At 40.8% G+C, this 72089-nt stretch overlaps 2 protein-coding genes across 3 annotated transcripts in view; both read right to left on the reverse strand.

Annotated features, from left to right (window-relative positions):
* LOC102781296 (ubiquitin-conjugating enzyme E2 E1) overlaps positions 1–11664 on the reverse strand; it is a 14795-nt gene extending 3131 nt beyond the window's left edge. The window contains exons 1-4 of one of the 2 annotated variants that reach the window (XM_006801779.3): positions 11517–11664; positions 9335–9518; positions 8839–8889; positions 3329–3461 (exon numbers count right to left, since the gene is read on the reverse strand). In XM_006801779.3, coding sequence (XP_006801842.1) covers positions 3329–3461; positions 8839–8889; positions 9335–9489 — 339 coding nt within the window. In that variant the 5' untranslated portion in view covers positions 9490–9518; positions 11517–11664. The remainder of the gene's footprint in view (positions 1–3328; positions 3462–8838; positions 8890–9334; positions 9519–11516) is intronic. The other variant, XM_006801780.3, reaches the window with a different exon arrangement.
* A 3706-nt stretch (positions 11665–15370) lies between these two features.
* ube2e2 (ubiquitin-conjugating enzyme E2E 2) lies at positions 15371–51383 on the reverse strand. The gene is made up of 6 exons (XM_006801781.3): positions 51216–51383; positions 48271–48454; positions 45898–45948; positions 21316–21448; positions 18642–18789; positions 15371–16206 (listed from the first exon to the last, which is right to left on the reverse strand). The coding sequence occupies exons 2-6, from the start codon at positions 48444–48446 to the stop codon at positions 16109–16111; spliced, it is 606 nt and encodes a 201-aa protein (XP_006801844.1). The 5' UTR covers positions 48447–48454; positions 51216–51383; the 3' UTR covers positions 15371–16108.
* Positions 51384–72089: the final 20706 nt, after the last annotated feature.

A 72089-nucleotide genomic window follows, 5' to 3' on the forward strand; every position in this document is an offset into this window, starting at 1 on the left:
TGTTGATCACTTTCACATGTGTTATTAAAAACAAAATGAAGCACTCACACAGCTCAAAATATGACAAAATATTTGTTATGTGTAGAGAATTTCAGTCAGTGTTGGACTGCAATGAAACCTCTTCAGTAGACAAAAGCCCCCTAGTGGCTGAAAAGAAGTACGTCATCTTAACTGTCTTGGAAGGAAACCTCACTTTTCCTTATCAGTACAACAATCAGCCATAAACAGTGAGTCATTTACAGTAAATGTTCCGTGTCAAAACTGAATGCAAAATTATTGTGGAACAAGTGAAGCGTGGAAAACATTTGGAGGAAATTTGAGTCCTTTTCATCTCAGCGTACAATGTCTAATACTCATTTTCCCCCCAAAGAGACGAAACACTCAGTTTATGCGCTACTGTAGCGTGACTCAAGATTTCCAAGAATGATAGTCTGTTTTTGTCTCAGTTGGTCATCTCTGGTATTCATCATGCTGTTTCACTTCTCACAGACATTAAATATAATCAGAGACTAAAAAATAAATTACAGGAAAAACACAGAACCCCACCAGGGTGATGATACTTTTAGACCAAAAACCCTCCCCAAATCAATTTTACACCCACCTGAAGTGTCACAATCTAAACCCTTAATGTTGCTTTTTTTCATGATTACTTTTGTTCAGTAGCAAAACGGCAATAACTCAATGTGTGTAGCGTGGAGGAATAGAAACCAGCACTGATACTGTTCTATTCTATTATAATTCACTGGAAAGCTTTCACAGGTCATGTCACCACGATGAATAGGTGACTGCTCAGAACAGAACTTCTGAGATGTCTCATTTTGATCTACATTTGACACCAGGCTCATCATCTAACCATAAATAAAGTAATTATTTGTGTACTTTGAGGGCCTGTAACTTCAGTTTTTTCATAGTATGAAAATAAAATTATTGCATGTCTTTGAAATTATTGTTTAAAAAAAAAAATCTGGGAGTCTGAGGGTTCAGATAAAAGACGATGACCAATTTTTACTGAATGACTCGTATGGTCATAAAAGTTTCTCCTCAAATAACTTACTTATGAAAACAGCCAGTATATGTGTTTTCTTTTTACTTGAATTTATATTTCCATCATGAACTGAAGCAGCAAAGGTACGAAATTAAAATCTGATTGCGTCAAGTGTCCCTAACCACAAACCCCAAACAAAAACTGCACCTACACAGACTTGAATAGTAAAACGCTGTGATTACCAGAAATGTGCTTACATTTAATCTTCACTTTTGCTTTTGTTTAACAGAGCAGATTTCCTGTTGATATTTACATAACAAAATAAATTTTACTCAAACATAGAGACCAGATGTTTATTTTATTAAAAATAAATGTAATAAATGGGCCAATTAAGTATAAAGGGCTATGCTTCGGGTTTAAATTAGTCCATTTTTAGCATCATTTAATATTTTGTGGTGGTTTATTACTTTATTTGTAATCCCATCAGAACAGGTTGTTTCCCACTGCTGTTTGGGCTTTTTACCATGTATTTGTTTTGTTTCATTCCACTGGGAAACGGTCTTGATGAAACTACACACATCCACTGGGATGAGAGTTTTCACTGTCACCGCTGTGACTCTGTATGTTTAAAAAAAATGCTGCTTAAATCATTCAAATAATCCTCTGGGGAAAAACAAATCCAGTCATTTGTAAACTCTGTAAATGTGTGATGCTGATCCAGAGTAAGCAACTGAAGCAGTTATATGATGGAAAAAGAAAACGCTTCCATTTAGGAAACATGAAATTGCAAACATTAGCATTAGCACAAAATAAAAAGAATAATGCATAAATGCTTGAATTGGAAAGTAGAAGCACCGATTTCCCAGAAATCTGGACTGAAGCCACTTTTTTTTTTTTTAAACTGTGTTTGGGATAATTAGGCTGTAATTTTAGAGGTTAAATGTGACCATCATGAGCTGCTGTGTTGTTACAAAAGCAAGAGGAGCAGGGTCTCAGTAAAAGCAAACTGGCAAACAAAAAGTTGTACAATGTGTTTGTTTTGTGTGTCGTGTGTGGGAGTGGAGCTGGAGGCTTTTTTGTGCTATTTGAATATTTATTCTATAGCATATTTAATACTGTGTGCCCAGAGAGGGCGTGTTTTCTCTTAAGAGATCCATGTTTATATTCACCGTCGCTAATAAAGAATAAAGCTAAGTTTTACTGAAGCTTGGAGCATTATTTCGTTTTAAAAATAAAATCTGGTGATTTTCACATTCACAGGACTGGTTGTCAGAAGATCGTGTGTACTACAGAGCTTTTTAATGTTAAAACCTCTCATCAACTTGCAATGAAGCAGAAAATCTACAACTTAAAAAAAAAGACCAACAGATGATTAATATGGTACTCCTGTTTGAGTAATGACTGAAAACCACAGTGCTTATCTGTGTCAAGATTATTTTTTTTAAATGAGACAACATATTTCGTGTAAAGTGCTGTATCCTGGTGTTATGAAACTGTACAGTGTCTCAGTGAGAGGTTAACAAAGGTAACCAAAACTAGATGTGAAAAACATTTTAATTAGACAAAATAAAAATTTAAATTATACTGTGTCTAATATATTACTGAACATGCTCAGTTTTGCCTTGTAACAAAGGGTTACCTTTATTACAATGAATGTGTAAAAACTAAAGTAAAACCACAGGAAAAAATAAAGTGAAAGAATCAAGCCCACACTGGAAGCAATCTGAAACTGAACTGAAAACATAAATAAACGTGTTTTTGGAACAGTGTGGGGATGGAGATTTAACTGGAAGTCAGTGTGAACAGTTTTTTCTTAATTGTTTGTTTCCCATTTTTCTGGAAATTATTTATGACGAAAAATCCCTTTGAGATATGTGTGTTTATTAAAAGAAGCAGACTGTACATTTCTACTTTTCCTGCTGTTTGAAATAAATATATTCTTGATAAGAAGCGAGCAAATGTGTAGCTAATAAAGCTCCGTCTTGGTATCTGATAAAACTGATTCTTCATAAAGTAACATCTGTTTTCTCAGGTTAACAGATGTACTGACTTGAGAAAACAGACGGGGGTTTTTTTCAACCCTGCACTGTCAAACTTTACACCGTTATGCAGAGCTACTTTTATATCAGGTGACATCTGTTTGTTTTGCTACATTTAATAACCCAACCTTCCAACTTTTGGGTTAAACATAGTACACCTTGTCTTTTAAATTAGATATAGTCCTTGAACTCGATTTGATGTTATCTAAAACCCTGCAGCTGAAACAGTTTCAGTCCAAACACCTGCTGCCTGCTTCTGAGGTACAGTTAACAGACATGAGGTTCTAGTATTGTGTATCAGTACCTTGGGGGGTTTAAAGGGGTAGTCGGGTGTGAAGGCGATATCTAGGAAGAAGACGCCTCCCTCGTACACAGAGCCCGGCGGTCCCAGGATGGTCGACCTCCACTCATAGATATTGTCTCCTTTTGGACCAGCACTGCAATTAGAAGGATTAAATTCATTTAAACTGGATTTATGTTCTGGTGAAGCCACAAAAATATTCTGAAAACGTCAAGGTGCACTTAGTTTATTGCACCTCCCACATAAGCCTAAAATACAATATTTATTCGCTGCTGTGCCATGAGTCACATTTTAAAGAATGAAAGTTCTAATCTTTGTCGGTCATCTCTGGTGTTTATCATACTACATCAATAATAACGAAGGAGGGGGAAAAAGCTTTGCCGATACAAATCTCATCTGCAAACAGACAACATCCACAGAGCAGACACACCGACGCAAATCAAGTCAGAAAGGGAGGAAAGAAACAAAGAAGAAAAAAAAGACACCCACACACAGACTGTAGATTACAAGCTGCACAGTGGATGTGCATCAGCGGCAGTGATCAAAGCAGTGTGTACTACAGTATGAAAGTCACATTCATTCACGTACTGTGTGTATAAAACACAATGAATCACAATAAAATTCACGTTTACTGGCAGCACGCTGAAGAAGGCGTCAGAAAGGAGCTAAAGCTGATGATAAATGCCACGTTTGTAATTCGACAGATGAATTCAGTGGGCTGTTAAAGGGAAATCCCACCCAAAGTAACCCTCCCCCCGTAAAAACGACATTTGACAACACCTCCTGTAACCTTAGTGATTAGTTCTAACATCTCAGTAAAGATCTGCTTTTAATAGCCATTAGAATAGTATCCGGATTTTTCTAAAGGTTGCTGCACAGGCAGCGACCTCCCTCGCTTACGTCTGATGCACAGCCAATCATTCTGTTCTATAAGCAGACCTGAAATATGACAGAAACCTCTCAGTTCAGAAAAGAGCTTCAAGAGTCACTCCTAACCATTTTAAAAGCATATTTTTGTCTTACTAATGATCATCTTACTTACAACTCACCATCTGCTGCCCAGAGAGCAGGAGAGAAAAAAAAAACTACATGCATATGAACCTGGAAAATAAATATTTAATTCATCATTGTTGACAGTAATTTAGATTCTCCAATTTGAGAAATGTGTAGCTGAAACACTCTGTTACAGAGAAGGAGAAAATGGGAAAGAGGAAAACAAAACAATATATTTATTTATTTATTTATTTGGGGTGCAACGATACTCGTATCGATATTGAACCGTTCGATACAGTGCTTTCGGTTCGGTACGCATATGTATCGAACAATACAAAATTTTTAATTTATTTTATCAACTTTTCTTCTGACGATGCTGTCTGTGTTGAGAGCTCAGTGGATCTGCGTTCGACTTATCCGCCTAGGCTGCACTGTCAAGCGCAGATTCACTGAGCGCAGCGCAAGCTAGCGAGACAGAAGCTAAGCTCGTTGCAACATGGCAAATTGAACCTCCCCCACCCTCATTCAGGCGTTTGGAACTATTTTGGTTTTCATGTGACGTATGACCCTGAAGGTAAGCGCGTCATGGACTAAAGTAAAACAGTATGTTGGATGTGCCACGCAATGCTCAATTACATTGGTGGGAACTAGTGCGTTAGCGCAGTTAGCTTGTTAACGTGTTGACGCCGTCCAGCCGCACGCACGGGGCGATCCGCGGTAGCTCGTTAACGGAGATTTGCCGTGTTGTGGCGTTAACGTCATTTCAGATTAACGCCGACAGCACTAGTGGGAACACAACGAATATGACTGCACATTTACTCCGACATCATCCTAGTGCAAAGACAAGTGGAAGCAGACAAAAACAACAAGCATGCATGCTACAAACTTTACCCGAGTCATTTAGACAGCCGTTAGCACATGATTCTCCTTATGGGGACCTGATATGTTTAATATGTTTAATATGCTAATATTTTGGAAAGAGCCATTTCTCTGTAATAAACTCTCTTTTCCAAAGATGAGTGATTTCTCGATCAGATAGATTTATTTTTTTTTATTACTTTGCTGTTTCAGCAACATTAAATTTAAAAACTGTACTTTTGAGTTAAAATATATATTTATAATTTTAATAAATGACAAATTAAAAAGGCATGAACATTTTTTTTGTATCAAAAAAATATCAAACCGTGACACCAAAGTATCGAAACGAATCGTCCGTTTGGCTGTTCTGTCTTGAAAACTGCAACTTCACGACTTCCCTACATGTGACACGTGTGGGAAACATCTGTAAATTCCATTAACAAACACTGGACAAAAAAAGACAAGCACTGTACTTGTAGCATATTTTCCTTCAAACATAGAGACTCGAAGCTTTTTCCCTTGAGCATCATTCAGAAGATGCCAGAGTTGAAAGCAAATCCCCAGTGATGCATCTCTGCCTCATGATCTGTAATCTGTATTGATTTTTCCTCAAAGCAGCGCAGCCTTTATCCCTCTGACATGTAGAACATGCGGCTGTGAGCCCCTCAGGGTTCATCGCTATGAGCCATAATATCAGTATTGATTGAAAGCTCCTGTGGTGCAGCAGGGACGCTGGGTAGGGTTAGATATTGCGCTCTTCTGTTCGCTTTTAATCAAGGTTAGCACAGAGCTTCACTGCCAACGACAACATGGAATATCGATCCAGGGAGAACCGTCTGGACTAATTATCTAGATGTTAAAAGATATAACAGCAAATGTGATAGATGAAAGGCTCTGACTTTCAAGTGGATGAATTCTAATTATAAGACTCTTTCCACACTGCTAATCAGCTTAAAGTAGCACCCTTATGAGACATTAATGTTGCCGTCATATAGGATATAACTTACTTGAGCTATATTGGTCTAAGATAACTGGACTCCACCTACTTCTTTTATGGGTTAAAACAAGGTGGTGCATAGCTTGAAAACAGCAGGATGGCTATCATGTTTGCACTATAAAGTGTCTTCAAAAAGGACCTTTGAATCAGTCGCAGTACTGTTTAAACTAGAATGACCTTATAGGACAGGAAGTAACAGGGCCAGCTACTCTATCATGAGCTCTAAACTACATTAACTTTTTAAATGATTTTAAATATTCTGATTTTTTAATGAGGTGGATTTGGCCTGAAAATATGATTTGTAGAATAAGATGTGAACCTGTCACCTGTAACAGGCAGATAATACTGAATTATTGTTATTGACTCAGATTGTACAGGCCAAAAATCAATCAACCAACAATTCAGCAGGCTGCACCTTGCCTTAAGTCACCTGTTTCAAAAAAAAAAAGAGAAAAAAGACTTTTCTTCACTATGTAAAAGTCACGAGTTAAGACAACAGCTAGATTATCTTCATTTGATGATTCTGTGCCAGGATTGAAACAAACAAACAGCTCTTATAATGCTTCCTGCCTTCACAACATAGACAACATCTGCAGTGGCTTCTAAACTTGTTAAACTACTGAACAACAATTAAAAGAGAAAAACAAAAAAACAAAAACTACACACCGTAGGGTTTTAAGTGACTACTAGATAAACGTGCTGTGTGCATCCCTGTAGCCAACAGGCTGAAACTTTTCTAAACACATGGCACGTCGAGTAATGTGAACATGCCTGAAGGGGACCATTTTCTGCTGTTTGCCACATGTGAGAAAGGAGCATCTGTGGGAAATATCCTGACCTCATTCTCCTGTCTATAAAATGTCTGAAAACAGCTGGACATCTACAGAAGCGAGAATCAGGTAGAGGCAACAACATGAAAGTGGCCAGTTTCTGTCTGATGCCTGAAGGAGCCCGAGAAGCTGCTGTTTTCTGAAAAGTGGCAGCAGTAACAACTGAAGTCAAAGCAGAAACCGCCGTTTCTTTTAGGACTGTGGCTGTGAACTGACACCAATTCCTGTTTCTTTCATTTATCTGCAAACATCCAGACAGCGTTCATTTGTGTGATGGTCTGTAGCCTGAGGTTGTTTGTCTGATCTGCTGAGCCACAGTGGGACAGATTCCTCTCCCTCTCTCCCTCCTTTCAGAGAGAGGTCAAAGGTCAGACACAGCTGCCGAACAGCCACCTGGAGTGTGGCGGGGCTCAGTGATTTGCCTGAGGACACTGCAGGCAAAGGCTAAACTCAAACATGTCAGTTTTAAGCACGGTCTTTCCGATCACAGTGGTGCATTGCCACTTTTAACATTTAAGGACTAAGTTATTAAATAATCACTACTTTTCCCCGAGAATCTGAAGTGGTACATTTAATATACTGACTGTTAATGTAAAATATCTCAGAATAAAAAGATTAAAACTGGATTGGTGTGTGTGCAGTTTGTAAAGTGTCTAAAGTGAAGATTTCTAGTTAAAAGTATAAGAAAAAAAAGAGTCCTTATGTATCGTATATGTTTAGAAGTTTTTAGTTAGAAACTAGTATTTAGTAATTACAAACATTTAACATAATTAATTACATTAATCATTACAAGCTCTCTGAAATGTTTGTGTTTAAATATGCAAATACAGAAATGCATGCAAGTATGCATTAAATAGAGATATATGAACACTGGGTAATGTTCAAATATCGCATCGTAAAGTGTTTAAAAAAATAAAAATAAATAAAAATAACTCTGGATATCTCATCTCTCCATAAATCAGAAACGTCAGTCATCAGTCAGAAAAAATCCATTTCACTTTTTTCAGGAATAAAATGCTCAATAAATCAAGTTGAAGGTGTTAAAAGAACACGTTTTTCAGCCAAAGCTCTGAGTGTATAGGCAGGAATACTACTGCTAAGCCTGGTGGACCTAAGAGCTGCTGAATAGAAGATTTCAGGATCAGAGCGTGAGACAATTTGTGAAAACAGCCTTGAAATGTGCACATGGTGGAATTCATTTTAACTGGACACTAGTATTCACTGCTTAAAAAAGTAATAAATATCAAACTTCACCAGTTGATTACTTACATAAAGACTTTTTTGCATTAGAGGCCCTAGTTCATTAAATATGCACTAATTTGACTAACTTTGCATTTCCCCTATTGGTGCTCTAAGTCTGTGAATAAATACATTTGGTTATAGAGACATACGTGACATGCAGCAAAAACCCACATATCTACATTTCATAATATTCTAAGTAAATGATGAAAATGATGTTTCCCAACTAGCCCCAGCATCTTGACCTGACCTTACAAGCTGAGCTCTAAATAAACTCAGTGCAGCAACTTTGTGAATTCAGGAGAAATAACCCTGCAATGCTTTCTAAGAATGTACACAGGTGTTAAATATAAGGAATATCTTGGAAACAGCAGCCTATTATTAGTTTTAGATTAAAAAAAAACCCCATATTTTATCTCCACAGCGGACAAATTCTGAAAAAATGTTAACCATTGTAATTATGATCTGGATTTGACCACAGTGTTGCTCTGTATTGTATATTACAGCGGCTGGTATCTGAGGAAAAATACAGTGATGGGTTTTATTACCAGTGCAGCTAGGTAGATAATTGACATGTGGTGCAGAGTGAAACCCACCTGCAGTTTGGCGGAGGGTCCAGTGTAATGTCAGCCAGCTCTTTTTGAATCCTGCACATCAAAGAAATAGTCAGTTACAGTAATAATTACTCCAGAAATCACAGAATTTACGACTCAGACCCTCTTATTTAAATGTGAAATTTACATATTCACTTAAGGATTATTTAATGTAATTTCTGCTACAATTCCTTGTGTAAAAGAACAAGTGTTGGTGAAAATGAGACTGAAAGTGCAGATATATAGAAATAGACAGACACACAGAGACAGACACACACACAGAAGAGAAAGGGGAAGTGCTAAAAGACAATCTTGTGGCCTGCTGAAACACGTCTCTAATGGACTTCTTCTTATAAATTATGTTAAAATTTACCCCTAAAAATAAACCCACAGAATTTTTGTTAACACAGAAACCCCCCCAACAATCAAATTCTTGAGATTAAAGAGAATTACGGGGATGTCCTCGAGATACTTCTGATTTATGGTTTAGGTTTTTTACCGTTTAGCGCTGGTGGAAAGCAGCTTGGAGTTCTTGCTCATGCTGGCTTTGCTCTCCCGTTTCTTCTTGCAAGAAGTGTCCTTCTGTCTGGTCTGGCTGGAGGAAGGCGGCGATGATGAAGAGCTGGTGCTGGCACGGGAGTCTTCATCCGACATACCGGTTTGGTTTGGAGAAGAGCCGGAACCTAAAAGGTGGAAAGCCGAAAAGATTCAGAGTCATTTCTAAATGGGGCTTTTGTTAATTTGACCTCCAAGCAGCCATTTAATAAGCCACTTCCATGTTGAGGAAGAAAAATAGAGCTTTAAAACACCTTCATTTGCAGCTGAAGGATTTTTATGTGAATGTATGGCAGACTTAACAAGAACTGGCTGAATTCTCCAAATACTGAAGCAGAGGAGACGCCAGAACATCCTTTATGAAAGAAAGAAGCAAGACTATACATAAAAGTATTAGTAGTTCTGGTAAATAGACTGGTTCTTAGAGAGCACTTTTCTACTCTACTGAAGCATTCAAAGCATTTTATACAACATGCCTCGTTCACCTATTCACACCAGCACTTTTTTCTATTCTTAAGTGCTTTCTATCTAACAGAATGTGAACTTGTGTTAATATCTTCTGACCTCTTCTACCCCCTGAGCTACAGCCTCCAACATTTTCTGTTTGAGCTTTTCTTCAACCTCAAAATGATCCAAAGCATATTTGATGTTTGATATTGTACCACAAAATCTCATTGCGGTCCAAAGAATTTGTTCATATTTAATTGACCAATTCAACTTATGGAAAATAAAATTAGAAAAAAAGATCACCTAGATGGTGATAAAATATATTTATTTGTGTTTTATTTACTGAAGCATAAAAGTGTCTTAAACAGGGTTTTCCTGGCATTTTCTAAAGTCTGTTTCAATATACTCAAACTTAAAATTAATTTTTAAATGATCAGAATTAACAGTTAGAGTCACAGAGCTCTGTCAAGCAAGTTAACGCAGACTCTTTGTCTTTATAAAGGTCAGAGTTGTCCTGGATCACTGATGGGAATTGGTTTCACTTCAGGGGCTATTTATGCATTTTAAAGTTCATCTTCTGGACATTGCAGTTTCACCACAGAAGGTCGACCTCAGCAACATCCTGGGGGGGAGGTTGAAGGAAAGGTGATCAGCAAAACGAGGTGAAAGTGTTTGGACTATTGAACAGTAGCCCCGTGGAGTTTTTTTTTTTTTCACCAAATCCGAAGCGAAAACGAACCGTTCAGCTCCAGCTGCCCTCAGAGGGCGTAATTAAGCTGGTCTTCCGTCTCTGATCGACGGTGGCCTCAGAAGAGCACCAGCTGATCGGTTTTCGAGACGCGGCGATGCGAACGTTTCGCTGCGGCTGAAACCTTTCGATTTAAGCGAACTCGGTTTCGCGAAAACGTCGCTTCGACTCGATTAACTGGATGCAGTTGAAGTAATTTAGGTTACGTAATAAGTCAACAAAGACAACACGTAAATGTGAGCAATATTTAGCGACTGTCAGTTCAGGTTGTGGGGGTACGCGTGTGGGAGAGGAGGTGGCGCAAACAAAGCCGTTTGCGAATGCTGATTTAACGTTAGCGTCACGGAAAACGTTAGCTAACGTTAGCAGACGAACAAGCTAGCTAGCTAGCGCTATGTACACTAAAACGAATAATTTCACAGCCAAGAAGCTCAGTGTGCCTAACGAGGGGTCAATGCTAAAAAATTCAGATGATTTTAAGTTTATCCCTGTGGTGACACCCTCCACCAAAGCTAATGCTACCGGCTAACGCCCCCCTTGTCCCCTCAGATCTCCTCACTCTTACCCCAACTTCAACTAGCAAAGACTCTGGCCTTCTGCAGTAATATATATTTAAATGTCGGGTTATGTAGCACCACACTTGGTTGCATCGTATTCTCGTATATCAAACTTGTCATATGAAGGGTGTCAGTTTGAGAGTGAAACATTAAACGCGTTAGGTACTAGCCGGGAGCAACAGCTGCGCTCCAGCACATAGTCGGTGCCCGTTTTCCGTGCGACTAAGTGATAACCGCGACCTTCTCGTTCGTGTGCTCCTCTCTTTTTAAACCATCGACTTCGACTGAAAAAACACACACAGAGACGCAGACAGTTCACATGAGTCTGATAAATAAATGCCATTAAGCCGTTTTTATTCGCTAATAAAACTTACCCACTCTATTGTGTCTGGACCTCCGCCACAGTAGAGGCTAGCTGGCTGGTGCTTGTCGCCCTCTGCGGAACGGAAGTAGCCTACCGCGGCTGCAGTGGGCTGAACGGCACCGGTCCTACTCTGGAAACAGTACAGGCCTGCAGCGAGTGCTTCACGCAGGTTACATAATATTAATAATAATTTTAAAAAAAGTTTATTTCGGGCGCTGCAGTCCAATTCAGTACACAAGAAGAACGAGTAATGATTAGAAAACAAACAGGCAGTTGATTCAGTGTTTCTAGAAACAGGAGGAATATCTTAAAGTTGGCTCAGTTGCAGCCATCATTACTGCACCTTTAATTAATCAGCACTCATTAAAGCATTTTAAGCTTGAGCAAAATCCTGAACGCAGCATTACACAGTCAGGGCCGTGCATATTTGGACAATGACACTGCTTTTGTCTTTTCTCCTGCACACCAGTAACTGTGCAGTGAAGTGCAGGCTTCCAGGTTGATTTGAAGGGGTTTAACGAACGTATTGAATTCAATGTTTCATACATACTCCCGCTTTAGAGGCTTAAAAGCAGTTGACCAAGAAGTCGTTTCATACATGGGCATTTCCCTTATTATTCCATGAAAGATCTCAAAAACGTCTCTTAGGATATAAATATTAGACCCAACGGCTGAAGGAGGCCATGTTAGGCTGAAGAAGAAAAAAATCAATAAAGCAATAAGAGCAAAAAAAAAAAAAAAAAAAATAGCAGTAGCCAAATCAACAATCTAGCACATTATGTGACCTGGAGGACCACAGAAGGCAGCTAAAGTGCATGGGCTAGAATTACCAAACAGTATGTGAGGTGATTATTACACACTGGTCACATTTGCAATACCTAGAGCAGATAATCTGAAAAGTGTGATGTTGTCTGCTGTATTCAGGAGGTCTTATTTAACAGATCTTTAGCTATGACTAAGCTGCTGCCTCATTGGCCACAGAAACTGACAAAAAACCCACTTAAACTGACCACATGTCTGTGGACTCATCCAATAATTACTCACGACGTGTTATTGCAGGACCACGAGTTGAAAGTATTGCAACCAAAATTGGCACGAAAGCACATTTTCACAGTTTTGAAAGGTTAATGGCGAATAGTTTGTATTTCTGTGTTAAAGGCGCATCGATTCTTTGCGCTTGTACCTGCCATTATGTGCAAAAAACAAAACAAACAAACAAAAAATTCAGGCCCTTGTTATTTGGGCTGACCGTGGCTCAATTACTGATAAATTACATATTAATAGATTTGTAAGGGAAAGGTGCCTTGCAGCTGTTAAATGACCCACGAAGTACATCATGATGCAGTTACCTGTGAAGGATGCGCAGGTTTAAGAGGTTAATGGGGTAATTTAGTCAAACGGTGACTACTGCTGTGTTTTGATAGTGGAATACTATTTTCTTTAACCAATTTCAAGTGTTGTTTTAAAGGTTTTTGACTATCTGTTTAGGCACTTCAGTGAAGTTATAAAGTACATAGAGTGGAAAAGTTTAGCCTAAAATGCTGTAATGGACTGAAATTGGAATACAATTCTTTATTATTATCTTGGAAAAAAACATGTACTGTACACGGGCAATAAAAACAGCATGGGAGCCAGCAAAGGTTAGATTGCTGTTTTAAAAGCAACACATCACATCATCCTGTAATCTAATGTGTGGTAAAAATGCAGTTATTTTAAGCACCAATTTAGTCTGAGATGGAGACTTTATCCCGTTTGGCGAGCAGCCTTCTGGCCAGTCTTACAGTCTAATGGCCACGTTATTACTTATGCAAAGCACCGGCCAATTGGAGCATTAATCAGGAGAGCAACCGAAATACCAAAATCTGTAAGAAACAAGGGATTAGTCAGCTCTTGTTCTGTTGAAAAGGCTTAAAAGCTGTTTGCTCTATGACTCATGTATGATTCAAACATGGCACACCGCCAAACATATTGTGTGAAGTACTACAAAGTTTAGTTTGTGTTTTTTTTAAATCCCCCTTCAGGTCCATTCTTTCTGTTTATTTTAATAGTTGTGGACTCACTGTGGACCCCAGTTCACATACTCATATAAAAAATCCTTTTTAAGGACTGGATATATATTTTCTTGGAAAACATCATCAATTTGACCAATAAGCAGAAGGGATGTTTAATGGAGAGAAAAAAAAAGTACATGAACCTTTTTATTAGAACGGTATAAACCAGGGGTATCAAACATAAGGTCCCCGGGCCATAATGGCACACTGAAAGGTCCAACTGGGCCCACTGGAGGCCTTTTCAGAGTGCAGAAATTACAAAGGGCAACTTTTGGCTGTATTTCGCATCAGGAGAGCTTTTTTTCTGAATGAGTCATTGCAGCTTTATAACTTTTCTACTAAGGTGGTTACGCCAAAGAGCCACCGTGATGTGTTTCTGTGTTTTAAAACAGTAATCTTCCTTTGAAATGACAGTACACAGTACACGCCACCATTTGCTGGTCCCCCCAGTGGCTCCCTGGCAAGACTGTCCTATGTTGGTAATATGTTAAATAAATGTGAGCACAAGAGAGAGGAAGACACCCTACAATGAGCTGAAACATTAAGTCATTTATTTCTGCATATACAACTTCCCCTCACGATTTCCTGTCGCCACCCCCTCCCCTTCCCTGCACTGTTCTGTTTTTAGTGACCCCCACCCCCACATGGCCACCTCTATTCTTAAAAAAAAAAAAAGACAATTTCAACTCGCACCTATTTCCAGGAACATTTTGTTATATTTTCTTTTCTTTTTTTCCTGGCATGAAAGGAAGGGAACATAATGAAATTTTTAACATTTCTTGTTTGTCTCTCCACCTTCATGCACTTTATTTTCTTTTGCTGAAAAAGTGACAAACCTCATTATAAATCAAGTTAAAGATGAGCTCATGTTTATTATGGTTATTCAACCTTTGAATGGTCTCCATTTGGTCGTCGTAAACAGGCTAAAAGCACAGGTAACTCAATAAAAGCAAACTTTATTTTTTAAAATAAATTCTAAAGTTGTTTTTAGTTCAGTTGACTAAATTAATTAATTAAGTCACGTCCTCTGGAGCTAAATAAAGAAAAAGAAGAAGCCAGTGTGCCAGAAAAACTGCAGTTCCACTAGTGGCCACTTGAGGCTGGTTCCAAAACAGCAGAAATAAATATTTTTACAGTCTGGACTAAAAGGGTTTGGGTCTCTATAGTTAACTTTCCCCTTGATCACACATCCGAGGGAGTGAGGGGGTAATTTATTTGTTTATGTTTTTTATACTCATCCATCTGGATAACAGCAATATATTCAGAGTTATTGAACTAGTCTAATGGAAATATTTGATAAGTAACACAACCTGCTATGAGACAAAGACATTCTAAGATCTTTGTCTTTTTCAGTTTTGATGGGTCAAGAGCTCAGATTTTATTAGCCTATAAGCAACCCCCCCCCCCCAATAAAAAGAAAAAAAAGCAAACAAACAAAGTCAGCACAGCAGGAGCCAAAATTCTAATGGCTTCAATAAAATAAAATGAAAACCAATCGGGGACTACATCCATCTTTTGTATACAGTCTCTGCAATATCTTCAAAAGCTTTGTCTTTCTGTCCACAAACTGAAGGCCCATTTTGAGTTTCTGAGGTGTAAGACTAGCTAACTTCTTGATGTGGGTAATAAAATCTACCCCTCACCCAGTGTGTGCCAAGAAGCGCTGTAATGTTTATGACTGTAATGTTTCATAATCAGGCGTGTTTGCGTATGTGAAACATGCAACATCAGCAGTCAGGAGGTGCGCGACTGAACGAACAAGTGTAAACATTTAAGGGTGAAGAGGTTGCAGTTACACACAGAGAGCAGAGCGTTTTCTCACAAGCCAACCACAGTGTGTTTTATTGGGTGCTTCAGTAATACAAGTGCACAACAAACCACTCTGCAATTGCAGAGGTGGCGGGTAGCCAGTAAATATACAAGTCCTGCCTCTTTCACAGGCAGACCTATACTTTTGCGGTCTGCCTCAAAAGCCTTTGAAAAAATACATACAGTACAAACAAAATCAGAGAAAGTTAAAAAGCATGAAGGAGCCACTTTCCTGTTCCATGCAGATATCATACTGGTGACAACCAAAAAAATAAAAACGAGGAAAACAAAGTAAAAGCATACTCTGCATGTTTGTTCCAGGTGCCACTAAGAAAATGAGAATACATAATGTATAGCTGAAGGACAATGCTTATGATAATTATAATATTCTGTGTTTTTTTTCTCCAATACAATACTTCCAACATTCAGATATTGGAAAATAAAAATCCCAATCTACTCTTTGTATAAAAAAGAAGCTTTCAAGTCAACAAGGAACAAAGGACATTTTTTTTTGTTTTCTTTCGTTTGTTTTTTGTTTTTACACAGAAAAGGTAGATAAAAGAGGGAAGAAGAAGAAGAAGAGGAGAAAGAGGAGGAAGATGGAAGAGGAAGGGTGACAGGAGGGCAGATTTACCGCTGCACTTAGTGAGTGTGCTTTGACAGACTAAGGGGTGAGAGAGGTAGAGAGAGGTTCAGTGAGGGGTGAGGGACGTGAAGGAGGGGGCGGGTCACGGCAGGGAGTCTATGTGGCGTATCTCTTCGTCCATTGTTTGGCTATTCTGTCATGCTCTGTTCTGTTGGTCAAGTACTGTGTGGCGATGCTTCCCACCAGAGGGTCGGCTGAAACACAGAGAGAGCGAGAGATCAATAAATCTTTATTACAGACTCAAAAGTCCAGATAACAAACAAACAACACGTCACATAAAATAAGCAATGGAAATGCAGCATAACAGAAGAATGCAGATCATTATGGTTGAGCGCTCTGGTTGCCAAACAATATCAAACAGAGGCTCATTCAAGCAGTCACTGAAGGAAAACCTGTGGATCTTTATTTTGATGTGACCGATTAATCTTTCTTCATCACTGAAATTTGCCTGCTTTCATTAATTTTAGTGCACGGTTAAAGTTGTTGGATGTATTTAATGCTGATTAGCTGTGCTTTGTGTTCCGGCCATTGCGAGTCCTAATGAATAAAGAAATAAACAAACCGTCCTAAAGAAATGGTTTCCAAAGTAACCGTTTTTCCCCTAACTGGCCAAGAAAACCAAAAACATCTCAAGAGCTGGAATAAATATTGCTGAGTACACTCTGCTCTCCGGTTTAGACACATCCCTGCATGCTGGAGGGCTGCTGTCAGATGGCAGCAACGTTTACAAGGAAACTGCCAAATTTAAAGATTGAGGCAAACTAAACAAGCTGTTTATCTGCACACACCGACAGACTTTCTTTCTTTTTAATCCTGTGAGTTCTTAATCCTAATCCTATGTTTCGGAGAAAAGCAAAACGTAATTGTTGGTAAAAAATGTAAATGGGTTTTGACGTGTGTCTTTGGCTTCAGAGAACAAAAGCGACATTATCTGATAGCTCACAGTCCGGGTCCTCACTGATGATGGTTTAGACCTCAGAACCTTAAGTCGGATGCTTTGTAAAAGAAACCAGCTGTGGATGAAAGCAGCTGAAAAGATGGTTTTTCATTCAGCTTTTAAGCTTCTTGATAAGGTGGACTGATAAGATCTTCAGTGGCTTTTTGCCTGCAAAGTTTTGATTGCTTCACTGCTGCTGTTATAAATCTGTTTGTTGAGAAGACTTTAGGCTGCCTGGGCTGGACCTTAATAACTCTGATTCAGGTTTCCTGTTTTACACTTTGCACATGTCTATTTTTAGCCGCAAACGTCTTCCTGCTGTGCTTACAATCATTGTTACGCTCTGCTACTGTGTGTAACATCACCACAGCCCTATAAACCATTTATCCTGGTGCTCTGTAGGTGTCACCATGAAGAACAAAAAGAACAGAGCACAGCCCAACACTGGTACGGTCAAGAAAGCAGTCACACAGATTTTAAAGTTGTTTTTCCCAGAATGATTCGATCTTTTGAAGATGCTGAAGCAGAGACTCTCTGAGCTTCTGTACGAGAGCAGTGAAACTGCAGTAAAGACCAACCTGCCCCTACAAAGCAAGGCGTGCACCTGCACTTTGGCTTGTGCTGCCATTCACCAGGGCAACAAAGGCAAGTATAAACTAGGAGTAAGAACAGTCTCTTATTTTGGTAACCGTAAACACTTCCTGTATTTGAAAACAGGATACACTTGAAAAAATATTGATGTCTAAACTTCTGACTTTCGGTACTTTGATTACATTTAGACTTTCCTTGTAATTTTGTTACACAAGTAAAATGTTAAAGTTAATGGAATTGGGTCAAATAAAATTGACTAGACTCATATAGATTGAGTTTATACCAAGCACATTTTCCTTAATGAATAATAAAAAGCTTTGATTTTTTTTTTAATTTTTAAATTTGATTTAATTAAAAACTACTGCTGAAGAGGGCCAATAATTATTTTTCTGAGTGTATTAACAGCAAACTAAAATCTCTGTTGTTCACGTTCACTTTAGCCTGTGAACTCAAGCTGCTGCTGGAAAAAGAGTCACTGGACCAGCAGCTGGCCAAACCTCACCCGAATAACTTTTTTGCAGTATAGCTATGAGGAAGACTCTTTAATAGGGTCTCGTCATACACTATACACCCAACAATGACTCAATTTCAAAGCATTAAGCTTAAAATGAGTGTAAATAACGTTAACATTTGATAACCTTACATTTTTCTACATAAAGTCCTGAGTTTCTGCTACTTCCTGTCTCACCTCTTCAAGTGTAGCTGCTTAATGGTTGCCGACACTGTGCAAACATAACATCTTGCTCTGAAGCCACAAAGCTAATAACAGCCCAGTGTTTTTTTGGTTTGTTTTTTAACATGACATTGTGTTTCTTCTTATAAGACTGTGGGTCAGTTGTTCTTTCCTGCCGCGAAATGTGGTTTTGATATTTACAACTTTAAGCATCTGACAGTCTTGGGGAAACAATGAGGGCTTGAATTGGCTGTGGTTTCTTTAATACACAGGAATAGTTAGCATTCTGGAAACATAAGACTACATTTCACACCAGAGTTAAGTAAAAACAAACACTGCATTCAAAGGACAGAAAGAAGGAAATGAAGACAGAACCGTTACCTACATTAAAAAGTCTTTGGCCATAACAAACAGCATTAAACAGATACCTGGGTTACAGTCTGTGAGCAGGGAGCAGATGGACAGCAACACCTTGGAGATGGTGAGGGCGGGGCTCCAGTTGTCCTTCAGGATGTCCAGGCAGATCACCCCCTGACTGTTGATGTTGCAGTGATAGATCCTGGTACGGAAAGTTACCTGCAGACACAAAGACAAATGCACTTTAGAGAAGAAGGGCTGGCTTCTGGCTGCTCTATGTAACCACCCTCAAATATCACCGTGAGCTCTGGGGAGAAAAGAATAAGACTCCGGGTACAAGAGGTGGAAATGAGCTACCATTGAAAGAGCTCCCCCTTAGAGACAGGACGAGGAGCTCGGTCATGCAAGAGGGACTCTGAGTAGAGCTGCTACTCCTCCAAAAGGATCCAATTAAAATGGTTCCAGCTTCTGATCAGGATGCTTCCTGGATGCCAGCTTGGTGACATGCTTTGTGCAACACCAACTGGGAGGAGACCCTGGGGCAGAACCAGGACCTTGGCTTCCCTGGGAACACCTCTGTCTCTTCTCCAGAGAAACTAAAAGCAGTGGCATTGGGAAGGCATCTCTGCCTACACAATTAAGATTAACGAATTGATCTCCTCATTATGCAAATGTACTGTTTATAAGATTGGGGAAACCTGCAGTCAGCTGGGACTGAAGAAGTCACTTGGATGAGTGACGAGACGTTTCTCCCACAGCGCTACGTCCAGATGAGTAGAATCAACTTTTGGAGATTTACTCACCTGGATGATTGAGCATGCATCAAGACATCTCTGCCTACACTGTCAACCCCCCCGGCACCTGGATCCAGATAAGTGGAAGTCTGTTTTAATTCCATAAACACTAACACTCAACCAACACTGAAAGCCACCACCCAGCAGAAGACGAGTAAAAAGGGCAACAAATGATTAAGCCTGTAAAACCAGCATGTTAGCTGTAAGTGGGATAAAATAAAAGATCTTAAAAAAAGAATATGTTACCATGTAGTCTGATACTTTCAGTGATAATAACAGGTGAGACAGAGGAGGGCAGCTTAAAAGCTTTTCTCCGTTACTCACATTAACACTGATGTATCAGCATCAGGCCTAGTATAATGGGTCTGCCTGATCGCTTCACTGAGGGCCATTCTGCACCATTTGTCACAGTTTCTGGATCAATACTGAGCCATAAATACACAGTTAATCTAAAACAGCTGTTTTTTATTATTGTGAACGTCATTATTTTTGGTTTTATCCTCTGGAATTTTTCACATTTTTACATTTTTGCTGAAACTGGCTGACCAACAGAGGGCAGCATGGTGTAAAAACAACCGAGCACATCCAGAGTTGATCAGCTTACCTGTCTCAGCAAACAGGCTCCTGCAACCACACAGACTGCATAACACGCCCTCTCAGCTAACAGCCTCCAAACACAGAGCTGTTTATGTCTGCCGTCTCGCTCAGATTCCAGCTTGACATCTGTATGGTCCTGACACTTGACACCTCTGCTTCTCCAATCATGAACATCTGGCCCTCCTGACCCTGACCCTCCAGAGGAAACCTCTAATGAGCGCTGGCACCCCCCCCAACCTATCCCCTCCTTTGGGGCCAGCGCTGAAAATCACACACAAGGCAGGACGTTATAAATAACCAACCCCTCCCACCCCCACCGCCTCTGCGGACACAGCGCTCCTCTTTCCTGGCTCAGAAACACAAACACATCCACCTGGTGAACTTGTTAGGTTGACTTTTTTTATTTTCTTGTAAAGAAGCCTCAGATGTGAAAGTGTTTCTGCAGTGAGGAGTGTACGGTGGCTAAAGGACGAAGACGTGTGTGTGTGTGTGTGTGTGTGTGTGGGGGGGCTGGCTGTAGATCACAGTGTGTTGGAGGGGTTGGCGGTATTGAAGGGGGCGGAAACACTCGAGCTCCCTCTGGCTACAGAAAGCTGGGCCGGAGCCTGTGGATTTGTTTGAGTCTGCTGTCAAACACAGAGTTGGTGGTTACATGGCACAAAGAGCGAGGAAGAGGGAGAGAAGAGGGTGAGGGAGCACGGGGAGGGGTGCACGTAACTAACATGGAGAGTGTGGGTGGGTGGGGGGAATGAAGGCCAAGTGAAAGTACAATCGGGAGCACTACAGACTAAAGGAGAGCGTCCCCAACAGTCTGCATGTTCAGTAAATGGCGTCAACTCGACATCACTGAAAGTACTCTGCAGACAACGCCACATATTACAAGAATGGGAGTCCTTCACACAGTGAAAACAGGACGGGTCAAATTTTCAACTCAACTGCAGCACTTATTCCTCAAACAACATGTTGGATGTTGAACACCAAAACAAGTCAAATAGAGCAGAAGTTCAGCTCTTACTGGAGAATCAACCAGCGAAAACAAAACAAAGGAAACATCCTTTTCAGATTTGAAAATGGGACGTGGGTGTCTACATTTGGGAATTGCAGGTTCAGATGTTGGTCTTTACCTTACTGCTGCGAAAATATCACACGAATGCGCTTTTATTATGAAAGGAAATATGTGGTCATGCTTTGTGCACTGCTGCAGGCTAATCATTGGTTTCCAGATTAAGAAATGAGCCAGATATATCCTCCACACCCCCACAGTCCTTCCAGAGTCTGTGCAGTGTGTAGTTAATATTTGGCCCGCTGCTAAAAAATCCAAACGACTAAACAATTGCGTCTTCTGACTGCTGACCTTGGGGGGTTTGAAAGGGTAGTCTGGTGTGAAGGCGATGTCCAGGAAGAAGACCCCTCCCTCGTACACTGAGCCCGGTGGCCCCAGGATGGTCGACCTCCACTCGTAGATGTTGTCTCCTTTGGGGCCGGCGCTGGAAAATTGAAACAAAAGATTGGTTAATATGTTAATCAGCACGGAGCATTGAAATCGACATCCTGGTGTTCATACCGCCAGCGGGCTGATAGAGATTTGGGGCGGCAGCTGAGGCGGTAAAATGCCTGCTTCTGACAAGTTAATGATGGAGATTTGGGGAATGCTGAAGCCACGGAGGGTTGAGGGTTTTTTAGTTCAAGGCTATTTTTGAAGGATTTACACCATATTTCAACATTTTGATCAGAAGATTGGATTTCTTGCCACTGGGGGGTCGAGGAAGTGAAGCATTTCTGAAAAACTGACACACACTAATGATACTGCATGAGCATGAGACCTCAATAAATGAAAGACACACAAAAAGCGAACAGAAGAAGACCAGCAACGCATGTGTACATGGAAGTAATTCATCTGCAAAAAGGCTTTAAAGCTCCAAAAATAAAAAATAAAAAACAGTAATGGCCAGTGTTAGAGTGTGCTTTGGTTTTGTTCTGTGGTTTCCTCTCACTGGTTGATGTGGTAACAGAGGTAAGCTCAATAATCAGCTCACAGATTCATTTTGGTGACACTTTTTTGATGCCAACAATGTGCCAACTGGGCTCTAAAAATAAGACAGATAAAGCAATAACTAAGAATCAGTTGCATAAAGACTCTGCAGCTCTTCCTGAATGGATAAAAATACTTCAGGAAACGTGTGAAATGGAAGAATTGATATTCTCTCAGACTACACAACTACACAATTTGGGGAAAGCTGGGAAAAACACTGGATATCATATCCGACTGTGAAATGAAATGCAATGATTTTTTTCTGCAGGTTTAGTTTTATTGTTTAGTTTGTTTTTTTTTAAGGAAGAGTGTGAAGCAGCGGGAATGAGGATCAGCACCTCCAAATCTGAGGCCATGGTTCTCAGCCGGAAAAGGGTGGAGTGCCCACTCCGGATCGGGGATGAGTTCCTGCCCCAAGTGGAGCAGTTCAAGTATCTCGGGGTCTTGTTCGTGAGTGATGGGAGAAGGAAGCCGGAGATCGACAGACGGATTGGGGCTGCAGCTGCAGTAATGCAGACGCTGCACCGGTCCATCGTGGTGAAGAGGGAGCTGAGTGTAAAAGCGAAGCTCTCAATTTACCGGTCGATCTACGTCCCTACCCTCACCTATGGCCACGAGCTGTGGGTAGTGACCGAAAGGACGAGATCGCAGATACAAGCGGCGGAAATGAGCTTCCTCCGAAGGGTGGCTGGCCTCTCCCTTAGAGATAGGGTGAGAAGTTCGGCCATCCGGGAGGGGCTCAGAGTAGGGCCGCTGCTCCACATCGAAAGGAGCCAGCTGAGGTGGTTTGGGCATCTGACAAGGATGCCTCCTGGGTGAGGTGTTCCAGGCATGTCCCACCGGGAGGAGGCCCCGGGGCAGACCCAGGACACGCTGGAGAGATTATATCTCTCGGCTGGCCTGGGAACGCCTTGGTGTTCCCCCGGACGAGCTGGAGGAGGTGGCTGGGGAGAGGGAGGTCTGGGCCTCTTTGCCTAGGCTGCTGCCCCCGCGACCCGGCCCCGGATAAAGCGGATGAAGATGGATGGATGGATGGAAGAACTAACGGAGCAGATCTCTGGATATGAGTGAGTGTTACGCACACGGGCCCAGAATCTGATTGTTTAGTTCTCCTAAAAGGAAAACTAAACCATCGCTATAATCATCAATAAAACATGAAGCTTGGGCAGGGAGCGCGTGTGTGAGCATGAAAGGAGGTGCACCCCGCTTAAATACATTAATAAATCATAATATATACACTCTGACAATAAAAGAGCGGCTTATCGCCTCTCTTCATTTTGTTTCTCTTCCTGTGGACAGACTTGTACTCCACATCTCGTACAGCAGTTCGTGATGGTAGTCCTCGCTCTGCTCTGCAGCCTTGTGGTCACTTCAGCCAGCTCTCCACCTGCTGTAAGCTCTGGTTAGAGCGGACCACCAGCTCACAGCAAATCTCCATAACAGAACAAGTAGTGCCGTCACCACGAGTAGCCCAAGACGGTGGAGCTGGAAATGAGCCCACCCGTAGGGAAACATGAAGAGAGAGAAGGGCCGGGGCTGACTGGTTAGCAGACTGAATTTTGAAAATGAGAGAGTGGAGATTTTCTTGATAGTGGGGCCACCCACTCGAGTAAAGCTCATGGGTCATAAACATATTCTCATAAATAAATGAATATTAGCAGAGTTCGTTTTCTACCATTTATTCAATTTGAACTTTGAGCAAGTGAAAACTGCCTCACTACACAGAACAAAAACATTTGTGTTTGATTCTGCATCTGTAAATCTTATATTTAGGTGTATATTCTAATATATAAAGCATTTAATTCCACTACAATCTGGTGTACTTGTGTCCAGATGTTTTACACATTCCAGCACTTTTTCTGTCACGTTTTCTTTTCCGTTGTTGAATGTGTGCCCTTCACTTTTATTCCCGACACCATACGCATATCATTTTACCGCTGACAGCCATGATTGTGGGATTTATTTGTTCTATTTTTTGTTGAAAAATGACAACAACAAAAAAAAAAAGACAAATATAACCTTAAAGACTTTTACATGAGATATTTAAAAAGCCCAACTGGTGCAAAAGGATTAAATATTCATGCTGTTTTTGTCTTCATTAGAGGAGTATTTATGCCACGCAGAGATTGAAGGTCACATCTGTTGTATAGGCGCCGTAATTAATACCATTTCCATATTAAGGGCTTCCTTCCCCCCAACCACCATTGTCTACAATAAGACCCTGATCTGGCACAGAGCCATTTAGAGACCGGGACAATGTCCAGATCACAAAGCCCGGGACAATGAACAATCCCTCCTATTTCATGTAATTACCAGGGATGGTGTTTAATGCCAACCCTTAGCGTCTGGCAGATGTGCTAACAAATGTGTGCATATGAAGCGCAGGCACACGGGGCTGTGAGAGCACTTTTATTTAAACCAAGAGCTTGAGCGATATTTCCTGGAAGAGACTCTGCAACAGCCTCCAACGTTAAACTGTTAAAAGCAGCATCTGGCTCTAAGCATGCCCCTGACAATAGATCACTCTCCGTAAATAGAAATCAGACATCAGACTTGAGACATTTCCCTCTTCCTTCCAGTGTCAACACACACAAATTTCCACTAATCTACTTTTACACTGCCCGTCTCTTAAGCCTTCTTTAATTAGCTCATTATGACTACTTATTCTCTGGGGACTTACAGCAGAATACACTTGATATAATAATAAAACAATCTGACTTTGAAAAGAATCGTGGTTTTAGTCATTTGTATCTGTAAACTTTAAAGCGTGATATTTAAAACGGTGCACGGTGACTGCTGGATGAGTGATTGCCGCATAAAGGACACAGGTGGTGTTAAACAGCACACGCGTGGTAAGAGGGTCCATTTAAACCGTGGAGTGTTACAACACTGGTTTAGTTTGTTTTGGCAGGCACAAACAGTGCTGTCTAAATATGCTGAAAAGACACCAAATAACCCCAAAATTTCAGGCTTCGTTTCACCTCCAAGCAAACGTTCGGACTGAGCACAACAGCTAAAGCCACTGTAGGCAGTGAGCACAAAGAAGAAGGATTTACAGGCACACAGAGACAGATGTTGACATCTGATAGCCAGCAGTTTGGGCCTGTCATAACAATATAAAGTGAGGAAAAACACACATTATGAACTGCTCCTCTCATCCAACTATCCCTTCTAAAAAGAAGTTAAATCAGAGCAGAGAACTAGTGGAGTCGAGCTTTCAGGACAGCAGATCTGTTTAGTGTAACGTGTCAATCATAAGAGTCAGAAATGTCAAACATGGGCAACACTAGAACAAGTGGGTCAATTGAATCCACTGGCATTTTGAAGGAAAAAGTTAACATCCTACACTGAAACCTGATGAGCACCTCTCAAAATCAACGTAGGAAAGAACAGCCGTGATTGGCTGCTTTGGTACCATCATTTCCTCCTGTGCATTTCCAGTTCCTGCTACTTAAATGCTGTAATTTACATTTTGATATGAATGTTATATGATGACCAAATGCTAGCTTGATTTTTTTAACAGATAAATATAAAGAGGGAGGAGTTGTAGTTGTGGTCGGGTCGGGGATAGCATGTTGAGCCAGAGCAGATAAGTGAAAAGAACAGCAGTGCAGCCTGTAGAGAACAGGGAGAATCACAGCTGACTGAGCAGAGTGTCCAGACTGTGAGAATCTAATTCAATTGAGTCATGAGTGAAATCCACCGGTGAGTAGCTGAATTGGACGGGTTTCAGGCCTGAGGAGCAGAAGGCTATGGTTCTCTGGGTTGGGGGAAGAAAGGCTGCTCCAAGCGAGGGAGTTCAAGTATCTTGGGAAGTCCTGCAGTAATGTAGGCGTTGCACCAGACTGTTGTTGTGAAGAGAGCCGAGCCAAAAGGCTTTACCATCCCTATTCCAACCCTCCCGTGGTCATGAGATCTAAAAGAGCAAGTTTGCAAATACAAGCAGCTGAAATGAGTTTCCAGTGTAGGGTAGAGAGGGAGAACAGCTGAACTGCTACTGCTGGTCTGGCCATCAGGTTAGGATGCGTCCTGTGTGCCTTTGGAGGTTTCTCAGGCACGCTCATCTAGAGGGAGGAACTCAAAAGTTCTGCTGGGAGAAGGATGTCGGAAATACTCCACGTAGCCTGAGACTAAGTGGAAGACTAACATACTACGATGGACTGGAGGTTGGATCTTTTTTGAAAACACGGAAAACTATTTGAAAGTGTTATTCACAAGTGGATTTGAAAATGTATTTGATCTGTAATCAAATGATTTGATTAACTTAAAAACAAAAAAGAATGATAACATTTAGTTAAAAAATGAAAAATTTACATCTTCAAATAATGAGATCTTTGCGTGGCTGCTGATGTTGGAGCAACAAAAACAACTGCAATCTTTATACATCACACACCACTTAGTTTGTCCGCTGAATGTGAACACAAGCTGAGCTACCCTGGAAAAGACTCGGTCCAAATTGGTCCGGACATGTTGTCATAACTGGCACCGCAGTCGTTATGTCAGCGCCTGCCTTTATGTGAACTCATTTTGTGCCTCATTCGCTGTAAACAGCAGGTTTTCACCTCATCCTTCAGTCTGAACAACTGTTCAAAACAACCTTCAGATGTTGTCAAATGATGCTTTATAACATCTAGCTTATTCCAAGCACACACCCACCTTTATCTGTGAGTGGGTATGGCTTTCAAACGCAGGCCTTTTAGTGTAAATCTGACTGATAAATAAATGATTTAGTTCTTTTCAAATGTGGACGAGTGAGCTGAGCCACTCACCGGCTCAACATTACTCTGCATTTCCTGCTGGGAAAGAACCACAAAGACAGCTTATTTTTCTTGCTTGAGGATATCTTCCTTCTGTGACTCTTCAGCTTACATTTCTGTGCTACATACACACAGACACACTCGCATATCAAGGTAACACTTTTATCACATCTATTCAAAAGCTTTTGTGACACCGCGCTGAATAAAAGAGGTGACTATTTCATTCTCTGGCATCCCCAATACAAGGAGATGCTCACTTCTTTTGAGGGCGATGAGATTGTAGTAGCAATAATAACTCAGACATGAAGGAAAGATAGTGATGATAGGGCACGGCAGAGGTGCGCGCTCAGCAGCGAGATTGCTGTAGGGGAGCTGACAACCGCACAAGGGCTGTGGATAAAGGCTAAGTCAATAGCTGAATGTGCATGCCACCACTGGCTGTTGCTTGGAGACCTCCTCCCCCCACCGGCTCCGGCGCTCCCATGGTGCTTTGTTGCAGCTGGTTGAAGGCCAGCTCATTCAGGATCTGACAGTCTCTCTCTCACAAGCTATTAGTTTTGGGAGATTTGAGCGCTGCGGCCGTCATAAAGTTCGAGTTGGGTCAGTTCATCTGCAGATGCACGATTTTAAGTGTTTGTAAGAGATTTCCTTCACCAGGCTGTTGTGGTGATCAGTTAAAATGCCTGACTTTCTGTGTTCCACACATTATAGAGTAGTTAGCAGATAACCAAGGCAGTATTTGAGTTCCAACACAGCAAAGACACCTTTAAAACCTCAAGTGACCAAGATATTTCTATTTTGACTGAATGACTGAATGTAGCGTACAGCACTTTGGGGTCCTTAGGGACTAAATAAAGCGCTATACAAATGCAGGCCAGCATTTGGCCAGCAGCAACACCACTAAGGATCAAAATACCACTAAGTCACCTGGATTTGTTCATCAGAGAATTATTAGGAAGTATAAACAATACCTAACTCCTAATGACCACAGAGAGGGTGCGACACACCGAGGAAGGCTCGCCCTCTGCCCACTACATCAGACTGTGGCACCACCACCACAATATGACTATGTAGTCATTTTAATAGTCCATTTTAAATTAATAGTCAAAATTAACAAAAAAAATGTGTTTGCATAATAATAAGCTCTGCAATTAATCTAGCTGGGTATACCCCCCTTTAGTCAAACCCTGCAACACAGAGGGTGTCGCTGCTGCCAGCTTGGAGCAAAATTTACAGGAAAAAAATTTAAAGATTACTGCAAAGTAAGCTAGCAGTTTATGTACAACCAGGCAGCCTTTATTCAGACTTATTCTATAGCTTTGTCACTGTGAAAACTAACCCACAGTGCATGAGGGTTTGTTCACTTTTTCTTCAAATTCTATGGTGATAGCGATTACAGCAGCAAGAGCTGTCACTGTCGCCTCCAAAGCAACTCCATTTTCTTTCACTCCATCCAATCACGAAGCTTCCGCTTTGCTTCTCGCTGCGTGCGTGTCAGAGAGGCTCCAGCTTCACCATAATTTACCGCAGTGTCATCTTCACTGCTGCTGGGAAAAACAGAAGCTGCCTGCTGTCTTTTCAATATGCACACATGCTTGTAGATGTGTTTTATGGTCTCCATGCATCCATGCATTCTTGCTTTCTATGTATAAAAGAATTAAAGAAAAGAAAAAACATTTTGATAGCTCAAAGAATTCTTTTGTTTCAAAAAAAAATATATTAAAAATTAAGATATGTTTGATTGAATTATATGTTACCAGTCTAAAAACCTGGGACTCCATAATAATTTGATCACAAACAAATTTCAGTGCAATCGTTGTAGTCGGGTGTTTTTTCCCCTCCTTGCATTCATCCATGCATTTTGTTCCTCTTATCCTAATGGAGAGGGGTGGGGGCTGGAGCCTATCCCAGCTGCCACTGGGTGAGAGGTGGGGTATACTGTGGATAGGTTTGCAGCATGTCGCAGGACTAACAAAGAGACAGACAACCATTGGCATTCACAGTTACACATGTGGGCAATTTAGAATGACCAGTCAACATAACTCCACTAACTGCATGTCTTTGGACTGTGGGAGGAAGCCAGAACGCCCAGAGAGAGCCCACACATGCACAGGGAGAGCATGCGAACTCCACAACGAAAGGCCGATGGTGGATTTAAACCCAGGAGCTTCTTGCTGTGAGGCTTTTGTTTTAAAGTAAATGTAATTAAAATCTTTTTTGAAAAAACAATATTTTACATATTTACTCAAGATTTTGGATTCTGTGTGATCATGCTTGGCTGGTGCCTTAATAAATAAATAAATAAATAAATAAATAATCAAGTGAAATTGTGAAACTGAAAAAGAGCTAACCTGCAATAATCTTACAACCAACCCTGACAGTGACAGTCATAAATATTCTCCGTCCCTTCTGTCTTTCTCTGCCTCTGTGGGAAAACAATCCTCTCTTCAGGCAGACAGAAGCAGCTCTGCACACTTACATGACGTTCACCACCTTAACAGTGCTGTTTAAAGGCTTTGTTACGGGCTGAAATAACAATAATCTGCGGTCAATAACACGCTACATCTGCAGTGCACTGTCAGCCAAACGCCTCGATGTAGTATTTGGGTCATTTGTTCGAGGGGTCTGGGATGCATTAGTGTGCGGGTGTCCGTGAGAAACTTGCCACTGCCTTGTCCTCGGAGATTATGATCACGGAGGAACCCACTTTGACAGCTGTGCTGCTTCCTACACAGCAGAGCCCCAATATGACGTTTCACCACAGATTCATTCCGCTTCTGCTTTTTGGTTCATTCTTTCTCCGGACATTTATTTTAGGGATGAATGAGGGACTTTCCTGATGACTAATTTAGTAGTTGATTAAAACAGAACAGAAAAAAACGGCACCAAAATCTAATGGATGTGGTTAAATATACATACATGAGTGTTGTGTTATTAAAAACATTTTATTTTACATCAAATTTCTGTCTTCCAGTGACGTGAATTGAAAATGAGGTGTTATATAGGCCGCTTCCACTTTTGGGACACAGCTCTGTTTTGCTTTGGTTACAAAACAAACGCACCTCTTTCCTTTACAGAGGTGCTGTAAACTCACTTACTGCTTAGTTCAGCTCCAGACAAATGAGTAAAACAGAGCCCTTATTCAGTGAGATTCATATACCAAAAAGGTTTCTGTCTTTGTCCTAATTACTCAGGGCCTTTCACCTCTTTTGGTGACATATGACGGATACCACTACCCCACAGTTATTCTGAGGCATCTTTTCTGTGAATTCACCATCTGGCCAAGGCCCATGTCCTCTGACATGGACCTCATGATCAAAAACACAGCCTACCCTGGCCCTAACCCTCTTCACGCCATCATTTTTGCTTCTCTTTGCTCCATTTTTATATATTTGTTTGTTTAAATAAGAAATATATTATTTAACCTTCACATAAATCTCCTGTAAAAGGCATACAGGATGATTTGTCGAGCATGGCTAACATTAGCAGCAGCAGGCTGTGTAGTTGACACGATTCAGTCATGTTTTTATGCTGGCGGTGTCTGTGAGAAGGAGCGAGTAATCAAATCTCACACTGACCTCAACAATGAGCACAACACCAAAGCCGTTTTCTCTCTCACACACACACACACACACACACACACACACACACACACACACACACACACACACACACACACACACACACACACACACACACACACACACACCCACCCACCCACCCACCCACCCACCCACCCACCCACCCACCGGTCATTTTCTCAGGTCAGGATATTTTCCAGTTGTCTGTTTTCAGATGTAGCACAGCAGGAAATACTCTGCTTCAACACTCAATGAGGTTTCCATGGACCTTGTAAGAAAACTCAGTGTTCTCACATTCGCCTCAGCTGGGTGATCTTTAGACGAGCTTACGACTTCTGCGTGTATGAAACCTGCAATGAATTCATGACTGCGTTGCCTGTGAGGATGTTCAACTTAATGACCACTCACACCGCCCTTCAGTATTTTGCCTCAACGAAAATCCTCAAGTGAACTGAAAGCTGGGAGAAAATAAAAATGGACAGTTTCCTTTTCCTCTGCAAACCGTCTTGAGGTTTCAGTTTCTTTGTGATGCATAAAGAGGACACTGTACAACAGGCCTGCTTCGTCATTTTTACCTTTCACTCTCAGTTCCTAAAAACTATCCAAGCTGCGCCACGTAATCACAGCCAGCCGTAACATTTCCATATATATTAAATGACCTTTCCTTCCCATTGTTCGGCTCGGCCTGCGCAACCAGAGAGTCCTTCGCACATTTAATCACCCACACTACCACACCTCATAGACGGAGTAATCCACAGATAGGTGCCGATGGCAAAAGATAACCTTTATCTTAAAGCATGAGAGCAGGACTAATCTTTGCAACATCGCTGACCTATCTCATGGTTATTGTCACCTAGAGCCAACAGGGATCAGGTTAAGTTGATGAAAGACTGTTGGTCATGAGACATGCTTCTGAATTTCTATGCCGATGTAAAATTATCTGCTCCGATCATGTTTACAGGAAAAAGCCTCTCTTAGACTCTTAAAGAGGGAATTGATAAACATCAGATACCACTTGAGGATGCTCTGGAACAAACTGAAATGTCAGACCAGAATAAACTTAAGTTTTTCTACATCAAAGAAAACACTGCGAGCAACCGCTATTAAAGAATGCACGAGTGAAAAGCGCAGCTGCAGGGAAACAGCAGGAACATCCGCCATGTGTGCCAAAAGGACTGCGTGGTGGTGATGGAGTCTTTCTGAAACCGACTTTAAGACAAACAATACACAAATTCCCTCTTCACCATCACTGAAACACATCCAACAAATACAGCGCTAAGGCTTCAAAGACGGCTTCTTTACTGGTCTCACCGTGTTAAAGCCAGACTGTCCAGTGCATAGGCTGCAGTCAACAGAATATAATCAAATAAATCTGCACGTGAACAGCCATCAGATTAAAGGGGAACTATTATGCTTTAATTTGATCCTGTCATATATACTGTTCATGCTAAACATCCATCATCTGCCACTTATCTGGGTTGTGGGGGTAGCAGTTTAAGCTGAGACTCCTCCTGCAGCTCTTCTGGAGAACAACGAGGCGTTCCCAAGCCGCTGAGACACAGGGCCGGATTTACAAATGGTATGCGCCGGTGCAAACGCCTCTTCTGTTAAAAACCCACCGTTGGTATTCTTGTGGCACAAAATTTAACAACAACAACAGAAAGCTTATTTTCTGCCTGCTGTGGTGATGACAGTTGCCACTAGAAGTCTATATTATGTGGAATGAGAAGGGGAGATGTTATCTAAGCAAGTGCATAACTGCTGCAGGTGAGTGGCTCAAAGCTTTGACTCTATTCTTTTTACCGAGTCCTCACCTGCATGTTTAGGGCCAAGCCCCACACGAATACTGGTATTTTGATAAAACAGAGTGCAGCTGAAGTAAACTGAGCGTCAGAAGGAGGAGAATCCCAACATAAGATGCATCCAAGAAGGCGTCTGGCAACGGAAAGCCATCTTACTTTGTAGTGTCCACGTTTGTTTCTATACACTAACACTACTCTTAATGGAAACATTATTTACTACAAATTTTAAAGGACAGTGGTGACAGGAGCTGTTTAAATTTACACACAAAAACGCACGATCTGATATCCTCGTGTTGGTGTTGTTCCCAGATCATCATACTAAAGGTTGTTCCAGGATCAACATTACAAGTGACCAATCAGAATGTTGTGATGTCATACTTTTGCGACTTTGGGAAAAAAACGGCGTAAAACAAAAAACTGTACTTAAGCTGTGAGAAACCGCCTTTGTCCGCCGATCAACGGACCCTGACCCTGACCCTGACCCTAACCCTTTAATAAACGCTAAGCAGAATTGATATTGTCCTTGCAACATTGGAATTTCATAAATGCACGAATGGGTTGGTGCGCAAAAGAATAACGTCACAATAATGTGATTGGTCACTTGCAATGTTGAACCTGGAACAACATTTTCATGATGATCTGGGAACAACACCAACACGACGATATCAGATCATCCCACAAAAACACACACAGAACAAAACTTCAAAGCTCACTACAAAATAAACCATGTGACAATCTGGGATGATTTTGACTGAATTATCCAAAACTACAACAACAAAAATATGGAGCTGGAAATAGATATAATAATAGGTCCCCTTTAACCAACTATGTGAAAAGTTCAGCAATCTGTGAAATTTCTGGCCTCAGTGCTGGTCTTCAGCTTTTTTCCTCATGAAAGGATGTTTCAACATATTTCGAGGATTTTTTCCCAGCGTTTGCATCTGATTTTTATATTAAAAACACATAGATGAATTCAGCTCCCCAGTCACTAATATCTTCAACAACTCTGGAAATGTTTATCTGAAAATATGGCTGTTTATATACAGAACATATAGACGTACAGCTGTGAGCTGCAGGGATTTTATTAAAGGTTTCTATGGATTTTATTTCCCTCTAACCACTGTATAAACTGGTCTCTACAGGAAGCCAATGACTTCAAGCTAACCACAGCTGGCACTCTCACCGAAACGAGAAACTACACCGCCACCTTTAAAGCGTAAAAAGGGTGAGGGAGTGTGACACTGAAAAGATGCTGTTGGATCCAATATTGCTTGCACATAATCTAAAAGGTCACCGACAGAAACATGCAAACATAATCAAACGTGATGCTGTGCGTGTGCGGGTGAGCGAAACAAAGAGCAAAAACAGAGAGCTCCAGAAGCAGACTGTCACACACAGAGCTGTTTACAGTGGCAGGTAAATAGCTGTCTGAGCCACAAACTGCACCGAGGGGCTGATAAATAAAACAGGGAGGTAAACTCGTAATTGAATGTGAATCAGTATGTTTTGGAGCTTGTGAATACCGCTAAGCACAAATAAAGCTATTATCTGTATTATTCGCCATTCCAGTTCATTCCCCACAGGCGCTTTTCCCCCCCTAACAGCACCGCCATTCAGTTAAGATCTTCTTTTCTATCAGCGGCTGTGGCGGTTATCAGAAGAGGAACTATAATGAAGCAATCTTCTTTCCCCCCAACCGTGAAAGAGCCCCAAGACCAATTACTGTGCAGCTCGACAGCCGGGGTGACACCTCCTTCCTCTGTTCTCTCGTCTTTATTGTCTCAAATGACATGGTTTGTTTTTTTAATCGAGCCTTTTTTTGTTAGTCTGTACAATGAATACTGCAATTACTGACCGGAAGGTTTATACAGCAACAAGGGAAATGGTTGAGTAGGTGGATGCATGCGTTTCCAAGTTGAAGGGAATAATACGGTTTGATTCCCACAGGGAGACGATTGTGTGTGCGCTGGGTTCAATCAATCCACACGGCTGTGAGTATTGAACTGAGGAAGTATACTTTATGAGAGAAGCCTTTTACTTAAAAAGTCTGTCATGTTCATGCAGCTGTATTTCCATTACTGTGAAGAAAAAGGCTATTTAGAATATTTCACAAACAGCACTCGCATAGAAATCAAACCTTTAACTTATCGTTTTATTTTGTGTTTTCAAGAGCAAATTTCTTTTATTTTTTAAAAATATTTTTTCCTAAAAGTACAGCTCTGATTGCTAGCAGAGAAACCTCACCCACTGGAAATAAAGCCCTCCATTTGTGAGCGGCAGCCAATCATAAGCAAGGCTGCTTAAGGGACTAGAAAGCCTGTTTGTTCTACACATGTGCAGCTAGAGCTTCTTCCTGTCTTTTCCTTTACAGTAAAAGCCTTGGGGATATATACTTTGGAAGTAATAGAATAAACACTTAGTAATGATAGGAATTGGTTAAAAAAAAACAACAAAAAAACAAAAAAAGGCAATTTACAGCAGATTGCAGGACTTACATAAAATCTTATCTTTGGTTTTACTAGTCATGAAAACAGATTTATTTTGTTCTTAATAAATGTGCATTTTTCTTCCCATGTTCACAAAGCTGTAAATAAACAGAGGATCTGATCTCTTCAAATGCTTCTGAGGTACGACACAGAATTCAGTGTGGTAAGCATTTTCCCTCTCCATGTTCCTGATGCTTGCTGCCAGCATCTGGTGCAGTGCAAATGTTTGCCTCAAGCTAAAAATGTATAAAGCGGCGCATATATCATTAGCATAACGCACACATGCTTTGCATAAACGACAGCATAGAGCCATACGAGTCATAAAAATACCACTTAGTCGACAAAGAACATGCTGTGTACCTAAAGTGAAGGATGACAGATCTATTAAGGAGAAACTTCGGTTCCCTAAAATGAGGCCCGACAAACCAAATGTGCACAATTTGGCGAAAATAAATAAAATTCAAAGAACATGCCGAGATCTAAATCATAACTGGTGTGTACAGAAGCTTTTTATAATTGCTTTATGAGCATGGAACTCTATCATGGGGTAATTATAAACGTTTGCTCTGCTTGAATAAAATAAGCTAGAATTTGTGCTGACATGCAAACTGGTTGCCTGGGCAGGGACTTGCAGGAACACTGCTCCAGGAAAGAAAACTGCCTAAAAAACAGATTTGCCTCCGAGACAAAACTGCACCCTCTTGCAATTTATGAACTAAATTAGTCAAGTGTGCAATGTTAATACTCTTCATTTTACAGCCATCCACTAAAGTCTGTTCAGCTGTAATTGGAGCCGTCTCTTCAGCCTCTCTGCACCCTCCACAAAGCTACTCTGGGCAGCCATTTGGTCTCCTGGCTGAGGGAGTGGACTTATTACCAAAAAGGTCAGTGATCAGAACAAGCTGAGCTGCCAGATCTGCTACACGGCCCGATATTTCTCTGGTCTATTCCCCCGACACCGTGTTAGCCCCAAGGTTTGCAGGTAGAGAAACGTATCAAGATTTTTTTTTAAAGCTGCACGTTTTTATTCCCTGGTTATTATTCATTTCACCACTTACAACAGAACGTTAAGAGTGTTAACATTTCATCCCAGAGACCACAAATATGTCATTAAGACACTTTAAAGCTTCTTGGCAGGAGCTGTGATTTGTGACTTCAGGGGGAAATCTATTACTTTTTAAGATCCCAGTCAGAAGGCTAATGGGATCTAAGAGCAATTGTTTACTTGTGAGTTACAGTATTTGTTCGCTTGCCAAAAGATTCCTTCTGTTTGCTTACTTGCCAGCCTCAGATTACCATTCAGTCATTCTCAATGACCTAAACTGCTTGTGTGAAAGCGGCGCTGCAATGGCAACAATCCACCACAAAATGTCCACACGCCATGCTTCATGCTCGACTTCCCCGCAAACCCATTAATAACAGTGCGGACAAATGTTTGCCAGAAAACTACCTCACAAATGAGGACATTGAGAATCCAATGACACACATGAATCAAGGCGGACCGCGTTCACTGTCAAACAAGTGCCATAGTGGAAAACATTAAGGATGAATTAAACTGTGGCTTGTGTCAGAGGGAGAGCATATGTTAGCTGCAATCTATAGGAAACAACTTACGGTATTACCTTTGCACATTAAACTTTTTTGTGAGGGGAAAAAACAGTCAGGACAGATTTGTTTGGCTGGAAAAACTATTCGTTTCAGGAGCTTTTATGTAGGGACACGAAAACGGATGCACACTTAAGATATCTTTCATTTTTCTGATAGTCTTTGAGAGCACTTGGTTCATTTGTGCATATGAGCAACAGATTATACAGTCTGGACCACATGATGTTCAGTTTATGTCAACATGAAGTCCATGTAGGTGCATACACACTCCCTTAAATAAATAATCGAACCACACAGATTATGAGGCAAGTGGTTCTCATCCTGTAGACAGCCTACAACTGAACTGCCATGCAGGCGTCACCAGCTGTGCTCCAAGACCACTGACCCGGAGTTTGCCCGAGCTGGTACGGGATGAAAAACACTTGTGCTCGATGGTTAGCGGTGAATGAACTTTTAAACCAGGAAACTGATAACAGAAGATATTACTCTCTCAGACAGAAAACAATAAAAAGATGAAACATCTACCAAGACTGCCACTAACCAGTGTTTTGGAGGTGTAATTACAGAGCTGACATATGAAAGGTGATTGCTCCAACATTTCAGAAAGCGATTTATTTTGACATTCGGTTAAGTGAAAGAGAAGTTTGTTTTTTAAACTGCCAATGTTTTACTAAAAACATAAATTGTGACTACTGTCAGTGACTGTTATTGGAAAAGAAACAGAATAAAAAACGAAACAGCAGTGGAGAATCTACAGCTGTGTTCACACAGAAAACATGATGACCAGAGGACATAAAGTCGATAACATCTGGTGACATAAAAATAATCTTTTTCAGTTTGTTGTGCATTAAATAGCCTTTTATTCAAGACTGCTGGTTAGACAGAAAGGAAAAACACCCGAAGACAGAACTGTGGAAAACTGTGGTCTATTTTTTTCTTCTAAACAACAAATTCCATCAATCGCGATACTTTTAACTGACACTTGAGCTCGAGATGTCTCCCATTTCACAGACAAGCCTATTTTCAGTGTACCTATTTTCACGTGCATCACACCAGTGTAAATGGCAGATGAAGGTGAGAAATTCAGCACGTGCATCAGTCTCCACAGTGAAGTGAACATCAAAGAAAACCCGCAAAAAGGATGATGTATTTTTTTTGACCGAAGGATGCAAATAACGCAAGTGTATCTACATAAAAAAACACTCTGGATGCAAAATTAGCACAGAAATACAACAAATCCATCACAGAGTGAATGATCGACCCCAGTGACAGATGGTGTGTGTATATGTCTTTTTTCCTCGGTCATCCAGCCTGTCTCTGTATTTGGGCGGCTGACACAGTGGAGAAACACTTCATAAAGGTAAGCAGTTGAAACACCTTGAAGCACAGAAAAGGTGCTTGTTTATCTGCTGCACATCACAGCACTAAAATCCCACCAATAATAATTCACTGATGCTTCCAGACACAATACGTTTATCAGTTCAAACACCCGGGAGGTATTCCTGGAGCCCACCCCGGTCTCTTTTCCTCTGGTCCCTCCGCCCCTTCATGAATATTGATAAGCCCTCCCTGCTGTGCTTAATGTTAACGCCATGAAAAATTATGCTGGCTGTGTCACTCACGCATAATCCCCCGAGGGGCACGGCACAAAACCGATGCACAGCCACCTCAGACACCAAGACGAGAAGAGAATTAGAGGTCAGAACCTACAAGAACAGCAGCCTCATTTCTGTGAGAGTCTTGATGATGATGGAGGTGCGTACTCGAGCCAGCAAGCATGTGATGCAGTGCGAAAGGGACATTTTTCTAACAGCTTGCCTGATATCGTCAAGCAGTGACAGCTTAGTTCTGGAATCATGTCAACACAAAAGGAAATGCATAGACCAAAGAAGACCATTTGCTCCAAAGGTCAGCCATGTAATACATCTGTAATTCAAACCCAAACAAAAGGAAGAAGGCATGTGAGGCAGCTAGCTGACGCTCAAAGCAAGCAGCAAAAAATAACAAGGCCTGCAAGACGGGATTGTTTTTTTACTAACCTACTGATAACCTTTTCGTTAATCTAGTCTTGAATGTGTCAGAAAACAGTGTAAAACCTGCATAACAAGAAAGTAGCTGAAGTTTTCACATTTAAGAATAGCAGATGTTTTGTTATAATTATCAGTTATACTTGTTGGTATAATTGGAAAAACAAAGCTGCAGCAAGAATATTAATCCGAATATAAAAGGAGTCTAATTTAACATTCCATGACATTCCACCTTTCACAGAAGGAAAATTATCAGGATTTATTCATTTTTAACATTTTGTTTATAACAAAAAAAAAGTGAAGAAACATGAAGGACATAAATAAACTTTTCTTAAGTAAGCGAGCAGATTTTTGCCCCAACTATAAATAGACCAATCATGCTTAGCCAGGAAAACTTTGCTTTGGTGTCTTTGTTTGCTTAACATAACATAAACTCTGAAAACCATATATTTTTTATTATCTTTATAGACAGGCCTACCTCCTATGTTGCACAGCTGGCTCTACAGAAAGATTCTGTTGAGACTGAAGGACGACTGTTTTTGATGGAAACTTGCCAAAACATTCATTTTAATCGTTCATTTGAGTGTATTTTAAAGTCTTCCTCTAATAGTAAAGACATCTGATGTAGTGAATCAACAACAGCTGCTAAGGTAGCGAGCATATAACTGATGTACACACACGCACACACCTTGAATCAGGGTGTGCATTGCCAGGTTGCGCTGACAGATTAGTTGTAATTATGTGTAGTGCGGTGACTTTCATACAAAAATAGGTGCACATGTTTATCTAAGTTAAGTCACTCATAATAACACTCCTAATAAGGCTTTATGGCCAAACAAATTTTGGAAGTTTACCATGAGAAAGAGCAAAGTGCAGGGAGATGATCTGAAAATATAGGAGGGACCTGGTCATAGCAGGTATGGTTCTTTATGCCCAGGCCTACATTGGGGTCAGTTGTGTGCGACTAGTCTACTCCATCAGCATTTTAAGTACATAATGAAACTGTAAATCACAACAGGGGTGCCAAGGAGCTCTAGGAATAGCTTAGCAATCTCTAGCTGTTGGACTGGCAGTGGCTCTCAGTCTCTAACCTAGCCTGCCGTTTGGTTAACAAATGGTTTCCTAGATTTTGCTTTTATGACGTCTTTTATGATGTACTGCATAAACACAGACTAAATAATTACTAAACAGTACTAATGTGTACTAACTGTTTGTGTTTTTACACTGTTTAAGTTCTCTTAGTTTATAATCGGCACAGAAGCTGTTCTGTTTTAAACTACTTTTTAATTAAGCTTCCCTCAACCTTATCTACTTCAGTTAGTGGTTTCCTACATTTCCCTGAATGCATCCTGACAGAAAAGAGAGCTGAACTTGTTACTCAAAGTGCACCGTAGGTTGTGGCTGCCCTGCTTTTAATCTATTCGATTTGCTTCAGGAGGAGAAATTGGTATGTCTAGCTCTTCAGCAACGGATTATTCAGCCGTGATTGCTGAACAATAGCAGCTGTTTCTGAGTGTGGATGGGCTAACACAAAAAGCTGGCTTTTAATATTAACGTTTCAAGCAGCTGAGCATTATTTGGCAATCACTCCTCCGAGGGTGTAATGGAAGTTTTTGTTTGACTGACTGTGAGATGAAATGGCACAGTGTCCAGACCAGCAGGTTTTGGACCCCGGTTGGATTTTTCTTTGAAATGTTGCTGTGCTGAGTAGTAACAACTCGTGATTTGATAGAAATGAAGAAGGGATCGGTCAGGGAATAAGCTGAGAAGTAGAACAGAGTGTTTTTGGCCAGAGTACTTTAAGAAAACAGAGCAGAAGAGGAAGATGGGGGATGATGATGAAAAGGGATTTAGCAGATAAAGCTGATAAAAATGATTCCACTTTGTTCCTGCAGCCTTGGACGGGCAATTATGTTTTAACTTCTTTAGCTGTAGCTCAAACTTGTAATATTCAGGCAGAGGTGGAAAACAATTCACAATGTTTAGTTCTTAGTCACACAGTCCATTGACAATGACAGGTATTCATTGGTTTTCACTTCTTAGATTGTGGGGATTCCTATATTTTCTGTGTTTTGTGTCAAAAGCCATTTTCGCACATGAATTTCAGACAGTTTATGGAGAATTAAGTCAGGATATTTTCCACATTTGCCATTTTTTTCACACAGCAGGAAATAGCCTGCCTGATGAGTTTGCACTGCTGAAAATACTCTCTGTGGTTTGGATGAGGTAATTACCTGGACTGAGCGTGCAGGAGGCAGGACACGTGACACCCACTCACTAGTAAAGCTGCTGATCATAAGCAAAATAATGATCACCTTCTAATTAGCTTAAAAGACATGCAGTTATTTCATGTTAAAAACGTGTTTTTACTGTATGTTTCCTTGAACGTTAAATATAATTCAAATGAAAAAAAAAATGGAAAAAAAAAGAGGCAGGCGTGGAGGACACAGGTTTCTCCTAAAAGGGAGTTGACTAGTGGGTGTTTTTCACAGAAAATCCCCTATTGCAAGGGCAAATGCTGATCCCTGCCAGCCTGTCTCCACTGTGGGAGCAGATGAGGGCGAACACAGCCTAAGGCAGCAATGGGCTTGAGTGCCTTGGAGGAAAAGAGTGACAACAAGCTGAAGCCAAGCTAAGTATCGTGTACTACCAAAAGTGGACTGGGTAAAAGATCCGGAAACAAAGACAGCTGCAGGTGGACGACAGTCCTTCCAAGGGTTCAACTGCAAAAACTTTACTACTTGGATCTTGTTGACAAATGCTTCACTTGGCTATAATTTCCATGTTCATGAGTATGCTAGTGTGTGCTTGGGTTCACGTGATGTAAATTTTGTCAGATGGCAAGTGCAGTGATTTCTGCAGATGTCTGCACGCCTGCCCATTTTTTATGACTCGTCGTAATGTCGACTCCCCGGGACTACACTACGACGACGATTGACCAACGCCACATGCGTCCTTACAGCCTTAGAAGGAGCGCAACACAAATGACTACTCGTTCGTGGTGTGTGCAGCTGTCCACGCTCGCGCCGCAGTATAATCCCCGCCTCGAGCCTAATGCAGAGCCTACGATGTAACCATCACAACGCCTGTGTTGTTCTGGATTTTCTGTGCCAAAACACTAGCTGGGGGTGGAATATCTTTCCTTGAGTTTAAAAATTCTCTTAGCGGATTTAAAAAAGAAAAAAAAAATGGCAGCAGCAGAAGAAGTGTGCTGGAGGACACTACGGTACCGAACAGGCCAATCACAGTCGGACGGATGTTATTTGGCTACGATGGAGGATTTCCAAAGGGTTTAAAGCGGAAGTATAAATCCCACATTACTCACCTTGGCTTCAGCTTAGCCAAACAAATGAATCTGGGCTTTCAGGGAGCGAAAACACACCGCAGTAAAGGAAAGGTGTGCGCTTGATTCATGACACACCTTTTCACTCAATTAAAGTGAAATCAAGTCGGTAATCACTTTATACCAATTATTTTGCTTGCATAATCGTTGGAAGCCAGAATCACAATTGAGATTAAAATCTGATTAAGCACTAAATGCACCAGAATATTAGCGGTACCTTTTGCACATCATACAAAATTTGTGCTAAAGGGGGATTTAGGAAATGATGAGACCTTTTCTTGCCGTTTTAAAGAATCAAATAAAGGGGAAAATAATCTGTATTGTTACTGGAGAGTAAAGGGCTTATGAAAAATAAAATGCCTTCAGTGGGTCAGCAGCCTTTGTAAACCTGATTAACTGTCTGAAGATGTGCAACACTTTCACATGATGGCAGCATACATTTGAATCTCTGTGGCTTTGAAAATCTGGTATTAGTGATAAGCCTTTCATGCTTCGCTTTAAGCCTATCTAATCAAAACTTCATCCTAGTAAGATCAATGCAATATTTGCACATGTTGATGGAAAGAGAGGGACCCTCACCCCCCCCCCCCCCCCCAAAAAAAAACAATTCGTTGCAAAAGCTGCTTTATACGCTTCAATAGGTGTAAAAGCACAAGCTGCCTGTACAATATATTTGAAGTGTATGACAGTGAGAATAATTGCCATGTCAAATCCTCTTGGGCTTTCAACATGTTCCTGTTCGTTTGATGCATGACAACTGCCAAGGTGACAAGCAGACTGTCACAAAGCCGAGGGTGAGATAAAGCTTGGAGACACATTTAAATACCGGCTTGCGATTTCCAAGTGGTGACATTGCACTGAAGGTATGACAGTTTTGTTCACACTGCATAGAAATAGATTTTTTTGTTTTAAAACAACTTAAGCATTAATATCGCAGCCTCTCTACAGCCAGAGAAAGACAGGAAACATTAGTAAGAGAGATTTATCAAGACAGGCAGCTCATTTAAACAACACATTTTGAGGGTTATCACAGGAACGTGGAATGAAGAAAATGTGTGGGTGTTTTATTATATTTATCTAGTGGGAACCTCCTGCCATAGATGCTTCACTAAATTAGATCTTCAACACCTCCCAAGATGTGAAAGGTAAATTTGGACTCTTAGCACACATCTTCACTGATGAGACATTTTTACACATGAACTCGATAATTTCAGGAGAATCAGGTGGGAATATTTTTCAGTTTTCTGCACACACAGCACCAGAAACATGGAAAGCAAAAAAACTCCTCATCCATCTGTCGATTTTCTAATCCAACTAAACATGGTATTCCAAATTCCATGGTATTCGCCCTCCCTAGCACTGCTTTCCAATTCCTCATGGGGGAATCCTGTGGTGGTTCCAGTGCAGGCAAAAGATATGTGTCCAGTGAGTTCTACGTTTACCCCGAAGTGTCCTCTCACTTAGACATGCCTGGAAAACCCTTTAACCCTTTAAGACCTACCATAGAACCAAGTCCGCCAGAGCTTACTTTATATTTTTACATGCTGTGGAGCCATTTTTGGGAGCATTTCAAGTTGATATACATCAATACAACCATTATAGCCCAGATTTTAATAATATGTCTGCATTAAGTGCATAATAATTACATAAATTGCAAAAAAGTGCAATAAACTACAAAAAAATTTGAAAATCGTTTTGTTTTTTTAACATATATTTCTAGTTAGAGAAATTTAAGAGGCTTATCCCTCAAAACTGTAAATACAAAAAAGTTGCACAAAATAGTTTCCCACCACAGGAAATTTATTTTGAGTGTCTTCATAGTTTTATTTTTGAAATACACCAATTTTTATATACTGCAGGAAAAACGAAAATAAATATTATAATGCAAATTTGCAAAAAAGCAGCATATGCATCAAAATAAACTATTTCCAGCAGTGCAATATGAGTCCTAAGCATCCCAGAAACGACACAGAAAGTCAGAAAGTCAAAGATAACTTTTAAAAACACCAGTATAGGCTCATGAGGCCCTGATGGTAAAAAACTACATTTCCACAAAATGACGTTCCGGTTTCGGGCAGGTCATGGCGGACATGCGATAGTTCACGCTGATGGACGTAGGAAGTGTTGCGAACAGCTGATCGGATCGGCAAAGCGTGTTTCTGGAATATTATGTTTTTCTTCCTGCAAGTGCTTTTTATGCAGTTTTTGCAAAGCTATATGTGGAAGGAAACTGTGACCGAGGACAAGCTGATGGCATAAGATGTAAGTACAACTCCTCCAGTTTCATATGCAAAAAAAATTATTGCGCTAGCTTACGTGGTTGCAGAGCTACCGGGATTTAAAAATAGTTACGCAAAACGGAGCGTGCCCGCTCCGACCGGCTTTAAAGGGTTAAGGGAGGCCATCCTGATCAGATGCCCAGACCACCTCAAATACACTACAGCATAGGCCCTACTCAATGAGGTACTATTAATTAATCTTAAGTCCTAAAAAGTTCAGAGCTGCTGTGCATGTTTAAAAAACAGAAGGCTAAATATGCAAAGACGGGCTCTCCATTTTGCAGTCAGCAAAGCTGCGGGATCCCTTCCACTGCCCTGAAGGTGAAAAGACTGTCGGTGAAACAAAGGAGACTGCAGATTTTTAGCTGTACGACAGAAAAAGAGAAATTCTCTCTGACCGTTGACACAAATGGAGGAATAATCTGGATGGTTCCTGAGCTGAGACAACGTACGTCAGCTGGCCACCAACGCTGCATTTACTGAGGGTACAAAAGTGAATCTCTTTGACACAAGTCTCTATCTGCCTCATGAAAGGGGGGGGCAACAGTCTGTGCCTCCATTTGTCGCGGGGGGAATGAATTGAATAACCTCTCAGGCTAACCTGGCCAGGAGGAGCGAGGAGTGTGTGGCATACAAATGATGACGACACAAGCGCAGCGGCTGGTGCTCAGTCGTGCGAGAATATAAACTGTGCTGTGATCGTCTGCTTTTTTTCCTTGCACCTGACCCCCCCCCCCCCCCCCCCCCCCCTGTCATTGTTAACACAGGGCTAATCTAGTTCACTACATCAGACGAGAAAAAAACCAAATAACACATTATTAGGTTTTTGGTGTCATCTTAAATACAGAAAGGCAACACACAAACACACACACACACAAAAAGGATTATCTTGAAGAAGCTTAATTGTTTCCCAGGCAACTAGTTCCCCCACTAAGACGATGACTGTGAAATTTCCGCTAGCGATTATTTTACTTTCAAATGACTTAGCTGTGTCCTCAAGCTAAATCCTTCATGTGAGCCAACCTAGTTTTAAGACGGAGGGGGGTGGGAGTGAAATAGATTAGAGACCTCGAGGAAAAAAAAAAACAACATCTCTTTTAGCCCCCGGTACAATAACAAAACCGAGCCGTGAGCTGAAATGAAAAGGTTAGCTCAATGTTTATCGTTAATGATGGTGGGCTTCTGATGAGACCCAGCAGGGGTGATTAATTCATGCAATAAACAAGGCCGTCTAGGGTGTAGTAATTTCAAATTGCCAGATGAGTCACACAAAGCGGTTTTCCTTAATCATTTTAAGCAGGTGCCTGAACGGATATAGCCAGTCACTGTGGTCAGAAAACATCAGCATCTCCCACAAGTGTCAACAAACACTGGCGTCCATTTTCTTTCTTAATTTGCAGTCGAGTGCTGATTCAGAGAGTAATTATTGTGCAGTAATAAACAGGCACAATCAATGACAGTGTCACTTTGTGTGGTTTGGGTTAATAAAAGCTGGCTTCCTCCCAAAGGTATGCCTTTTGTCATGTCCGCAGAGACCGATGCACATGTGGCCTGCCGCTCGCTCGCGACCGTATCTCTTCCTCAAAGGGCTCAGAGCCGCGACAGTGGCACACAATAACCATTGTCTGTGGTAAATCCCCAGCGCAGCGAGCTGGGGGGGGGACGACCCACACGAGAATCGAAACAGGTTTTAAAGTCACACCGCACACTCGTTTTCCACCATTTCAGAGGAACCAGAATACTGTCATCTAAAGAAAAAAAAAAAGGCAGCATGCATTATGCAGCAGCAGCAACAACAACTCCACAGTGGCCTTAAGTCACTCGAATACACCAAACAAAAAATACAAACAAACAGCAGCAGTATGGGGTGAGTTACAAAAACACAACTGCATTACATCTCCTTTTTTTTTCTCAGAGAAAAGCCATGAAAACGGCTCATTGCTGCTGTCCATATCAGCTTTACCATCTACACTCAGGGTTATGAGTCATTACAGCAATGCTCCGAATGTGTAAGATCTCCTTACCTGCAGTTGGGAGGTGGGTCTAGTGTTATTTCCGCAAGCTCTTTTTGAATCCTGCAAAAGAAAGATTTGCAAATTAAAATTCATCTGAAAGAGTGGAGATTTCCTTGGTGCATTTATTCAGTGATAGAAATGCAGACGACCTCCAAAGAGGTTCTGGCCTTTCCCCTAAAAGAAGGTTTTTCTTGTAATTAGGATTCCGTTTACTCAACTAGAAAACATTTTTTCTATTAAATGGCTTATAAATGAGATTCTAAAAACTCAATATGATACTACAGTACTCATGTTGAGTCTGCTTAAATCATAATCAAGTGTCCACGCCTGTGGTCGACTACGCAATTAGACATTGCTGCCCTTGATAGTCTGCACCTAAAATACTAACTGTTTAAATTAATTGTCTTTATTTTATTAAATGCCAACACCAGGGAAGTGTTTTCTGTGATTTTACAATCGTGCCCACCACTAACCGGGGCTGCGGTGCTCCTCATCCTCTCTCAGGGGAAGATGTGAACTTCCCCTCAAGTTAGGTGGAAAGTTCTGCAGTACGTTCATATAGACAATGACTGGCTGTACGTCAGCCCTGACATTTAACCTGCTGACATGTAATATGTGTAATAACAGTGTGGATTTGCAATACAGTTCTCCACACTGATGATGATATAATTATTGATGCTTTAATATGATCATTTTCATGAGAGTCATACTAAACTGAACATGCTTCACTATAGTTTCATTCAGAAACTCCACAAACAACCAACATGGACATGACAAGCTCATGCTCGTGTGTGTGTTTGTGTGTGGGAAGCGGTTACACTGATTTATCAGCATCTTGGGAGAAAACAGAAGGATATTTCTGACAGTTTGATTGATTTTTGAGTTACAGAGTAATACGATTGCACTTGGAGAGACGCTTGCTTTGTCAGTGGAAAGCTGCTGTGTGTTGTTTGGCACGATGAAGAGTGGAGGACAGGCAGGTGCAACATTTTAAACATCTAAAAACAGGCTGAAGGAGTTAGTAGAACTGTGAAGAAGGTAAGGAAGCAAAGAGCCAAAATATGTCATGATGTAATTCCACCTCTTCACTTTCACCTAATATCCACCCACTTTTCTTTTCAGCCATAATTGTCGGCATGTAAAAGTCTCTTCATGCTGGAAGTTAGAAATAACCTCCCAGTCTGTGTAGTCCTCCCTCATCCACCCACTTGGGCCACACGTGCATTATGGAGGGTGGACGGTGCTACAATAGTAGGTGCACATTAACCTCCTCTCCTTCCGCTCCTGCAGTGATACTACTGGTTATTGCCAAGTGCAGCCTTATTCGGCACATCCGCGCGAGGAAAGAAGTAATTACTAATTTGTGCCACACATTTTAGTGATATTAAAAATATGATTTGGTTTCTTAAGAATACAATTAACTGTTTCAAATGGCTCATAATAAAAATCCAATATGTCTATGGAGAGCATATAATTTTGTCCATTAGCTTGTGCTCAGCTTTGATTGCCAAATGTTTTCTTACTTTTAGACTAGTCCGTTGGTGTGATTTTTTCCACCCTCCTGTTTAAAACAAGTCAATTATTGGTCAGCAGCTTCCACATCAGCCACACCACCAAGAAAAAAAGAAACTGAGAAGTGAACAGAAGTTGTGGTTTTGGACAATTGTTGATAGTTGCCTTAAATATATGCAAATCAGTCATGTTTGTGTGAGTAAAAGTAAAACTACTAACAGTTTATAACAGTGCAGATTTCAAGTGTTAGATCGCAAATATAACCAGATTAAGTATTCCTATTATCTGTTTATTAAGCACAAGGATAAATTAGACAGCTTTGATCATTCGCTACAGATAACCAGAAAATTGGGATTCAGGCACTGCTGCACAAAAACAACGCTGAAGTCCGCCCATGTTTTGGCTTTTTCTGCTTACAAAACCCCCCCAGAGATGTTCATAATGTCAGTCTCTGTTATAAAAAGACTCAGTGGCCTAAGCCAAGTGGTTGCATAATTCTCTCATCGGCTGTCTTTTTTGGGAATAAGTGCGAAGACTGGTTGGAGGTAAGTGTTGGTGGTGGTGGTGTAGGCTGTGGAGCACGAGGCGCATCCAGTCGAACAAACAGGCTGGAACGGGAATCTCTCTTTATAAATGACAGCAGTGACACCTCAGCGCAGAGCTGTGTGAGTTTCTTCCTTTCTGTGGGTTAAGCGGCACACTGAATCGCGTAGATGTTTGAAATGACAATGCCTGTGGGACTGCAGTCTTTTTATATTACTTCACACCCCCGGGGCACAAGAAGGGGGAGAGGCCTTCAGTTTAACAAACAACTCCTGTGTAAACGCTCGGCTCTCAAAGCCAGATTCAAGCCCTCTCTTCTTTTCTTACCTCTTGGCACTAGTTGAAAGTTTAGCAGCGGTTTTACTCGAGATCTTAGTCTCCTTCTTTTTGGGCTGTGCTTGCTCTCGCTCCTGTTCAGCAGGTACCGATTCCCGTTGCTCAATATCCGAGCTTCCCCCGCTTGTGCTGGGGCTGTCGTCTGGTCTCTGCACTTCGCTGGACATCGTGGGCCCTAAAGCAATAAATGAACATGCAAATATTAATAGGTTGCAAGTTTCCACAATGTCTGATAGTTGGGTAGACTTGGGGACGGCAAAATGTATTTAATCTAAATCGAAAGCTGGGTGTGGGCGAGGGTTAAAATTGTGCAGAGTGAAAGCTGATGAAAAGACATTTGTCAAAGCTTACAGTGCAGCAGATTACACATGTATAAGGCCCCTGTTAAGAATATAATGAGACATTCACCCAATCATCTGCTAGGGGTTACAGACAGAGCAGTCATTAGGTAGACTCCACTGGCCTAGATTTCTAAAACAAACTAGAGGTCCTGTCACTGCTCTGTGTCATACTCTCTCCTCTTCTTTACTGGATAATGTGGTAGTTTGAGACACAGAAAGCTCTTTGTGGATGGAAAATATAAATATCAATACACTACCCTGGTTCTGTTGCTCATTTGTTTACAAACGACAAAGACAACGCTGGAACAGGGGTGTGTCCAGAGTGGGGGCCGTGGGGTGGCTTCAGCCCCGACTGAAAACTATTTACATATTCTTTTGCAGATTATAAACAAATAAATCTACTTCTCCTATGCTATGTTACGTTTTGTAAGTTATCTAAAACCTTACCACCAGGGGGCATCATTTTACCTGTGGGCAACTTAAAATGTTTTATTCTTTTTACTTTTGGCAATTCTTTGTACCTCTAGTCTCCACTTCCTCAAGAAACGTGCCTGTGCTTTTGCCAGGAAATCTTTATAATTAAGAATTTCCTACAATGCTTCATCTAGTGGTAATAACAGGTATTTCATGAAAGTGCTGCCCAGCGCTTGCTGAACTTCAGATGATTCAGCTGATAACTTGAGCTCACCTTGGGAGGTTTTAAACCATTTAAAAAAACAAACTGATAATAATAATGACCTTTTAGATTAAATTCATGTTAAAAGTTACACGCAGTAAAGCTAGTGATGTAAATTTTGCATTACTTGCATGAATACATTTGCGTTAAAAACCCATGAGTGTTCACCCCAAGGAGTCAAAAGGATAAGGAGTAAGGCCGATAGCGAGAGTCAAATTACAGTAACATGAAGTCCTGCAGAGGCCCTATGCTTCTTTTCTTTTCTTCATCTAAAAGCATCAAAGAGTCCGAGCTAGCTGCCTTCGAATGATCTCAGTAAACTTTCCCTCCATTTCTGATCATCAGTGATGTCAGGAGAATATCAGCTGATGGGTTTTCACAGTGCAGAGTGAAGCTGATGGGTTTTCACAGTGCAGAGTGAAGCTAATTTTCTATTCTATATCCACTTCTATTCAAACCCTTTCTTTTTCATGTAATTATGTTGCATTAAAAGTTATGAAATTGGCGGGCATGCACCGGGGGTGCCCAAAAAAAGGGGAAAAAAAAGAACATAACTGGCAGCAACATGGCAAATGAAAACCATATCCAGTGATTTAGATGGGGTGGTGCGAAGTGGACATTCTAAGGTAGAGGTGACTGACCAGAGATGGGAATGTCCAATAGCAACAAGCCATCAGTGACAAAGCAACGGACAACGAGCAAATACTGCAATTTGGCAAAATGCTTTGTAGCAAGGTAATCCTCTAATGCATTTACCACATTCAAATGTCAATCTCAAGCCTCACCGTTGCATCTGTCTTCTTGAAGTTACTGAATGCAGCTGATTGTCAGTAGTGTCTGGTTGCTGTTAGTTGCTACCCTTTGACTGTGTTGCCACTTTGCAAAAAAATTTAAAAAAAAACAAAAAAAAAAAAACAAGCTGTGGTTAAGCACCATTTTTCATGTCACATACCCAACATGTTTTTACAACATTTTTCCACACTGTATTTGTTTCTGATTCAGATTTTTCTCCCCCCCCACCCCCCGCCCCCAATATGCCACCTATTTTTGTTTTGTTTTTCTAAATCCTGGAAACGCCCCTGGGCTTGAATAAATATCATGAACTTATTTTTTAAAAGCAAAACTGATCGATTTAAGCTCTCTGATAGGCACGAAATGAATCAAAGCGATCAACTAAAGCGGGGGATAGGTCGTCTTTCTATGAGGAGGGGGGGGGGTGGGGGGCGTTTCACGGTGACGGTAAGGACACCAACGGCTGAAACGTACCCGGTTTCGAGATGCCAGTGTCCGTATATCCCCTCAAAAATAACAACGGACACAAGTTAAGAGGTGTGTGTGGCATAAGACATCACTTCATTGCTTTGTCAGAGCAAGGAGGTCAACATTTGTGGGGGTGAAGCACACAAAAGGGGCCGGCTAAAACAAAAGCGACCATAAACATAATTGGGAGCTAGCTAACGTTAAAAGGCCGGGGGGAGGAGGAGAAGGGTGCGATATATTACCGCTGAGGGGGGTATTTAAAGGAAAAAAAGAAGCAGAAGCAGGCCTCGGTGTTTTAAACTCAATGAAAATGCGCATAGGAGAAGGCGTTAATGCCGGACTCGTCCGACACAACCGACGGCGAGGCTGATGGAGGACGGTGAGCGGCGGCAGTGCCAGCGGAGCGGTGTGCGGTGGCGGTGCGGGGGGTAAACGTGTGGCTCCTCGCCGTTTCTGGAGTGTCCACATTGTACGGTGAAGAGCAGTGACCCTGCCTCGGCACAAAGGGAGGCTCGTCCCACACATCCACCACCACCTCCCCCTTCTTTTCCTCCTCCTCCTCCCTTCTTCTTCTTCTTCACTGGAAAACGACACTTTTTACGGGACATTTAGTTACTTTTCGCGGATCTACGGCGGCTGAACGCGTGTGTCGACCTTACCTGACAGCTGGCCGTCGATGCTGCAATTCCGCGTCGTAATCCCAAGGTACCGAAAAAAGTATATCCTCTCACGGCCGCCTGCTCGCTCCCGTGTCCTTGCTATTTAACTGGAGGTAGCAGCAGCAGAAAAGCGATTACAGAAAACTGAGGAAGCCCCGGACCGCCTCCGCGCGCGCTCCCGGTCTGCGCACACCGCTCGTGCACGTGCGCCGCATTGGTGAGAGAAGTAGCCTACGCGAGGCCAAAGCAATAAAGGGCCTAATGAGTAAGTTTTCTTTTTTTAATACGAGGAATAAAAGACGTTAGTCGTGTAACAATAAGTCACCATATAAAATGTCTTTATCAGACTGTGCAGGAGCATAGCCATAAATTATGAGCCCCATGTGTGCAAGAAATACCCCCCAGCCCCAATACCTCCCCTCCCAACTCCACCCTATTGCAATGTACACAGCTCACGGGTATTTAAGCCCAATTGCAGCATATGTACACACATTGTAGCGCATGATGTGTTTGCTTATTCTGGTAGACACTTGTAAGACTGCAAAGTTGGTTTGAAATCGTGTGTATCACAAGAAAGCTGGATTTAAAGCTGCAGTAGGGAACATGTTTTGGTGGCTCTGGGGGGAAAATCTGAATAAGGTTTCAGTATGTTGTAAAGGAACATATAAAATGTCTTTATCAGATTTTACTGAGTGTGTTCAGGAGCGGAGCCACAAATTACGAGCCCCGTGTGTGCAGGAAATGTTTTTCCTTTATATTTTTCCTACTCTACCCTATTGAATTGCACACAGCTTAAAGTCCCAACTCCTGCAACCCTGTGCACACACAGAGTATTTATTATACATTTCTTTGGCATAATCAACACTTTTATGAGTGTAAAGTAGCTCAGAAATGGTGGACATTGATAACTCGGTTCAAAGCTTTAGGGGTTTTGGCTCCTCAGGACAAAACCCTCCAAACAAACAAAAAAAAATCCCTACAGTTTGTCAGGATGTTGTAACTTAAGCTAGGATTCGTGGCATTGACCATAATTAATAATTCAGACCTTTTTTCCACAGTATGTATTTCCCCCACCTCCCATCTGTGGAAAATCACCAGTTATTGACATTCACATGGATACTTTTCCCTTTTTTTGCTGGAGATTTACAAATAAGTAAATAAATAGCTAAAAACAAGTCTATTTATTTATTATTGAGCATCTCACCCGTCCAACTGACAGTCCTGCCGTCCTGGAGCCTCCACTGTAGGATGTTTGCAGCTGCCTACAGTCACAGCCTGTGTGCACGTGGGGTCTTTACCTTACAAACGACTCCTGTTGTTGTGAACTGGCACTATATAAATACATTTAAATGTAATTAGTTGCATAAACATACACTTGCCTGTTTAGTGGAGCTTAGGACAGAAAGGGGACGGTTTGTTTTTAATCCATACACATTTAAATGTCTTGAATAATAGGCTTTGGCTGATGTGAATTTCTTTATCATTAAGTGCAAAACTCAGATATATTCATCTTTAGGAAGATGTGATAGTTTTGCCTCTGCTGAAAGCCGTCATTCCTCTGAAATACATACCTATTTTTAAATCATGCGGTGGAAGAAAATCCATTTGCACTTCACATTTTAATATGTTGCGGAAATGAAAGCCATTTGACAGGTGTTCATTATTACACAACATTTTATGGAAACTCTTTGTTTGACGTTTCAATCTTTCGCATTGTTAACTCTGTGTAAACATGTTTCAGTCAGAATGAGGGATTGCTGTAACGGTGGCTCAGAGGCCTGTTTCCAGTGCTCTCCCTTTACGCGCTCACAGGCTTTGATACATGCACGTGTGAGAGGACGGCGCCGTCCCACTGTGAAACCAGTATGTAGTCGAGGTCTTTCTGATTGAATTTTTTGTCCCTTTATATACACTTTCCATTTAGTCTGCTTGAGAGAATGCGTAGCCCACAGCACTCTAGCGCTGTACAGCGATGACTGTGTGAGTCCACATCACAGAGGAAGTTTTGATGTTAAATAAAAACACGTGTTACTAATCTTATGATATTGCTGTTTTTAGAACTGAGAGGTGTTTCATAATGGCGGTTTGAATGAGCCTCGCATCGAACGGGATTATCTGGTTCAGTAAAACAGCCCGCAGCAAGCATGCGTGTGGTTTTATTTACGTGAACCGAGTCATCAACCAGTGACCACACAAATTTACACTGAAGAAATCTGACGTGTTTAGACACAACTATAAGATTCTCAGTCACACAGCAGCTCACACGAGTCAGACTTGTTCTGGGAGAAACCGCTACTGCTGCCGTTAGTTACTGATTCTGTTCATTGCTTTTATGAAAGGAATTTCTAGGTGCATCCATGAGATGGGGGGGGTGGCATGTCTGTGGTCTCAGGATCATCGTCTCTGCTTTTTGCAGATCCCGTTTGCCCCTTGAGTGAAAACCTCCAGCTTTCATGGTGGTGGTTTGCAGCTAAGTGTGAAATGGCTGGGATGAAAAGTTCCAGGCTATGGTTCTTGAAACTGTGGAGGGCCCACTCTTGGTTTGGGAATCATTTGGGGTCTCAAGTGGAGAAGTTCAAGTATCTCGGTTCTTATTCATGAGTGGGGGGAGAGTGGAGCCACAGATTGATGGATGAATTGGAGTGATGGGGATGCTGCACCAGTCTGTGGTAAAGAGAGAAGTAAGCATGAAGGCAGGCAGATTTACTGGTCGATCTACATTCCTGTGTTATGGCCACGAGCTGTGGGAAGTGACAGCTCATTTCTGTTGATCGCTGATACGATCAACAGAAATGAGGTTCCTCAAAAGGGTGTCTGGGTTAGAAGCTTGTCATCCACCTGTTGAGGTGGTTCAGGGTTCTGACCAGGATGCCTCCTTGACGCCTCCTAGGCGAGGTGGTTAGAGCATGCCCCTGCAACCTCGACCTGGGTAAGAGCCAAACGGAGGAATATGGGAAGTAAACAATAAAGTAAAGTAAACCTTCTGAGTGCATGGTGTAGTCCTGTTAGCACAGTCTGATCCAGTGCTCTTATGCATCAAGTTTGCCTGTTATGTTTCTTTTAATCACAGTCTAAAAGCATGAGTACTGACTGGAATACTTTGCAGAAACCTTCATGTGAAAAAGATCTGCTTTTGAATGTCAAATTCCTAATAAATTAACGTGACGAATTGAATCTCAAGCCTGGCAAACTGTTGTTTCATCAGCGATCGTGACACGACAGCAGCGGTGACGTCAGTTGAAGTCTGTGAACATTCAGCGCTTAGAGCTTAGAGGGGACATTGGGCTCCAGCTTGAACACAGAGCCGTGACTGTGCTTTCGCATCCAACTAGGAGTGGAAATCTGTGGCTTTGAAGATGCATGCGAGCAAACAATAACAGATTCGCCCTGCTCTGTGCCAATTGATGCGAAAATCATGATTTTACATAAGCAGCAGGGGCACATGCAAAAGACAGTGAAGAGGAAAAAAAAGAAGAGAATTGAAGCGTAACAACAAAATCTGAGCTCATACAATCACCTACCAGCATTTTTATGGAGCTTTCAACTACATGGTTCAATGGTGATTTACACAATAAAATTGTATATCCAAATAGATAGTAAGTGGGTATTTGAGATTAAAGAGTTACAAATGCTGTACCCAAAGATCTAAACCCCCTCCTCCCCCGTGCTCAAAAATTCAGAAGAGAGCCACTTACATCAGTAAATGTCACATCTTTTGTCTAAAGCTGCTTTCAAATGTGCACTCCCCTCCATTAATCCAGAAACATCTCTGTTCCTCTGTTCTATGTCTGCTGCATGTCTGATTGAGTACCCTGGTCAATTTCTGTAAAACAGCAGAAACAGAAATCTTTAAATGTTGGACCTAACAAGACTGACGTGTCACTTGCAAGCCAGCACACGTTTAAACGTGTGCAGTTGCAATACAGATAGCTATGCACATGTTTATGACTATGCATTACTTTGGTAGTCCTTGTGAATTGTTTAGCTTACTAGAAAACTAAGCAAAAACGAAGAAATCTAAGCAAAAATAACACAAGTCCTGGGTCTGAATCCCAGATGAGAGTTCATTTGTTACGTTCTCCAGAGAGTCCACGCTTCAGATGTGGAGAAGGAACAATAAAAGTATACGAGGAAAAGGAGACAGGGAGTTAAAAAAGGGTTTAATTGATAATTTAGCTTAAAGGGACAGCCAAGCACCTGTTTTCAACAAAAAAAAAAAAACAGAGCAAAAATGCAGAAATAAAACTGGGAAACAATGATGAGAATTAACGCACACTCTCCCTCAAGCAAGAATAAACACATAGATTAAGCACTCTCAGGGTTAATTACTAAGACATTTCCTGGTTATACAGGAAGATGGGTGGCGCCTAAGGCTGGGAAGACAGCAACACAACACGCCCACACAGCAAAGTCAAAGTAGGCCTCGTTGGCCTGCAACATACATAATAACTGTCTAATTTCCAAAGAGATTAAGACCTTTGTCCAAGATGCTTTTTCCCTGTTCCCATTTCAACTGAGAGGTCTTGCTCGCTCTTTCTTAGTCTGTGTACAAGCATCCATCAGTCACCGCAGCACAGTGAAGGAATCACACAAACAGAGTCTGCACAAAAGGCAGATTACGCTTCACTGGAGTCAGAGATGACCATGTAAGAGCAACAAGTTTGTTTCATGTTTAACAAATATTGCCGTGGGTCTCTCATTGTTGTGAGTCTGTCTACAAGAAACTGTGAGAAGCGTTAATTTAAAAGAGCCCCACTGACCGAATGATTGTCAGTGCAGCCTGAAATGTTGTGTGTCTTATAAACACAAACTGAAAGGGAAAAAAGAGGGAATTCAAATTTATTTTGTACAAAAAGCTGGGCTGTGAATGGTCAGTGTGAACTTCCAAAATTACAGCGTGACCGTGCTCATTAGACTCCAGCTGGTACAGTATCGCCTTAAGATAAGTAACTGAAACAGAGAGGTGATTTTTCATTCTTTTTATAGGCTGTGGAGAAATTAATTTCCCCACAGTGCCGGTGTAACGCTGGAATTATCGCCCTCACAGCTGTTGCAAGAAGCCGGAAAATCAACCAAAAAAAGCATCATTTTGAGGCAGCGTGTGAATCACGACGTAGCCACGGGGAATCGCTCACATGAAGCTTTCACCCACCTACATTTAACCACGCACTGACTCCGAGTTTGGTGGCGGATGACATTTAATGGCATCTTTTTGGAAAGAGTTCTTTGTGACACTTTCATTGCACTCAATTAACCCGTGATATCCATCAATATCTAGAGCTGTGACATCACCGTTTTTGGTGAAACAAATGCGGACAGGACCCGAGGCTCTGCATCAGGCAGCACGATAATATCGACTAAACCCAACGCTGCTGAGCTGAGCAACCACACCCCAAAGAAATAGCTCTGTGATGTTTTCACTGTAGTGGAAAAGTCAATGCATGAATTAAATACTTTGTTCAGCGATTCACTCAGTTCAAACAACACTGTGCTAGTGCAGCACTTTCATGAAATATTGAAAGTAAGTGTGGTGCACTCGCTGTGAAACCGTGCAAACTCTCCCATCCACACAGCTGAAGCACTAAAGCACTTCTTCAGTCTCAAACAGCAGTTCCAATCCCCATTTCACTTCAGGTTAAATAACTGCCAACTGGTCAGATAAAATAAGAATGAATTCATTTTGCAGACACTACTCTTGCTATTTGCCACCTTTAAATAGCCTTAATTCCATATAGATGGTAGATAATTGCAGTCTTCACAAGGTCTGCGTCTCATAGTGTAAATATGAACACACCTCCACACAATAATTGACTACTGAATTACCGGGCATATTTATCATTATTAAAATCACACCTTTGGTGCTACTAGATAGTGTTAACTGCTTGTTATAGCCACACATGGTAAAACCCTCAGCTTAGCAGCTGAAGCATGATTAAAGAATTTTATGGCTGCATTAAGGCACTTACACACTGCTTGTGGTGAAGGCTGGGGTAAAATAGTAGTTTCATTGGAACATTAAGTTAATAAAAGGGACCTCGTATGAATATTTCCACATTTTTATTCATGCACTCTCATCCCTGCTCATCTTCTGTTTTACACAAGCAGTTCTCCTTCACCTTTTAAACCAATTTTCTCTTAATTGTCTGTCATTCGGGCCACACAGGTCTACAGACCTCTTGGCAACCACCTGGTAACCACTGCTCATGGGTAAAAAGTTAGTATTCCCTGACAGGTTAAAAGGGGATTTCTAGAGGTTATTGGCAGTTGCTGTGAAATGTATTGCTAAAGCCGAGCTAAATGCCTGATTTAGGCTTCTGTGGGAGATCTTTGTGGAGTCTAGGATGTAACCTATGTAGGTGGCTGATGTTGTGGCCAGCGCTTATGTACGGTGGCTGGGAAGTGCAAATCGCAACAAATTAAAAAACCACAACAAATTAAAAACCCGCAACAAATTAAAAAAAACCCGCAACAAATTACAAAAACCCACAACAAATTACAAAAACCCCACAACAAATTACAAAAACCCACAACAAATTAAAAAACCCCCACAACAAATTACAAAAACCCACAACAAATTAAAAACCCCCACAACAAATTACAAAAACCCACAACAAATTACAAAAACCCACAACAAATTACAAAAATCCACAACAAATTACAAAAACCCACAACAAATTAAAAATCCTTGACGGAAAGGGATTGTCTGAAATACCGGAAGTGCCGCAACGATTAGCCTAATAGGGCTTTTGGAGCGTGATGTCACGGGAGGGGGCGTGGCCATGATTTTTGGTTGAGGCGCCATGTTTCTGGACCAAACAAAGCGCTAGCGAAAGAGGAGCGAATGTACACAGATAACACAGAAAATGGTTTATCTTTTCATTCTTTCCCCACCTGGAAGCAACATGAGGCAGCTCTTGTATGGGATGTTACCAAAAGAAGGCGTCTAGTCTGGATAGCAGCTGTGAGGCGAGCTGATATCCAGTTCTCTTCCATCTCCAAATATCTGTTGGTGCTCCAGACATTTTCATTCCGGTAAGTTATAGATATGTTCATATCACTCTTTATCCGGTCTTTAAGTCTGACGTCACTAGCCATGTCTGGGGTCTAACGCTGCTGCAGGTCCATAAATCACTGAGAGTTGAAAAGCTATCTAAAGTCTTTCATCTGTAATAAAATGATCAGCGTTCTGCTCTACCATGTGTAACAATTGAGTTTATCATCCAGGCAACCATGAAAACAAAACGGAATTTATGACATTTATCAGAGTTAGAAATTAGCAGGAAGTTAGCTCGCTAGCTTCCATCTAAATGAGGGATTTTGGAAACAAATTCAAACGTACAGCTCTGCTATCACTTCCAACATAAATGAAGACAGAAAACTAAACAGCAGTGACGTTTTCTAGGGTTACTGAAGGTTGGCTAGCTGGTATATAACATGTGCTACGTGACCGCTAGCGACACAGCTATGTTAGCATAATATAAACAGGCTAACTTTTTTCCACTTGATAAAAGTTATCGTGAGGATTCTCGGTGGTCTGGAACAAATAATCTCATGGCAGGTTGCTGTAAACGGACCAAACTTCAGCCAGGAGAACAACTGAGATAATTCATCCACAAGGATGAATAGGATTAGTCATTCATATACTGCTGCATGGGCTGGGCTGTAGCTACATCGTAAGGTTTTAAAAACTGAGCTTTCAAATGATTAGTGGTGATAAAAGCAGAGGGAGGCCAACAGTGATCACTGACTGCTTTTAGGAGCTTTTTGAGATTAAAGAGAAGACAATACAAAACATTAAACATGTTAACAACACAAAACCCATATTAAACGCAGACTACTTTAAGTGTAGGACTAAGCAGGATTCGTCACGCCATCACTTAAAGACCAGATAGCCTATTAGTTTTGTTTTCGATGCACTCTGAGGTCATATCAAATTAGAAAAAAAAACCCATTCTATTTATAGACTTGCTAATTGTGTGGCATTATTGCAGGCAAACCAACCTTATGAAATGGATGAAACATCGTGACTGGGTTCCAGCGCTACACAAGGGACCTGCTTCAAACATACCACCATGCCAATCAGATTACTTCTTCCATGTGAGGGTGAAGAGGTGACCCTTCTGGATAAGATGGTGAAGGTTTGCTGCCGTTTTGGTGAACAGTGTGGTAGTAAAACCAGGGAAAAGTGAAATTTGCTCCTGTTAAATATTAAGTCTTGTGCTGTATAGATAGTGGTAATTTTTCAAAAGATAAATTGAAGTAATTGATAGTAAATAAAGTAATGTTAGTAGTGGGTGATATCTTGTAAATGCTGTCATGATTTTGTGTAAACATTTTGTCTTTTATAAACTATAAATGACATGGATTCTACATTGTAACTGATGTGATGTTCTATAATAAAAGAGGTAAAAATTACATTGTTTCTTTATTGAACTTTTGAACAGTGGTACTCAGTCAGTACATATTCAGTAAATGCAAATTCTTTACATGGCAGTGCACTACAGGCATAAATCTAGACCCATATATAAAACATTATGGGTCATTCCCACAACCCACAGCTTTACTGTGTTCCAGCAAAGTATCCAATAGCAGTGACAACTCCTCCACATTAGCAGGTGGTATTCTTCGTTTTTGGGGACGGCTCCTTTTACCTTTCAATATGGATGGTCTGTTTATGTTTTGATCCAGAGCAGTTTTTGGGCAGCTGAAGAGGAGAGGTCTATCTTATGGCCAACCTCTGGCTGTATCTTGGTCAATTTACCCAGCAAAACCCGGTATGCAGGTTCATCTGTAACAGTCCTTGTGTCACGGATTCGCACTGCTGCTTCTACTTTAAACAGAAGAGCAGTGACATGGCTGCAGGTCTCCACGACTCCGGCCTTACAGGTGCAGTGGGCGGCTTTAACCTTCCCTGTGATGCTCACAGTGACCCATGGCTGCAATGCTGGTTCATTCAGTCTTTGAGAGTGCAGTACCTGAAACATACAAAGTTAATTTAAAGACAAGGACTCTAATGAGCCAAGGCCGACATAAATGTGTTTTATCTACTTTCAAATCCATTTATCATAAATGTAACAAAGTATTTAGAAACTTAGCACATACATGTAATTTTTCATTTTTTTTATGTATCCATCTATAGAACGTTGCATGTTATATTCCAAATCTGCCTGTTCTCTCTCAGAAACCTGCCTTCAGAAAATGAACCTAAAGTATGTAATGCAAGGATGTCATCACTTTCAAGATGGAGAAAGCATAAAGACTAGGTGACAATTATGGACACGTAATATGATAAGGAGATTCTGCAGGTCATTAATCAATGTATTATAGTAAAAAATGTATTTTTTGTGACACAGGACACAAACATGGAAGCAAGATATATAATTAGGATTATTTATAATAAATATGAATAAATAATTGCAATTTCTTTAACCATTGAGAATAACTAAATCCTTCAGGACAATGTCACATCAGTGCACTGAACTCACTATGGCTACGTTCACACTGCAGGTCTTAATGCTCAATTCCGATTTTTATATTTAAATCTGATTTTTTGTGTCTGCTTGTTCACACTACAAATAAAATGTGAAAAGCGCTCCTTTGTGAACCCTCAAAGTGGCCCGCATGTGCAAAAGCAGACGTCACAAACAACACGCTCTGTTCAGACCCAGACCAAACAGTATTGTTTGACTGATGGCCCTTAATATAAAGACTTGTTTCAGACTTTGCGTTCTCCAATTTTGCTTTAAGTTATTTTGTTATTTACATATGGCCTAATAATTATCCTTATTGCTGTTTTAGAGAGGAGCGGTGCTTCAAAGGATAGTTGCAGATTTCTGTCAGAATCCGCAGATTATACAGTATAAATAAATGTTCACATTATCTTCCCAACAGTTTCACTAACATCTACATGGGATGGACACAAAGCGCTCAAGTGTTCTCAATGTCTTCTCGGGCGCTTCTCCAGCGCTGATAATTGGCATATGTTTTGTGTCAGTGACATAAAAGACAGATTTAATGCGACATGACCATTAAAACAGCAATTGCTTTCTAAAACATCAGATATGTATCGGATTCAGTACCACATACGAAAGTGACCCAGATCGGATTTGAAAATATCGGATTTGTGCTGTTTTTACACTGTCATACCATGATTGGATATGGGTCGCATAGGGTAAAAAAAGTCGGATTTGATGCGCTTTCGCGTGCAGTGTGAACTTAGCCAGAGCCTCCACATGTTCTCACTGTAATTTGCCCCTCATGAATGAATTTATGATTGCACTAATTTGAATGTTCAAGAGAAAATCAAACACATTTTACTCACAGTACCCTACAAACGTCACTGCTGTTTAGTTTTCTGTCTTCATTTATGTTGGAAGTGATAGCAGAGCTGTACGTTTGAATTTGTTTCCAAAATCCCTCATTTAGATGGAAGCTAGCGAGCTAACTTCCTGCTAATTTCTAACTCTGTTAAATGTCATAAATTACGTTTCATTTTCATGGTTGCCTGGATGATAAACTCAATTGTTACACATGGTAGAGCAGAACGCTGATCATTTTATTACAGATGAAAGACTTTAGATAGCTTTTCAACTCTCAGTGATTTATGGACCTGCAGCAGCGTTAGACCCCAGACATGGCTAGTGACGTCAGACTTAAAGACCGGATAAAGAGTGATATGAACATATCTATAACTTACCGGAATGAAAATGTCTGGAGCACCAACAGATATTTGGAGATGGAAGAGAACTGGATATCAGCTCGCCTCACAGCTGCTATCCAGACTAGACGCCTTCTTTTGGTAACATCCCATACAAGAGCTGCCTCATGTTGCTTCCAGGTGGGGAAAGAATGAAAAGATAAACCATTTTCAACCTTATTCCCTTGCCGGTCGTGCGATCTAACTTTACAACCGACCGCACAGCAAGTACGAACCATAGCTGGTGTTATCTGTGTACATTCGCTCCTCTTTCGCTAGCGCTTTGTTTGGTCCAGAAACATGGCGCCTCAACCAAAAATCATGGCCACGCCCCCTCCCGTGACATCACGCTCCAAAAGCCCTATTAGGCTAATCGTTGCGGCACTTCCGGTATTTCAGACAATCCCTTTCCGTCAAGGATTTTTAATTTGTTGTGGGTTTTTGTAATTTGTTGTGGATTTTTGTAATTTGTTGTGGGGTTTTTGTAATTTGTTGTGGGTTTTTGTAATTTGTTGCGGGTTTTTTTAATTTGTTGTGGGTTTTTGTAATTTGTTGCGGGTTTTTGTAATTTGTTGTGAGGTTTTTTAATTTGTCGTGGGTTTTTGTAATTTGTTGCGGGTTTTTGTAATTTGTTGTGGGTTTTTTTAATTTGTTGCGGGTTTTTAATTTGTTGTGGTTTTTTAATTTGTTGCGATTTGCACTTCCCAGCCACCGTACTTATGCCTGTGCTGGCACATTATGTGTTAATTACCATGTGGTCGTGTCCCAGTGTTTTATACACCGGCCAAACGACAGAAACAAATAAAATACTGGCACTTTTTTCCCTCCTCAGTCTTTGTTGTGGTCGTGTTTTTTTCAAGTGTAAACATATTTTTCCACATCCCCTCAAATCCGTTACGACAGTTTCAGAAATCTCCAAGAGTTTGCTGACATTTGTGAATCCTTACACTGCTGGTGTGATTGTTATTTCTTATACTGAGGTAATTATTATTTTTTCTCATCCCCTTTGTGATTGATTTTATTCACATACAGCCAGCAGCCTCCAGCAACTGCTCGGCACTTGGTTGGGGAATACAGATTTTTCCCCCCAAGTGGCTGAATGTTGCCAGGGTGTGGTGGACTGGTCTCTAGGTCTATATGACTGAGGCTTTTAGTGGGAAGATGACCCAGTTAGAAATATCTATAAAGAGTCAAGTGCAGAAAAAAACTGTCTGAAACTGAGTTTTTTAAAGCAGTCTCATGGGGATTACTTGTACATACTCTGACCTCATTATTTAAAACTGTATCCGTGTTTAATATGAGGACCAACCATTGTAATAAACAGACGGTTTGAAAGAGTCCACTCTCTGTGAACGGCCATCTTTGAACAGAGGCGGTGGTTTACGACACCAACTGTCTGCCATCTATAATCCAGTGTTGAGATCGCTTCCCAGATGCCTTAACGCCCACTCACATCCTGGGCCATCTGACCTCACAAAATCACGATAGGGTGGGGTTAGGTTTCACAATGAGTTTACCTGAAACCCTGGCTGATTGTGACCTACACCTGTTTTCACACCTTGGCTCATGTGATTTTGTAGAGGATCATTAGGGGGTCCATTGTCCCTCTTAGGGGGACCCTCCCACAGGGCTTAAATCTGGGACTCTGCGCCATTTGACCCTAGAACTGAAGAAGCTTCTCGGATGAGAGGTGAAACGTCTTTAACTTAAAGAAGTTCAAACGCTTTTCTTTCAAGGCTCTTTAGACTACGACGACCTGGATGACTGAGAACCTTCACAGACAGCTATTGTAATAGTATCTGTACGCAAATGACAGAAAATAACTAAAAGGATATTAAATCACCTTTTAAAAACTGGAATAAAGCTTGATATGAAGTACGAACAGGAAATCATAAGAAAAATATTTGCCTTACTTCATCAGGTTTAGTTATTTATCTGATTTAACATCTTTTCTTCTTTCTGGCTCAAATGCTGCTAAAATAACCAAACTCCTTCCCAACATCCATTAAAGTTTCATCTGCTCTCATCCATCTCTTTTGTTTCAACTTTTTAAAATTCCAGCCTGCTGGTCTGATTTACATGTAATTGTTACCGTGTCGCATTTGAAAAGTCCTCAGCGGAGGGTCTTTGAGGAGTGTCTCGCATTTACCGGAGTTTGATGGCTCTCATTATGCTTAACACAAAACAGCTTAAGCAAGGTAACTGCAACCATATGACTGCCTAGTCAGATTAAGTCGTTCATGTGTTAGGGCGAGTGAACATAAACGTTGTCTGTAGTAAAGTACTATTATATCGTTTCATAGAGGATAAAAGGTAAACCAGGAGAATGCGGTGCCTTATGTAAGAAAAGTGATCGCTAGAAATGAAAGTCAAATGTACATTTCTAAAGAGTCTTTAATGCCTGAACTTGCACTAGTATTTTCATGTAATACCAGTTTATATGCAACAATTTAGAGAGAAATATTCTGCTCTAAAAGCCATTATATTTATATTACAGCGTTCTACTATTTTTCAAATTGAACACAAACACATGCTTATAAAATCTGGAAGACAGATGTCGTTTTAAACCAGCTTTAGAAAGTAAGTGCTTATTAACGATTAATTCATCAGTAGCGATAGCCTTATTAGAGGACATAATAAGAAAACAAAAGGTGACAATTTTCTTTCCTTTTCGATTGAGAAACATTTTATATGCAGGTGTTTTATGAGATTTAATTGACGGCAGTAACGACACAGTGCATATAAATGCAAACTTACTATACAATTATAGCACACACTGTGTAGAATGACCTATTTCAGCATGGTGTGTTTTATATTATTTATTGATTTAATAATATGTGCAACTTAGAGTTAGACAGTTTCAAAATTATTGAATTTGTTTAATAAATAAAGGAAGTTCATTAATGTAGCTCAGTGTAAGATCTTTACATATGCAATGGCAGAAAATTCAAGAGAATAGATTTTGTTGTTGAAACTTAATAAATATGAACAAAGGTCTTGATCTCTTTAAGAAATATTTAGCACATAGCAGACAGTACTTAAACTCAGCCTCATTCTCACTGCTGTAAAGTTGTTTGGTTTGGCAAAGATGCTGCATGACTATAGAGTCATGTAGACTGTATCGTAGACCAGCGGTCCCCAACCCCCGGGCCTCGGGTCCGTGAGAGTTGAGGCTCAGGTGTGAAATGTATAGTTTTCAGGGTTTTCAGGGTTTTCAGCGTTATTTTGTTATCGTTTTTATCGTTAACTTGGTTTTCCTGGGTCTTTTCACGTGTGTTATGAATAAATCTTCTTTTTTTCGGTACCGGTACTAGTTTTATTTTGTTGTATTTTTCCGCGACACCTTAAAGGCCGGTCCATGAAAATATTGTCGGGCATAAACCGGTCCGTGGCGCAAAAAAGGTTGGAGACCGCCGTCGTAGACTGTATATGAAAGATGGATGCCTCCACCCATTGTTTTTGGACTTTGTAGTTTGAAACCAGATATGAATGAATCTGGATGAAAAGGTGGAGTGCCAGAAAAGACTGGCAAGCCTTGTCTCACTGTCAGCAACTACACTGACAGTGAGACATGCTTTTTTTTAGTTCTAATAATGCAGTAATTTAAAATACAAGAACTTTTCTCAGTAAAACTGAGGCCCAAAGCCTTGCTGATAACAATATTATAAGTTTATTATAATAAATATAATATAATATTATATATTATATATTATATATATATTATAATACTTATTATAAACAAGTGGTTTCCTGACTGAAATTAGTTAAAGTGATGCATAGCAGACAGCTACAGCTACAGACAGAAAGAGACCATACTAGTATCAGTGGATAGAGTTATATGAAATTCCTTTGTTGTTATGAAGGGAGGCATTTGTCTAAAATGCATATTTAAAGTGAGGTAAATCCCTTAATAGTTAAGAACCGCAGCTTAAAGTCATAAAAACAAGCAGTCAGATATTTAAGGCCCAATATAAAGAAAAGCAGACAAGAAGTATTCTATGTACTTAGCTACTTTTTAACCACTGGTAACAGATGTGAATATGCCCCCAACCACTGATTAATAAGATATAGTGTTACCCCTCACTGTTACTCAAACTGTCGCAGAGTAAAACATCAAACCATTTCCCCCCATAATCACTGTAACTCTCTCTCTGGGTTGCTGAGAGCTAAAACCTTTATTGTGTGGATTAATAACCCCATAGGCAGAGGTAATGGCTTACTTGGAAGCACTGTTCTTTTCTTCTGCCTCCCCAAGAGTCAATCCACAGTGCTCTGTGGGCACGCCCGAGGGCAAGCTCGGTCGTAAACTACGAGAAATAAATTGTTTGATAACCAGTGCCTGATGGGAACTCACTCCTCCTGAGTGAAATGTCAGTTAATTACATTTATGCATATTTTGGCGGCATTTCTTCACATGCAGGAAAAGAATAAATCATGATTTATCCAATATGCTTCGCAGACTCATATCCCCGTGGGATGACTGTTCAAGAATCAATAAAACACGTAAAGGCTCAGTCTGTGATTGCAGCAGGCTTTTCATGTTTTGTTTACACAGAGATTTATCGGACTGAGATTGTTTACTTTCACTGGAAAATTTATAGCCTGAGAATTTGCCGCGTGCACTGAAGGTGTGTGCTGGCATAATAGCTTTTATATTATTAGGTTGTAAAAGGTGTGCAATATCTAAGCAAACTAGAATATGAACTTTTACAAGGAAGGAACGATCGTGGCTCAAGAGTTGGGAGTTCGCCTTGTAATCGGAAGGTTGCTGGTTCGAGCCCCGGCTCGGACAGTCTCGGTCGTTGTGTCCTTGGGCAAGACACTTCACCTGCCGCCTACTGGTGTTGGCCAGAGGGGCCGATGGCGCGATATGGCAGCCTCGCCTCTGTCAGTCTGCCCCAGGGCAACTGTGGCTGCAAATGTAGCTGCCTTCACCAGTGTGTGAATGTGAGAGTGAATGAATAGTGGTATTGTAAAGCGCTTTGAGGGGTCCCGAAAAGCACTATATAAATGCAATCCATTATTATTTACTAATCATAGAAGCCTATATTTAACCATAACTGTACTGAGATGATGGACAAAACAAAGAAAAGTGATTATTTTGAATTTACTGCCAGCACCAAACATTCTGCCCGTGTTTGCAACTTTCTCTGGAGTGTTTTTATGGCGTTGATGGCTTCCTGTTGCTTTAAAGGATCCTAAAGAGGACGTTTAAATCGACTTCTTACCGTTTGTCTCCAATCCTCATAAAAATCACACTGTGTAGATGCTTTACATTCTTTGCTTGTATTAGGGAAGGACAAAAAACAGCGTTTTATTTGCTTAAGCTCCGATTTTTTTTTTAAACCAGAGAATGACTCATTTGTTTGACCCTGAAAAGGGGCCCCGGGGCGAACAGTTTCTTTGCAGTCACTGATTACCCGCTATTTATGGTAATTTGTTGAAACATAAATTCATTTGGGAATATGCAACGTGCACATCAGAGCAAAGGTAAAATGGCTGTGTGGAAATGAAGATGCCTTATCAGAGAGCTTTATCATTTGAGCTGACACTATAATTTAATGGTCAGTTGGTTTATGGAATATAATGGTGCATTTTTCATAAAGCGACTGACACAGAGTGAATATGGGGCCCGGGGGAGCTGGAGCCCTGAGGCTGTAACCTTGTTGGTAAGGCAACACATTAGGCTTTATTGCATCTTTTATTCCCATGTCTCTTTGACTCGAAAAAAGAAAAAAACTCTTCACAGTTAGAAAACAGCACATACATATATATACTTAGAGTTTGCATCGTTTAATGAAGCTGTATTAAACTTCTGTGTAATTTGAGGGAATATTTTTATGACTGCAGCGTTTCATTACGTGGATTCTTTTTAGGCTTCTGCTGCACTGTTTTCACTGCATTACCCTGTAATTCACTTTAACATATTTGGTGTCCTGGGAAACTCTGGGATCTAGGCTAGAATTAAAAATTGTGCTCTGGGTTTGAATAATCTCACACGAGTTTGCAGGCGGGGACACACCAAATCGTCTGCTGGGCTGAAGAGGGTTGGCTCCAAGTCTGAGAAAATACTTATTTATGAAGTTCACTGTGCTGAGCATTAATTAAAGAAGACTGGGAGTCTGCATCTCTCTCAGCAGCTCTCTGAGTTATAAATTCTCATGAGTGGAAAGTATAAATCTGAAATAAAAACAGTTTTGTTTTTACTTAATGAGTAAATCGGATCAACACCTTCACTTAGACCAGGGACCTTGTGGTACAGCAGATCATTTAAAAACTGAAAGATGTTCATAACTTGTAAAAACGTGTAAATTTTTTATACTTTTTGTGCATCGTGGTTAATCTTCACCAGAATCCCTAATACTTTTATTTTCCCTGCACTTCAAGAGCCAAAAATGAGCACACAATGAATAAAGTTAGCGATATATTTGACTGAATACCAAAAGGTAAACAGGTTGTACGTCACAAATTTAAATCTCATCAATTTATTTTGACCATGTCAGCAATCATGGTAATGGCAAACATCGCATCCAGTACCGTCTTTTCCCCTCTCCAAAGCACCAAAGTGGTTAATAGTAGTTCGTCTTTAGCACTTTGTCTATTTGTTGAACATTATGCTTAAACTGTGAAACACATATTCTACTCCCTTAAAGCAGGAAATAAAAGGTCTACACTGATTCAGTTATGGAAAAAATAATTGCTTCTTTTTATTTTTTGGCATCATTTCTGGTTGTTTGGCACCTTCCCAGTAAAATGAGTAATAAAACTGTGCAAATGTAAAAATAAAACTGCAGTTCCTTGAGTGGCCACTTGAGGTTGGCTATATACTCCCATATTAAAGTACCCAACTTTACAGAAGAAATAAAGGCGTTTTAATTCCTGTGGCCGATACCTCATTCATGGCTGTTCTACTTTGCGTATTCTTTTAATGTGTATAACTCCTCTAATTTGTAATAAGGGTTAAAGTTTTGTATTTTTAGAGATGTGATCAATTCGAGTGACAGGCAGGTTCTGTTTGGTCTTCTTCAGTGTATTAAAAGGCAAAAAACATTTAAAGGTTTACACATAGGTGGCAGTTGTTCCATCTGTCTGATAGTTTTAAGTTTGTTCTGTTTAGCCTGTTTTCTTACTCGCCCAGCTTAGCAATATGTTCAATGTCTTGTCTTGCTCCACTAATACAACTATGGTCCAAAAAAGGAAAAAAACCAACAATGATGACAGTGAAGTTCAAGACTTCAGAATTGTTGTCCTACGTAAATTAAATATATGCACTCTATGATCGTACTGGATTATTCTCCAAAATTAGTTCTTGTGATTTTGGTCACAATACTGAGTATTACAACTACACATTCCTGCTATAGTTATGACAATAATATCATTATTAGAGACTCTTTTGCCCATGATAATTCAATAATTCAATTCAATAATCCCCGACCACGAGGAAGGGCAGGAGCTTTCCAGAGCAAAAGTGCGAAGTGTAGCTAAAAGTACCAGTGTAACCATACAGTCGCCCATTTACCATGATAAGAAAGTTATAGGGATCACACAGGTGAGCTGGTGAAGTCGATATTCTTGAAACTAAATCATTAGGGTCAGTATCAAGACAAATATTTCTATAAATAATTTGTATTTTGTTGTCAAACTGGACTCACTGAGATATTTTCTATTACTGTCCAAACTAGACAGATCCTTCCAGCAATATCATATCTCTGCAGCACACGTTCTACCACTGCTTTCTTTGTGTGCAGGTATTTGTTTTTTTTGCATCAAGAGATTTCACTATGAGATCAGAATAAACGAATGCACAAATTGTAGAAGGATAAATTTGTTTTGGTACTGCAACGGCTGACTTTAACGCTCACCCAAGTTGGCAGGTATGGGGCCCAGTGTCAGTTCAAATTTGGCTGAGTGCGTAACACGTCACCCTTATTCAAATGAAGGTCCTTGGGATTACCCTCCACAGTCATTAGATCAGCATAATAAAGGGACTCTGACCAGTGTATGAGGAGGAGGAGGTGTGCCTAGGGTCGGGTACTTGGTGTGATAGACAGCGACCTATTAGGCCTACACGTGAATGGAGGACGCTTCATTGAATTCACTTCCTCAGTTTGTCCCTGGCAGGCCCCAAGGTCACGTCTGCTCACTGCTGAGGAGGCTTTTGTGATGGAAATCCAGTGGATAAAGTTTAACCCCTAGAACAATCCAAAACCTGGTCCTGCATGTTCACTAGCTCCCCTCGTTCACCCCTGCTCCAATCCAGAAGCAATAGGCTGCAAGTCCTGTGGCAGATCCTTGTTATCGGACCCGCCTGCAGATTGGATGGATGAGTGTTAAGTGAGCTTAAGTGGGTTTTCATTGTATTCTTTATATTTGTCACAGATGTTGCTGTGAGCGAAAAAGGCACGGGGGTGGAGGAACAGAGGAGAACGAAATCCATCTGTAATAATCTGCATTCATCTGCAGAAATAAGTCGACAATCAAAAAACAAGTCTGTAAAACTGATAAGATTCAGTGGTTTTGATGGCAAGAGGCCACTGTCAACATTTTGGAATCACACCGTCCCCCTTAGGCCAAGCTGCTTTTCTTCTCGTTCCCCTTTTCTGAGAGCTGTGCTAAGACTGAATATTAAATAATGAGATTAATGCTGGTTCAGCCTATGTGAGCTCAGCTAGTAGCCACGTCTTTTATAGTGCAGAGAGAGAGAGAAATCATACCATCAATGCTGAATATGCCCATCTACCAGCTCCGTACGTTCTCATTATTCATCTAAACGCTAATCTGCTCCATGTCAGTTGACTGCCTTTAATATTTTTCATGCCAACAAGCAGGATTCATCTGTTGTGTCGTTCTGCTGCCTCATCGTGATCTTCTTCTCTGTTCTGCAATCAGCATTCAATCAGAGATTCAGGCTGCGTGTCTGTAAAAGTGACAGTTTACTGTTTAATGACACGTTTGAAAACTGGGATATGATCTGCTTCAGAAACAAGAGACTATCAGCTCTGCGAGGCTTCACTTAGCCACAGCGGCGCTTTTAACTGAATGCTAATGTCGCTAATAAGCATGCAAAATGGGAACTGCACATATTTTACATGCAGGCTCTGAGGCGTACTGCAACATATATTTAATGTATGCTGCTTTTAAAAAGAGAGATTTCTAAAAAAAAAGAAACCCTGGGGTGTTTCTGATTACTGGTAACAGGCTGATTTGCACTATTGATTTCTGTTACTTCATATTAGGCATTTATTGATTGATTGTACTGATCACATGCACCGTATTCTTATAGTGGATCCAATTTAAAAGTCTGTTTTCTGTATTGCCAGTATTTTGTGAGTCTGTGTGAAAGTTCTTGTGGGAAAGCGCCGACTTTCTGCAAGAGGAACAACCATGAAGGTAGTTTTGATTACCCATTTTTGAGATGAAAGATACTGTTGCAAATCTTTACGGATGAAGTCTCGATGCATTAAGTAACTGGTCTTTATGGCACTGTTAGTCTTGGATTTTCAAACATGAACATTAGATCAAGCAGACAACCAGTTAGTTTCTGTCCACAATCCCAGAATTTCCATTGATTGTCATACACGGTGCTCTGTTTAAGCTCCTCTAGCTTCCCTTAAGTTGTTCTTCGAGGTCCTGCCTTTACTGCTCTGTCTGACTTAATTTCTGTCTCCATGTTGAAGGATTAAATGAGCCATGTGGTTAAATAAAATTAAGCTTATGCCACTGGAAATATTTTTCTGATGAATAAATAATAATAAAAATAAATAAATTTAAAAAAAAAAAAAAAAAAAAAAAAAATATATATATATATATATATATATATATGTGTGTGTGTGTGTGTGTGTGTGTGTGTGTGTGTGTGTGTGTGTGTGTGTATATGTATATATATATATATATATATATATATATATATATATATATATATAAATCAGCTTGTGAGAAACAGAACTGGATGGTTATCCCTCGATTAGTTACTAGTTACTAGTTAGTTTCATTCAGACCTCATGATTCAGCAGAGGTAAAATCAAAGGGATTCCTTATTTTCAGATTGTTTGCAATGTTTATTTTATTTTTTACGTGCACTGTAAGGATGATGAGTCCATTTCTTGAGCCAAAAATGAGAATTCTTGTACAAAACAGGTTGCAGCAGCATAACAGGTGCACCAGTGCGTCAGTGACAA

This window comes from Neolamprologus brichardi, chromosome 11 (assembly GCF_056152115.1).
Source record: "Neolamprologus brichardi isolate AB-2024 chromosome 11, ASM5615211v1, whole genome shotgun sequence".
Lineage (NCBI taxonomy): Eukaryota > Metazoa > Chordata > Actinopteri > Cichliformes > Cichlidae > Neolamprologus > Neolamprologus brichardi.

Coding starts and splice junctions, on each gene's coding strand:
- ube2e2 (XM_006801781.3), bottom strand. CDS start 48,446: ATGTCCAGCGAAGTGCAGAGACCAGACGACAGCCCCAGCACAAGCGGG. Junction 45,949..48,270: donor CTTTCAACTAGTGCCAAGAG/GTAAGAAAAGAA, acceptor TTTCTTTTGCAG/GATTCAAAAAGAGCTTGCGG. Junction 16,207..18,641: donor GCTCACAGACTGTAACCCAG/GTATCTGTTTAA, acceptor TCTGTGTTTCAG/CCGACCCTCTGGTGGGAAGC.